Raw genomic sequence first — 58,420 nt, 5'->3', positions numbered from 1 at the left:
AGATCGCTGTACACTTCAACAACAATACTGTATGAAGATGTATTCTGATGGAAGTGGATATCTTCAACATAAAGAAGATCCAACTCACTTCCAGTTGATCAATAATGGACAGAAACAGCTACATCCAGAGAAGGAACACTGGGAAGTGAATGTAAATTGTTAGCACTACTGTCTATCTACCCAGGTTACTTATATCTTTGGAAGCTAATAATTAATGTGCAACAAGAAAATGGTATTTACACACATATATTGTATCTAGGTTATATTGTAACACATGTAAAATGTATGGGATTACCTGTCATCGGGGGGAGGGAGTGGAGGAAGGGAGGGGATAAGTTGGAAAAATGAATAAATAAATAAATAAATAAAAAAGAACATTAAAAAAAAAAAAAAAAAAAAAAAAACTGAAATCCAAACAAGTTAAATAGCCTACCCAACCAAGAACACAGAGTTAAGAAGTAGAGTCCAGGATTTGATCCCAGGACCTCAAAATCACTCTCTTTTTTCTACCATCATAGCCTATGTTTGTTCTGGTATGACATGAAAATTATTCAGCAGCTACTAAGCATGCTGAAAGTTAGTCTAGTGGAGGTGGAATAAGAAGAAAGGGCTTGTAGAGAATGACTCAGAGGAAAAAAGTGGGAAAAAAAAGTAGAAACAATGGTCATTGATTTTGAGGAAGTAGTTTCCAGTGGTTTTCAGTTGTGTTTGACTCTGGCCCCATTTGGGAAAGATACTGGCATGGTTTGTCATTTCTTTCTCCAGCTCATTTTATAGATGAAGAAACTGAAGCAAAACAGCCGTAAGTGACTTGTCCAGAGTTACACAACTAGTAAGTGTCTGAGGACAGATTTAAACTTTGGTCTTTTAAAATAATAATAATAATAATAGCTTTTTTATTTTTCAAAATACATATAAACAGAGTTTTCAACATTCATTCTTGCAAAAACCTTGTGTTCCAAAATTTTCTCCCTCCTTCCCCATTTCCTTTCTCTCCTAGACAGCAAATAATCCAATATAGATTAAACATGTGAAATTCTTTTAAACATATTTTCACATTTATCATGCTGCCCAAGAAAAAAATCATATCAAAAGGGAAAAAAAAAAGAGAAAGAAAAAAAAACAAACAAGCAAGCAAATAAGAGCAAAAAGTGAAAATAACTACATTGTGAGATACATTCAGTCCCCATAGTCCTCTCTCTGGATGCAGATAACTCTCTCCATCAGAAGACTATTGGAACCATCTCCTTGTTGAAAAGAACCAACTCCATCACAATTGATCATCATATAATTTTGTTGTTTCTATGTACAATGTTCTCTTGGTTCTACTCAGTTCACTTAGCCTCAGTTCAGGCTTTTCTGAAATCAGTCTGCTGATTGTTTCTCATAGAACAATAATATTACATTACATTTATTTACCATAACTTATTCAGCTATTCACAAACTGATGGGCATCTACTCAGTTTCCAGTTTCTTGCCACTACAAAAAGGGCTGCCACAAACATTTTTTCACATGTGAGTCCTTTCCCCTTTTTTATGCTCTCTTTGGGATCCAGACCCAGTAAAGACACTACTGAGGCAAACAGTATGCACAGTTTGATAGCCCCTTGGGCATATGAACTTTGGTCTTCTAGACTCTATTGTGCCATCTGGTTGTACTTTGAAAGAGTCAGGCAATGCACCAATTCCCCTTTGAAGTATAAATTCTAAGGTCTCTAAATCTACAGTTGAGATTCCAGAAGATATCCTGGAGACATTTGGAAGGATAGACTTAGACCCCTTGTCTTCTTGGCCTGACTTCTTGAAGGACTCACCAGACTCTCTTACATAAAGCTTATAGAACTATAGCTAAGCCAGTTATATTCTCTGGGCCTCAATTCCTTTTACTGTAAAATGAAGACGTTTCTTTCCAATTCTAGATCTATGATCCCATCATTGTATGTTGCCATAGATGCCATGTCATGTTCCCTGTAAAACTCAAAAGGTTAATAATGTAGTGAGCAATATTCATTTCTTGTTTGTCAGTCACTACAGAAGTGATTTCTGATCATGATTTAATTTCAAGATTTAGAGAACATCAAGACTCAAAAGGACCTTAAATGTCATAGAATCTGAATACAGTCTTGAACTCAGGATCACTGGACATAGAACAATAGAGCTGGAAAAACAAATAAACAAAATCTCTGAGATCTTCCAGATAAGCTTCTTTATTTTATGGATGAAGAAAACCCAAACTGACTCTGGAGTCAGAGCATCTGGATTCAATTCCATTTCTGATAGCTTATTATCCATATTGGGCTAGTTACTGAGCCTTACTAGGCTTTAGCTTTCTCCTTCATAAAATGAGGGTGTTGGATTAAATGCTTTATTAAGACTCCTTTCATCTATAGATTGGTGATTCTATAAAGCTGAGACCCAGACTTGGCTTCTTGACCAGGCTTACATTTCTTTCCAAAAATTAAACATACCCTCAAAGGCCTTGTTCTAGCCAAGAATGTTCAAAAATCTCTGAAGACAATTTCCTCAAAACAAATTCCAAAAAATGTTTTGTAAAGTTATGGCATCATTAACTAGCATAAAATGTATGACTTTTCAAAAGAATCTTTCGAAGCCACAACCTTGAGTAGCAAAAACTCCTTACTCTAAGCCTTGTTCTGACCTGATTTTATATACCTCCATTGGGACAGTGCAAGAAGTCCTGCCTAAGGAAGACGGCCCTGTGTTCAGCTAGACTATTATGTTTAGTACTTGTGTAATCTCAGGTAATGTCCTGGCACCTCAGTTTTATCTTCATCACAATAATAATAATTATAGTTATCATTTGTGGATTGTGGTCCCCTATGAGGTTCCCTAGTCAAATGTAGGGGTTGCAAAATTATGGTCAGTTATCAATAAATACTTGATTTATATACCTATCTTATATCCCTATATACCTGGGGTCACAAAAATCAAAAGGGGTTTTGAGTGGGAAAAGTTTAAATAGTCCTGGCTTATATAATGCTTTAAGGTACACTTTATAGCCATCTCATTCAATTCTCACCACAACCTTGGGAGGTAAACACCATAATTCTCCTCATTTTCCAAAAAAAAGAAACTAAGATTGAGAGGTTAACTGATTTACTGGGGATAAAGCTGTAGACCAGATTTGAATTCAGGTATTCCTGAATTCTTTTTGCTCTTCCATCTTGCTCTTCTTGGCAAAGATATTGGAGTGGTTTGCCATTTCCTTCTCCAGCTCATATTACAAATGATGAAACTGAGACAACAGGATAAAATGACTTGTTCATTCCATACAGCTAGTGTCTGAGGCCAGACTGGAATTGATAAAGATGAATCTAACCACTGCTCCAAATAATTGCTCCCAAAGTAGTTCCACTGAATGCAATTAGTTATTTTAAGTCAATATTGATATGGCTTGTACAAAAGTAAGGATAATATTAGGTAATTTGAGGAAGGAGAGTTAACAACTGAAAGGAAGTGGGTAAAGATCAGGAAAAATTTCACAGGGAAGTAGATATCAGAGTTGCACTTTGAGTAAAGACAAAGTTTCTAAGTCAGAGATTAGAAGGCAGAGTTTTCCAGTAATGGGAAATGACGTCAATTAAGAGATGTCAAATTAAGTTTGGCTAGAACATAAAGATCGTAACCCTATTATTGAAAGTTTAATGGCTATAACTTGTCCAGGGTCACACAACTAGTGTCTAGGTCAAATTTGAACTTGGGTCTTTTTAACTCCAGGCCTGCTAATCTATTTATTGCACCACCTAGCTGTCCCTTTATTGATATAGCTCAGCTATTATAGACATATTTCATCCTCCGTGAGACAGTTTTTTGCTTATTTTTCATTCTGTCTTCTTGAAATGAGAACCAATTTGTCTTGATTGCTGTAGTTAGTACCTCCAATGGTAAAATAAATAAATAAAAATAAATTGTAAATATAGACAATCTATCCAAGATTGAATAATTCTGAGGTATATAAGACAATTCATATTTATAGGTTGTTCTACCTTTGGGCTTATAGCAGTCTCAGTCCTCCATGTTGTTTCTTAACAATAATCAGAACACACCTCAAGGTCTTAGTGGAAAGCTGTTAAACTTTTTCAGAAGGGAGCAAATTGTTTATCTCAGAGCTAGTTTATCTTCTAATCCTTTTACCATCAAATACCAGACTATTGTTTGTGTTAATGATTGGTTTAAATCAGTTTGGCAAAAAGTACTGAGGGGAAGTGGGTGAGATGGTGAAGTTTAACTTTCAAAGATACTTCAAAGTGTTGCTATGCAAAGCTGTATTCTAGAGATAGTGCGTGGGATTCTGGGAGAAAGTTTCATGTAGGGAGAGAGGGAAGTAGATAAGAGAAGTGCTGAGGAAACTAAAGGCTGGTGACCAGCATCTCAAAGCATTTCTTCTGACCAGGTTTCACTTCACTAAAGGTGAGTAGATTTATAAGCAAGAGAAAATGCCATCATTGTAGTCAGATTTGGGCAAACTTTTTCCGAGTGGTTTGGTTTAAGAATCAAAAGGGGTCAATTGATAACCAATAAGAGAAAAAAAGTCTCGTTTAAAAGTTGTGAGATGCCCTGGTTGATCTTTCTTCATTCTTTGTTCATTGACAAGTTTTCTTTCATTTTATTTTATTTTATTTTATTTTTTGGTCATTTTAAACAGAAACCTATTGTGAAATTGCTTGTGTGAGTTCTCTGGGGTTGGGGAAGGTTGCTCTACAATGAACAACCTGGGTGGGTTGGCCCCAGATTGTTGATTGATTCCAAGGTATATAAGAAATGGAGGATTTAGGTAGGAACATTAGGACTTAATAGGAATGTGGCTCACTTTGATCATTTGTAAAGTATGAGCTGGTGTAATTTTAAGGTGGAAATACCAAGAGTGGATGGGTGAGAAAACTAGCTATCTTAAAATTGGTACAAACATATCTTTTATAGCCACTGGATCTGTTGATTGGAGCCAACAGTTATCTGTCTTGTTAGAGAAGCTGTGGTTTCTGCCTTAGTTCGTTCTAATCTTATTCCTGTCTAATCCCATGACAATTAAAGGTATATAATGAAACTATTTCTAAGCCAGTATTGCATAGTAGCCAGAGGATTGAAGATAAAATTGGAATAATACTTGCATAGCTTTAATTTTCACAGACTATTCATCTATTCTATTTCCAATTCTGAAGCATAATGCAAAATTGAGAAAAGGGACTGTTTTGTGTTCTCAGTACCTAACCTTGCACACAGGAGGTGCTTATTAAATGCATGTGGAATTGAGAGTATTGTAAATATTATTGGTGTAATTTTATGGAGGTGGAAACTAAGACTGAGAGAGAAAAACGTTGATTTCTAGGATTACATGACTAATAAATGTAAGACCTCTGTTTTGAAGCCAGCTCTAATAATTTCAGATCTAGTTCTCTTTTCCCTTCAAGGATTGATCAGCCACAGTCAAGTACAGCCACTGTACTTTGACTCCATTTTGGTGATGTTATTGATTTTCTTTGAGTAAGGATGAACAACAAAAATTATCAGTCCCATCTATAATTTACCAACTGACTTGCTTAACCTTTGTGAGTTTGTTTCCTCATCTGTTAAATATGGATAATCCACTAACTTCTTAGAGTTGTTTGCTGAGGATCAAATGAGATGCACTTTGTGTCCATTAAAAGCCAGCTGTAAATTTAAGTAGCATTATCATTATGTGAAAAGATGTTTGCTGCCACAAAATTCCAATAAAATTAAAGGAATTTTAAATAGTCTCAGAGATGGATTTGACCTTGTACTAACTTGCACTTGCTTAATACAGATAAAAAGAATTTTAATTTTGCCCCATCTGAGAGAAATATTCGCTGCTCTCCTTTGGAAATTGCTGATGCTTAGCATTTTATCTGCTCTGCATCCCTCTGTATTGCTCTAAGAAAACAAAACAATACCAAGGGGAAAATTTTCCATTTTATAGCCTTAGGCTAATTCCTTTCCCCCATTTCTACCCAAATAGACAGGTTGATAAGGGATTGCCTCTTGGTTTCTGCCTACCTTAATTTGAGGCTTAGATTAAAGGTAGTTGTGGCCTACTTAGGCAACTCAGATACTTAATAGGTATTTTATGCTTTTTATTTCCCTGGAATGTAAGATGATTAACATTTTTATTCTAAATTTCTTTGTGGAATTGAGAAAAACTTAAGTTTTCTGACATTTGCATCTTTCTCAGTGTGGTTGATGTTAATTTTGGTACCATCTAATATTAAAGAAGCATTTTTTTTTTCAGCTTTACTTTTAACACCGTTGAGTCCCTTTTCTCCTGTAAATTAGGAATCATGGATTTATTCTTGTAAGATACCTTAGAGGTCACTGAGTCAAATCCCCTTCATTTATAGCTGAGAAACTAAGGCCCAGAGAAGTTAAATAGCTTGCCTGTGGACCTACAGGCTATGAGGGATAAAAAAATATATATGTTTTCAAACTCAAGTGCACTGTCTTTCCCAGCTCTCTTTGCACTATCCCAAGATAAAGTCACAGAATTTTTTTGAAGAAAACTTTACAAAGCTCCTGAGAAATGTGAATTATTTCCATCTTATTGTCACAGAAACTCTTGAACAGAATACAGGTATATGGATATAATAAGTAATGTGTGTGTGCATGCGCATGTGTGTAAAAAAGACAGAAAAAGAGAGAGATACCCACAGAGAGAGAGGGAGAAAGAGAGAATGAAAATCTGAGCACATCAAAAAAATCACAGAATTTTAGAGCAGCTAGGTGGCATTGTGAATAAAGAATTGTATTTGGAGGTAGGAAAAGCTGAATTATAATATGGCCTCAATCACTTGCTAGCTCTGTGATCTTGGCAAGTTAACCTTTATCTGCCTCCAGTTTCCTCAACTGTAAAATGGGAATAATAATAGCATTTATCTTCCAGGATTATTATAAATATTAAATGAAATAATTTTCATAAAGAACTTAGAATGCCTGTTACATACTAGATACTTGCTAACTGCTTGTTCCCTTCCCCTGGAAGAGAGGCCATCCAGTCTAATTTTCCCTATAGATACATGAAAAAACTGAGACCCAGAAAGGAAATTTCATTTGCTTAATATTAGACAACTAATGAATGGCAGAGCTGGATTAGAACCCAGTTCTCTGGAGTCCCAATTCAATGCTCTTTCTGTTTTTGTTCACAGCTTGTTATTTAGTGTCTGAGACTTGACTACAGACTATGTCTCTTGTCTGTTATTCCATTGTTTTTCTTATCTTTTCAAAATTTTCTCTCTAGTTTCTGTTCCCTTGCAGAATAATTTTCATGGAGGAGAGGAAATGTGTTATAGTTCATAGAATTGGATCTCAAGGCTCTAAATTACCCTTGTAGGGTCAATAACTATCTGCTAAGGCAATCTCTAGCTAGTGCATGGAAAATTTCTCACTCAGGACAGAGCTTAAATCATCCCCAATAGGTCTACTTTATGATCTTGCTGAAAGTGCCAATTTTTGTATCCATTTGGAAAGATGGGTAAGGTAGGTAAGAGACAATTTCTCTCCTCTGGCTGATGAATGGAGCCCAGAAGAAGGGTCAGTGCATTTTTCTGGCACTTGATTGAGTTTAGAGAATCATTTTTCATTTCAAATATACTCTTTTTATCTCTAGAATATGATTTTTGTGTGGATCTTTTGTTGTTAAAATGTCATTGAGGTAGGAAGACAGTTGTCAAGAGTTTACTATCTTTTCCTCTCTGCTCCACTATGCGGATTCTACTATGAAACTCTGGAAGATGATCTTTCTCCACTTTGCTATTCAACTTTCATGCTACTAGTTCTCTTCCTCCTTTTTGTTTTTCCAGGTAGGAAAATAAGCTTGAATTTAAATACCATTAGAATAGGTAGATGGAATTATTATTTAATGGAATCTGATGAAACAGTGTTAGATATAAAGAAGTGCTCAATAATTATTTAAGTGATTTTATATCTTAGCACCTTACATTTACTCTCTTGTCTGGAAAGAGAAAAGGAATTTTCAATAGGCATATGGATAAGAAGAGAATACAGAATATGGGAGCCCCATTTTTAAAAGCATAATTGCATTTTATTTTCAGGCAATAAGCATTTATTGTCTCTTTTCTACTGCTATTCTTTTAGGGGGGGGGAAATCCCAAATTTTGCAACAAACTTGCATATTTAAGAAAAAAAATTCCCTCATTAAGTATCTCCAAATTGGAGTCTCGTTCTGCATAACAGCCTCTTACCTCTTTATTAGGAGGTAAGTAGTATGTTTTCATCATCTCTCCATTGGAATCATGTTTGGTCACTGCACTAATCAGAGCTCTTAGATTTTTCAGTTTGTCTTTACAATGCTATTGTCTTTGTATAAACTGTTGTATAAACCTACTCCCTTCACTCTGCCTCAGTTCATGATTTCTTTCTAAAAGCATCCCTTTCATCACTTCTTCTGGCACAATAGTGTTTCATTATATTCATAGTCATTTGCCAATTAATAGGTACCCCCTTAGTTTTCAGTTCTTTGTCATTAAAAAAGAGCAGCTATAAATATTTTTGTACAGATATAGTCAGTATCTCCTTTTTAAGAAGTCTTGGCCCTAAGCTTTGTCACCAGGTGACAAAAGAGGTGTCAGAGGTGATACAGAAATAGTTGTGTGACCTTCCTGAGATACCTGATTTGAGTTTCTTAATCTTCAAATGGAATAATTGCACTAAAAATGACCTTTCCATTCTCTAAAATTTGATGACTAAGATCCTTTATCTTTCTGTAGAATCTAAAGTTATATGAGACAGGAAAGTTTGTTGCACACAGTGAATCATTTAGGCATACAATTTCCTGGGTCTGAAGATCTGGCTGAGCCAAGCAATAATAATGAAACTATATTCTGAGTGTTGGCTAATTTATGAAGGTTGTTTCAACAAAACTCCAAATCTTCCCTGGAATGATTTGGGGCCTTGGACAACTTTCAGGTGATTCTAGGGAGTATATTTTCTTTAACAGAGAGAAAGACTGAATTGTACCCATAGCGAAATAGTTAAATATCATGGAATTTTTGAATAGGAAGTGATCTTACAAGCTATTTTCTTCAATTCATTCATTTTACATATCAGGAAAATCTCTTGAATTTTAAGTTTAGAGGAAACTGAGGGTAAGATGAATAGAGACCCTCAACTGGAGTCAGGATAAGTTGAGTTCAAATTCTGTCTCTGACACTAGCTCTATGTCCCTGTGCAAGTAACTTAATCTTTGTCTGCCTCAGTTTCCTTATTTAGGGATAATACCACCTATCTCACAGGAGGGTTGTGAGAGTAAAATATTTGTAAAGCACATTGCAAACCTCAAAGCACTATACAAATGATTTGTTATTTGATTGTTTTCTGTTGTATCTGACTTTTCATGATTTTTGGGGGGGTTTTCTTAGAAAAAATATTGAATACTGTTTCATTCTCCAGGAAACTAAGACAAATAGGATTAAGAGACTTGCCCAGAATCACACATCCAGTAAGTATCCAGGCTGAACTTGAACTTAACCAGGCCTAGAACTCTATTCCTGCCACTCAGGTGCCACTTAGCTGCCATTATTAGTTTTCTTTCCTTTTAGTTTTTTCCCTCTCAATTTGTTATTCTTCCTTATTCAAGTATTACAGTGATTTAGCAATGACACATGTATATCATATATTATACATGTATTATATTACATATATACTATTATACATATATTATATATATTTACATATATAAATATGGAGTCCATTTGACTGAGGAAGAAAAGTGCTCTTGAATAGAGAAATCCCTTGTAGGTAGACACAGTATTCTGGGGTATAAGATAGGGACTAAACTTGATGCCTCAGAAACTACTTATTGGGCAGAAAGACTAGGAACAGATTGATTAGTAATCATTTATAACTTTAAAATTCATCACCCCACCTATGGGAAGAGAGTCAGTGGAGTTATATCCATTGGCAGATATTGGCAGAGATATAGAAATAGAAAAAATTGTTTATTTGAGAAACATGATTACACTACTGAGTGGGTGGGGGTGGGGCACCAAGTTTAGGTAAAACATAGTCCCTACTACTACTCTCATGAAATTTATAAACTAATAGGGGGATTAGATACAAATTGGTAATTATAAGCGGTTATAATTGAAGTCAACCAGATTTGACTTCAAATCCTACCTGACATACTTAAGAACTTCAGTTTATCAAATACAAAATAGCTAATGATCACAGTATTTTAGACTAGGAAATGACCTTACAAGTCATCTAGTTCATGTGACTTATTGTACAGATCAGAAAAGTCTCTAAGCTTTAAGTTTAGAGGAAGTTAGGAAGTAAGCTGGATAGAGTCCCTGACTAGGAATCAAGAAGATGAGTTCAAAGGTCAAAATCCTACCTCACTGGTGGTGTGATCCCAGACCAATCATTTAACCTCTGTCTCATTTGCGAGTTGTTGTGGGGATAAAATGAAAAAAAATTATTAAAAAAAACTTTGCCAACCTTGAAGAGCAACATAAATGCCAGTTTATTATAAAGAATATTATAAAGTAAGGGATTTTGAGAGTTTAAAAACAAAGCCTCTTATAAGATCTGAAAGGGAAAGGTAATACCAAATGGGGGATATCAGGGAAACTTTGATCAAGATATTTTGAGCTGAGAGTTAATGGATAAGTAGGATTTCAGCAGGCAAAATGGAAAGGTTAGGGAAAAACAAAAGATAAAAGCATGGAATTGGTCTCTCGTTGAGAGACTTGTTCAGTTTGACTGGAGCACAAAAGCAATGAAGGAAAAAATATACTAGATATACTTAGAAAAAGAAGGTAGGACCAGATACTGGAAAATTTTGGGTGCTTGAACTTCACAATGATAGTTAATATTACTATGAAGGATGCACTGTACTAAGTCCTTAACAATGATGTTATTATTCCCCTTTTACAAATGAGGAAACTGAGACTAACCAAGGTTAAGTGACCTGCCCAGAAATACATGGCTTGTAAATGTCAGGCAAGATTTCAACTCAGATTGTCCTGGCTCTAAGCTCAGTGCTCACTACTGCCTTAAGTAGATAATGTGGGAATTATCCACTGAAAATTTCTGAATGAGAGGAATATAAGCAGAATTATGTATTTGTTCAGTTGTGCCTGATTTTTTGTGACCCTATTTAGGGTTTTCTTTGCAAAGACACTGAAGTGATTTGCCATTTTCTTCTTCAGTCCACTTTTACAAATGAGGAAACAAGAAGGCTGACTTGCCCAGGATCATACAAGTAGTCAGTGTTTGAGGCTACTTTGAATTTAGGTCTGCTTGACTGGACTTTTTATACATTGCATCACCTAGTTGAATAGAATAATGGATAAAGATTAATTGATGGAGGTATTGGGGAGGGAGAGACATTTAGAGGTGGGAAGGTGGATTAGAAGTAGGAAGAGCTACTTATTAGAAAAAAGACTATTACTGCAGGCTAGGTAGGTGATAACAAGATTTACCCCATGGTGATGGCAGTGAAAACAGAGAGGAGAATCAAAGTGGAATTCAGTGAAGTTGATATTGAATAGGAGAAGTAAGCAGGGGGGCAGGTTGGGGAGGGGAATGGAAGATAACTTCACAGTCTTCCAAAATTATCATACTGTCTGGCTGTGGTGGCCTGGATGAAGTTTTAGCTACTTAGGAGGCTGAGGCTGGCTATTTGTCTGCCTCATTAGACTGAGATTTTTGAGTCTTTGTGTCTTTTACCTGTCTTTGTATTCCTAACACTTACCGAAGTGTCTGGCACATAGGAGGTGCTTAATAAATGTTTATTGACTAACTGATTTGCTTTGGGTCACACAACTGTTGAGTGGGATTTGGATTTAGGTTTTTCCTGATTCCAAGTTCAGTGATTTTAGCTATTAAGAACTCTTGTAATTAAAGATAAAGAGCAAAAGCAAAAAAGGTAGCTAAAAAGATCACACAACTGAGTAGAATAGCATATGCAATTGCTGTGATACGGGAGCCACCGGCCAGTGCCTGCTGGAGGTCTAAGTCAGACTTGTAAAATGGATCTTTTCATGTGAGAGGTTGATGATACAAGGAGACTGAGAGGCAGTTGTGTTCTCTGCCTCCGACTTATTTCATTCCCATTCCACAAGGAACATCTGCAAAGGCTGCTTTGCAATGCCTTCAAGTGTTATGATTCACTTCTGTGAAGGCGCTAGGAGAACTGACTTGCTCCTTCACTTAGGCATGGTTCTTAACAATTCCCCATTTTTTGTTTTATGGGAGTGTAATTATTTTTTTCCCCACAGCATGGTCTGTAAGTTTATGCATTGGCTGTTATTTAAGTCCACATACTAAGGTGTCTGAGTCCCCATGCTAGAGAGTGCAGACAGCACTATAGCAGTGTTGAAGCTTGTGAGATGTCATGGGGGCAGACTTTCAAATGGAGAAGAGGACTATAGTCAAAACATGTAAGTCTCTCATCAGTCTCCTGGTTCTGCCCTTTGATGTTTTGGCCCATTTAAATACCCTGACTTCTTTTCTCCCTTTTCCCAGAGGTTACTGAAGGAACTCTGGGAGGATCCTACTCACAAACAGCTCTCGGATGCTACTGCTTCTTTGTTTCTTGTGTTTCTTGTGTCCCATGTAGTGTCCTGAGTAGCTTTCTGGAGGATCTTGGGGACCATCTTTGGTCTTAGTAGAGGAGTGAAGGAGGCAGGAGAACCACCAGGATGGTCTCTCATTTCTAGTCCTCTCAGCCTTAAATACCTCAGTATGATTACATCATTACATCACACTAAGTTTGTGTGAACTAGATTACATCATTACAGCACACTAAGTATTTTCTAATTATAGATCACACTGATTAAGTGCTAACTATAAGCACCCTGTCAGTATCCCTTGCTTCAAGTATATCTTACCCAGAGTTCCCCCATTATCTGTGGCCCTCTACATGTAATATTCACCAGCTGCAATGAAGGAGCAGCTAGGTGGCATAGTGGATAGAGTGCCTGGTCTGGAGTCAAGAAGACTCATCTTCTCAAGTTCAAATCTGACCTCAAATACTTAGTAGCTGTGTGACCCTGGGCAAATTACTTGTTGTTTGCCTCAGTTTCTTTATCTATAAAATGAACCAGAAAAGGAAATAGCAAATCACTCCAGTATTATTGCCAGGAAAACCCCCAAATGGGGTAACAAAGAGTCACATGCAATTGAGAATAATTGAATAACAGTGAGGGGAAGTGAAATTTTCTCAATTCTTCTCTGAGGTCAGGTTTGCTTACAATTCATTTTGTGGTTTTTTCCCCTCCCATTTATACTGCTGCAGTAATTATGAGTACTCTTTTTCTTATTTCTACTTGTAGAGATTTCAGCCAACAATCTCATTTTATAGATATGGCAAGTAAGGTCCAAATTGGATTAGATTCACTCAAAGTCACACAAGTAGTAAATGTCAGAAATGGGATTTGAATTATTCCCTAAGCAAAATACTATGTCTCTCTCTATAACCCACCATCTAAGTGGATCCCAAAGAGGAATGCTCTCTCCTATTTTTTCTTGATATGGGAAAAAACTGACCTACAGAATTTGTTCTGTAGCTTGGTCTCTGTTGTTAAAGACTTCAAAGGCTGTCTGTCTCCAATAATTAGACTGGAGATGTGTGGGATCCCATAATCAAATTTTGGAGGTTCCACCAAATATCTGAGGGGTGGACTGACCAATAAAATTCACCTGGAGAAGAAGGGTCAAAGTTAATTTATTTTTTTCAAAGCTTCTAATTGACTTTGGAAAAGAACTAGGTTTTTATCAGTCCCTTGAGTAATCTCTTTCAGATTTTCATAATTTACCTGTTTCTTAATTCTTCTTTTCATTTCTTCTAGCAGGCAGGTTATCATTTATCTTTCCTCTTTCTATCTCTGTCATCCTGATTGTCCCATGAGAATTGGTGAATGGGTCAGCTATTGTCCCAGGGCAATAGCTAGTACCTGAGAAGTACTCAACCATGTTGTCCCTGAATTTTTGAGCCAGATCCCAAATTCTTTTTTTCTCCTTAACTGCACAATAGAAGATAAAGGTTTTAACATCTCCCCAAGAAAGATTAAATTGGGGAGCTACCATTTTAAAGTCTTCAAAAAATGGAGTGGAATCTATGGAATAATGGCCAAATTTTATCTTAGCTTGGGAAAGATCAAATATCAAAGAGTCTGGCCCTTGCTGTAAGAATCTGGGAGACCATTGATTGAGAAGGAGAGTTGGATGGATAAAGGAGAGTTTTTTGATACTGGTGGCATGGGAACAGGAGCTCATCATCTAGAAGATCAGTTTATTCTTTATTCCTCTTGTCTGGAGTAAATTTAGATAGGAGCATCCTCCTTTGTTGACATTGGGTTGGATCTTGCAAAAGGACTGTAAAATCCTGGACATATGGAACCTCAGTCCATTTCCCTTTGTGGCAGGGTGAATAAAAGTTTCAAAATAACATTATAATTAAGGGACTCCAAAACAGTCCATTTTTTCTTGGTCCTCAAAGTTGTAATGAGACCAGGTAGCATTAAAAAAAATCAAGATGTTTCTTTTTAAGGTCTTGAAGACTGAGCTTCTTTCAATTCTTCAAAAGGCAATCTAAGGATGAATCCCCGGTTGTAGAAGGTAATACACAGCTATGAGCTATAAAAGGATTTGGGAGCAGGAAACCAAAAACTTTAGTCACTCATCTCTGCTGATCTATTAGAAGGAGAGGAATAAACAGGAGATATTCCCAAGAAAAGCCTTGAGAGGCTTCCCATCTCAAGAGGGAACTCCGATGGGGCTATGATCTGCTCAATCCAATAGTAGGGGAATTCTGTGTAAAGTATACTTGAAACAAGGGATACTTACAGGGTGCTTATAGTTAGCACTTAGTGTGATTGATGAGATAATGGTTCTCTAGTTCACACACACTTAGTGTGCTATAATGATGTAATCACACAAGTTCTCCTAAGTGCTTGAAGGAATGCAACTACAGAGCAAAGGAAAGGAGATGGGAGGTTTACTTTGACTAAGAGAGGTCTTGAGCCACAGACTATTCCTCATACAGGGCACCTACATTCACAAGGTATACCACAAAATCAAGAAGGTGGGGAGATGTTTGGAATGAATTCCCAAACTCAGCCCATCTCCAGACAAAGGGCCATTGCTTTATTGTGATGCTTAGCAAGCTAGCAAAATTCCTAATGAACTTGTAATTAATTATGGAGAAGGTGGGACCTTTTATGAGAAAGGACCCTAGGTATGCTAATTTATGCTAGTTATATGTGTCAGTAAGGTTAGAAATTATGATAGTATAGCTTAGATTTGTGCAAGATAGTTGCCTTCCTGCATGGATATAGCAACTATGGCATCATTACAAAGTAGCTCTGTCTATACAAGACAATTTTGTTAAAACAAGAAATTCTGCAGTGTCAATTAGTCCCTGTTTCAAGAAGAGATAGCAGTAAATAGCATTTCTCACTGGATAATGCCAGATATATAGTATTTAGCCAGAGTCTGTTCACCCTAATATTGGGACACCAAATCCAGTCCTCTTTCCATCGTGGTTAATGTTATCTTTTGTTATCTCTGTACCATTTCATGGTTCTGTATACTACATATTCTTGATTTTTTTTCACCATCCCCCAATTTATAGATAACTATTTTGTTTCTAGTTCTTTGTTATTCCACAAAGTGGAATTCTACTACAAATGTTATTCCAAAAGTGCTGCTAATGAACATATGGAGCCTTTTTTTTTTTTTTTAAATGTTAATTATACATTTCAAGATAACTTGACTAGGCTTATGGGTATACTTTGTGACTAATGAGCATATTAATTTTGTGGAGCATTGGGAGGTGAGGAGATTTCTGAAATATCAACCTATGGCCTCAAAAGGGGCACTGCCAAGGAAGGAGATCTTTCTTAGGCATTGGAAGATTCAGTCTTCTTCCTGGAACTCCCTTAATTCAGTCGCACTGTACATTTTTTCTCTTCTCTTTCCCTTCATTTTGCTGGGTCAGAAATAGCAACTTAGGATGGATCTTGTGTGGTGGGAACTGGATGAACTTATAAAGTTTCCTTTTTCGTCATCCAGAAGTGAAGCAGAAACTAGGCAGCAGATACCATGGACTTCGCTGGTGCCTGAGGGTTTTGTGGTTGCCAAGTTTGATGTCTAACATAACTTGTCAAGCCAGGGGAAAGAGGAAGTTAAAACTAAGAGACTTAGACCTCTTCTCCCTGAGGAACTTAACCAGTCTGTTGTCTGACTTTTTTCCAGCTAGTGCCATGATGCTTTCCAGCTTGTTCAGTTGCATACTGATGGTACTTCTTACAGGTATGTATGTGTGTGTGTAGCTGGATAATATGATCTACATATAGAAGGACTTTAGGGCTTTGTTTAATCTCTGTACTTCTTATATTTCAGTAAATCTCCTACTTTCCATTCAATACTAAAGGAAAATATATTAGTGTGCCAGATATATGTACATGAGAATTATAATATAAAGATTAATTAATTTTTCATAAAGAAAGCTTTATTTGACACTTAACCTTATTAATATTATAAAGCTGTTAAATGTTTATTAGACTACAGTTAAATAAATTAGTGAGGCTTCTGATTCTGTTTCATATCAACCAACAGTCTTGGTTTTTAAAAAAGTTTTTAAAAGGGATAACTATCATTTTCATTCTCCCTGTTGTTTCTTGTTTTGGATTTAATGAAATCAGAGACAGATAATTTGTTATAAGTGGAAGTAATTCTTTTTGGAATGTTTTAATAGGATAATAGTTGTTTATAAACTATTTCCCTCTTGTTCCTTTAATAAGTTTCATGTAAAGGGCAAGTGAAACTTGAGTTTGGAAACCTGGAGAACATCTGTGGATGACAAAATAAGGACAGGAAAGGGGTGTTTGATCTAGTGAACCTTAAAGCCTAGTTCACATGAAAGGGCATGGGAAATGCTCTGGAGAATGGCCCCCTAATGGGCTAGGAATCAATCTGAAGTCAAATGCCATCTGTGCATGGAATAGGAAAGTTATTCTTTAGAATCAAAAGATGGCATAGAGCTGGAAGGGACCCCAGAGACCCTCTAGTGAAGTTTCCTTATTTTCCATATGGGGAAACTCAGAACAAGGGCACTTAAATGACTTATTCAGGGTCATACAAGTGATGAGCCTCAGAGACTCAGAGGTCCTTTGCCTTCAAATCTAGTGCCATTTGTCAGGCTCCTACCATTCTATCATACAGAATGTAATTGATGAGCTACCTGCATCCTACCTTTAAGCTGCTGGAATTGGTTTGGACTAACAAGGAGTAACAGAAGAGAAGAGATCACACACATATATACGAATATTTATATTTACATGTATTTCTATCTATAGATGGCTGGATTTCTCTTTCTGTCTCTCTCTCCTCTCCCACTTCCCTCCTCCCTCTTTTCCTCTCTTTCTTTCTTCCCCTTGCCCTCCCCATCTCTTTCTCTTCTTCTCTCCCCCTCCCTCTGTTTCTTCCTCTCTCCCTCTGTCTCCCTCTGTCACCCTCTCTTCCTCTGTCTGTCTTGAACATCAGTTCATGTAAGTTTTTCTAGGTTTTTCTGAAATCATCCTGTTGTTATTTATAGCATAATAGCATTTCATTACACTTATCTTGTTTACCAGCCAATTTATGGACATTTGCTCCATTTCCAATTCCTTTGCCACCACAAAAAGAGCTGCTATAAATAATTTTGTACAAATAGGTCTTTTTATCTTAAAAATCTCTTTGAGATATAGACTTCCTGGTTCAAAGAATATACACAGTTTTATGATCTTTGGGTGTAGTTTCAAATTGCTCTTTTCAATGGTTGGGTCAGTTAACTACTCTACCAACAATGCATTAGGGTTCTGGTTTTTCTATATTAGTTGCAACACTTCTTATTTTTCTTTTCCTTCATATCAGACAGTCAGAGAGCTGTGAGATCATATCTCAGAATTATTTTAATGTGCATTTCTCTAATTCGTAGTGATTTAGAGCATTTTTTCAGTGACTAGAGATAACTTTGGTTTCAACTCCCTGTTCATATATTTGGCTATTTATCAGTTGGGAAATAACTTGTATGTTATAAATTTGACTCGGTTCTCTATATATTTAAGAAATAAGGCCTTATTACAGATATCTGATGTAATTTCTCCCTTCTCTGCAGCTTTCTGCTTTCCTTCTAATCTTGGTTGCATTGGTTTTTGTTTGTGCAAAAAAGTTTTTAATTTAATTAATAATTGATTTCTGAAAGTTTCAGGACACATTTCCTTCCTTACTTCAATAATCTTTACAACTTGAAAGTAATGAATCCTTAGGGCTTCATGTGAAGATATTATTTTTAATACATCATCTTAAAGTGTATTTATTTTTAAAAATCATAATGTAGGAATCTTGATGTTGGAGTCATAAACCTTGGATTTGAAGCACAACCTAGAACACTTAACTAGTCGTGTGATCCTTTGTCAAGTACCTTAATTTCTTTGAATTTCAGCTTTTCTGAAGAGACAAATGGAGACAAATAATACTGACTAGTTCAGAGATTATTCACATCATTTCAATTCAACCATTGAAAACTATGTACTATTATTAAGTGTTAGAGATACAAAGAGAGTGATGAAAGTAGCTCTGTCCTTAAAGACTGTACATTCTACAAGAAAGCCTTTGAAAATTGTCATGCTAATTTCTGACAGAAGAAATGTAGGTTCTTCTTATTATTAGAGTAGTGACATATTCCATAGTGAACAGAGTGCCAGTCCAGAATTAGGAAGACACATCTTCTGACCTCACTAGTTGTATGACCTTGGGCAAGTCACTTGACCTTGTTTGCCTTTAGTTTCCTCATCTAGAAAATGAGTTGTAGAAGGAAATGGCAAACCACTTCAGTACCTTTGCCAAGAAAATCCTAAATGGGGTCACAAAGAGTCAGGCATGGCTGAAAATGTCTAAAACTCAAATTACTATTATTATTATTTCTGATTTCTTGTTTTATTTATTTATTATTATTTTGTTGTTATTTTTCTACCTTTTTATTATGAGACACATCTTGGTGTAGTAGTTAGAGAGCCAGCTTCAGAGCCAGGAAAACCTAGTCCTGCCTCTGACATATACTGATTGTATGGCTCACTGATATCAAACTCAAATAGAAAATGTGTTTGGGGAAGGTGGTATAGTTAGGCCTTGGAGTCAGGAGGAACTAGAGTTCAAATGTGGTCTCAGATCCTTACTAGCTATGTGACCTTGGGTAAATCACTTAAGCCTTATTGCGTTCAAATAAAAAAGAGAGAGAGAGAGAGAGAGAGAGAGAGAGAGAGAGAGAGAGAGAGAGAGAGAGAGAGAGAAGAGAGAGAGAGAGAGAGAGAGAGAGAGAGAGAGAGAGAGAGAGAGAGAGAGAGAAAGGAAAAAAGAGAGGAAGAACAAAAGAAAGAAAGAAAGAAAGAAAGAAAGAAAGAAAGAAAGAAAGAAAGAAAGAAAGAAAGAAAGAAAGAAAGAAAGAAAGAAAGAAGGAAAGAAAATGTACTAGATTTTACATAAGAATCCTTGTGGGCTAAATATTGAATTAGAAAATCACATATTACCATTATCTGTGTTCTATTACATTTTTAAATTTAATTTGTTAAATATTTCACAATTGTATTTTAATTTGTTTTTGTTAAGATACAGAGTGTTAAGGTGGCAATGTAGAAAAGGCAGGCCTTAAATTTAATACCTCTGCTTTCTAGGCAATTCTCTTAGAAGGTCTACCTCTAGTAGATAGAAGTAGTTTCCTCATTGGGGCTTCCTTAGATGATTGAAATCACAGCTCTAGTCCCTATTCTTCCTTTACACTCTACAAAGTACCTTATTCTTTTTTATTTTCCATCATGCTCATACTATTCCACTTAAAAATGCTGGCATTTATATAGCAATTCAGGGTTTACCAAGTGCTTTATATAATTTACCTCATTTGATTCTTACATTCCTGTGAATGAGGAGCTGTTATTATCCCTATTTTATAAGATGAAGAAAACTGAGACTGAGCTAGCCTAAGTGACTTCCACAGGGATGCAGAACTTGTGCCTGAAACAATCTTGAACTCCTGTTCTGACTCCAAGTCCAAAGCCCAGTCACTACAGTCTGTTTTCTAATCTCCATCTTTTTTCTTTACCAGCAGGTACTTCTGAGTCTGCAAGGATTGTCAGAGGAATAGTGGGTCAATCTGTCACTTTGCCTTGCACATATTCAGTGCATAAGGGTGTCAACACTATGTGTTGGGGTCGTGGATGGTGTCCTCTGAATAAGTGCTCAAATGAAATCATCTGGACAGATGGACACAAGGTGACTTTTCAGCATTCCAATCGATACCACTTAAAGGAGAACGTTTCTCAAGGAATTGTGTCCTTGACAATAGAGAATGTGACAAAGGCAGATGCTGGATTCTATTGCTGCCGGGTGGAAATTGCTGGTTGGTTTAATGATCAGAGAATCACAATGACACTGAAAGTTGAACAAGGTGAGTCTTGTTCCTTTTCTCCAAATGAAATATATTTGTGAAAGACTTAGCTCAGTGCCTTGCTCATAGTAAATGTTATAGAAATGCTTAATCTCCCCCATTCCCTTTTCCTTCTCTAAAAATTTTCCTAAAGAAAATTGAGTCAAAGGACTTTTCCTAGGTTTTCTGATCTCAGTTTCCTGTTTGGATTAGTTAAGGTCTTTATTCTAGGTCCTCTCTACTGTAGGGAAACTATTTTTTGTGGAGAACTGATATGAGTTTTATTTTGCGTGTGTGTGTGTTTTTGGTGAGGTAATTGGGGTTAAGTGACTTGGCCAGGGTCACACAGCTAGTAAATTTCAAATGTCTAACACTTTATTCAGATCCTCCAGACTCCAGACCTGGAGTCCCATCCACTGCATCATCTAGCTGTCCTGAGAACTGATACATTCAGATGATTCACTTTTACTTTCTAGGCTTTTGGAAAAGAGATTTATTGAAATTGATATACTTTTGTCCCCTCTTGCTGCCATGACCAGCAGAAAGGATAATGAATTTTGGAAAAGACCTGCATTCATCCTGATTCTGCTACTTCTGGGACTTTGGGTCCACAGATGGCAGATCTAGAATCATAACTGGATTAATCTCTAGTCCTAGGTTTTCTCATCTGCAAAGAGAAGATGTTAGTCTAGATGACTATTATAAAGTTCTTTTTCAGATATAAATCAAGAATTCCATGACCTCATTTTATCTTTGCTAGACCAAACAATTCACTCCCATATTGAGATAATGTTAAGGTACCTCAGATAAAAGTTGAAGAGATTCCACAAATATTGCCTAAGGCCCTTAAGTATAAGGTACAGATAGATGTGGGAGAATAAATATGTCAATCCTGATTTCAAAGAACTTAACTTTTACTAGATGGTTCTCCAAAGTTATTAGGTACCTGATGTCATCTTCCTCATTGGACAGTTTCATTTATAGAGGGCCTGAGTCATAGTAATAGTAATGCTTTAATAGTCATAACCTAATAGTAATGAATCCTCAAACTCTGAACTCCACCCTTTGCTTATTGATTGAGTATAGGGATTTTGGATGTGAGCTTTCAAGATAAGACCCAAAACAGTGCCCTCTAAATGGTTGACTTAAAGGAAGCAATGTCTGAGAAAGGGAGAGATGCCAAGAGCAAGTGAACTTAGAAGTGTTAGCATAGACACTCCACTTGTCAAGTGGAGACATCTCTCCTGCTGTACAAGAGTAAAGGAAAGAAACAAGTATTTATTAAACATCAACTATGTGTCAGATGCAGCACTCTCTCCCCTCTACTATCCAGCTGCCACTGCAACAAGATCATAGAAAAATGATTCCAAACTCAGCTCGTGTCATCTTTTTTCAAGAAGATTTTGTTACTTGAGTCTTTTCCAAACTACCTTAGGGTCAACATAAAATCCTTGAAGGCAAAGGCTCTTCCACTTCTATCTTGGTGATCTCTGTGCTTTATATAGTGCCTAGACAGTGTAAGAGCCTAATATATGGCTGATGAATTGAATGATTCCTAGCCTTCTTTAGCCTCAGATGCCTATTTAGCCCATTAATTAAATCAAATTGATTTTGCAAATCCTCCAAACATTTGTTCATTTCCTCACATTCTTTTTCCTGTTACACTTATTTTCTTACTTTTCTCAATCTTAGGGGGATTCCTCAGCTGCTTCCTCTTTTTGTTCCGTGGCCCTCTTTTTAGTTGGATCGGGAACTTAAAAAGATTTTTATTTCAGGTTACATTCCTTTTGTTGTTATTGTTGATCTTATCTTGATCCTTTGGAGCAAAATCTGAGATAAAGGTAGGTGGGCAGCATCTCCCTTCTGCTCTCCAAGAAAAATGAGATGTCTCATTAACAAACATTTCCAAAGTCTATTATCTATCATCCAAGTGACCCAAAGTATTTTTTATGAAGGTGTAGAATCAAGGTATTCAGAGTTTATAATTATTCTTATGTTTTGCAAGGCAATTGAGGTTAAATATCTTGCCCAGAGTCATACTTCCTTAACTAGGAAATGTAAAGAGTCTGAGATCATATTTGAACTCAGGTCTTCCTGATTTCAGGGCTAGTGCTCTATCCACAGTGCCATTTAGTTGCCTCTATCCAGGTTTTAAGTATAATTACTTGCATCTAGAAGGGGCTTGATAAATGCTTGTTGAAATGGGACCTTTTCCCTGAGAAGAAAAAGCCAAATTAAGTCTAATGGAAGAAAGCACTGGACTGTGAGTCAGGAGACCTTGCTTCAGGGTGTGCTGAGAAATGTTTAACAAATGGTTTCCCCCTGAGACACACTTTTAAATTTAATTTTCATTCTTAATACTTTCTCCATCACTTTCTTAAATGTAGATAATCAACACAATAATAACTCAAGCCTTGATTTGTAATATTTGCCATACTCCCAGGTATAAATGCTCACACTGAAAATTTAATAACCAGCTCTCTGGCTCAAGTTTTCTCTAGCATACTCTGCCAGAGTCAGGACTCTGGCTTTTTACCTGGGATAGAATACAATAATCTTTATCCACAGCTTTCCCAGTTGTTAACAAAGCATATAGAGCCCTGGGTTTGGAGTCAAGAAGACCTAAATTCTCTTGGGTAAATAACAATCTCTGTCTGCTTTAGCTTCTTCACTTACAAAATAGGTATAATAATACCAGGGTTGGGAGGCAGATGGTACATAGATAGATACAGAGTCTGAAGTCAGGAAAACCCGAATCCAATCTGACCTCAGACATTTGGTAACTGTGTGATCCTGGGCAAGTGCCTCTGCCTCAGTTTCCTCATATGTAAAATGTAAATAATAGATAAAACCTGACTCCAGGCATTAAATAGGATAATATTTGTAAAGTGATTTGCAAACCATAAAGCAATATTTAAGTGCTAGCCATTATATCTGTCAAATAGACATTATAATCTCTGATTTATCCCTTAAGTATAAAGAAGACATAAAGTGCTTTGAAAATAACTATGCAAATAAGAGTGACAGTTATTTCTTTTTCCTCATAAATAAGCCTAGAGGAAGCTATTACTTGTTCATTAACTGTTCCTTGATGTTGACCCATGAAATAGATTTGTGTGGACCTCATTTAAGAATTTATTCTGGGTCTTACCCTTACTCAGATATAGATTTTGGATCATAAGAATTTTAGAACTGGAATTATAGAATTGGAAAATAAATTCAAATTGGAAAGGACCTGAGTAGCCATTTAGTTCAAACTATATCTGATTAAGAATCCCTTCTCCAACATCTTTGACAAGTAGCTATTCAGACTTTGAGATAGCTCTAAGTCATTTCAGATTTGCAATGAATTGTAAAAAATATTATTTAATTTGATCCTCATAGTAATTCTGTGAAGTAGGTACTATTAATTTTCCCATTTTGTAGACGAATGAACTGAAATAGAGATTAAGTGACTTGAGCAGGATCATACAGCTAATTAGGCTTGAAGTTGAATTTGAACTCAACTCCAGGACTAGTGCTCTATCCACTGGGTCACCTACCTTTCTTTAAGGAAGGTTCCCCCCCCCCCCTTCTAAGGAAGCTTTTCCTTATATAAATCTACTCTTTTATAAATGCCATCTGGGGCAGCTAGATGGCCGGGAGGTCCTGCAGTCAGGAGGACTTGAGTTCAAATCCAATCTCAGTCACTTAACACTTTCTAGCTCTGTGACAGTCACTTAATCCCAATTGCCTTGCAAAAAAACAAACAAACAAACAAACAAACCATCTATTGCTTCTGATTCTTCTTTCTGTGGCTACACTAAACTATCTTAGAGGTCATGAACTCCTCATTTCATAGATACGGTGAAGAAATTGTTCTTCATACAGGAGAAAAGACTTCTCCATTCCTATAAGTGCCAGCACTGTCATTTGGCTTGAAGTCTGTCACTGATCTTTGTATTATTCACCCTTCTATATTATTAATAATTTGCATTATTGAAGTTCACTGATTTTTATATTATGTCCTCTGCCCTAAACTTTTGTTGTTGGCCATTTCTCACAATTTTCTCCAACTCATGTTTTTGTCTACTTCTGTCTCTGAGGCTTCATTCTTGTCTTGAAAGTTTATTTCTAATACTAGTCAGCATTGTTACTGCTCTACTTCCTCTTATCTGATGTTGACAACCACCTACATTGGGGGATTTTTCCTGAAAGAGAGAAGAGGAAACTAAGTATAGGAGCAATGGACAGTTTAATACAATTGAGATTAGCATTATTCAGAAGGTCCCCTATGTGGAGACAAGATATCACATTGCCAAAACTATCTTTAGAAAAGAGAATGTATTTTCAATGAGACAAAATAGATTCTAAATACAGAGAAATAAATCTGGATAAGTCTTTAATAGAACCAACCAAGGCAGATCCCTCCAGAGTTTTTATGGCACCTATTTAATCTTATAATAAAATTCAACTTATTGGTGCTGCAGTGATTGGACTCCAATACCCTTTATTCATTTAGATAGCATTTTGAGTTGTCAAGGATTTTATTTGTACAGATGAAAATTGTTTTGAAAGGATCCTGGGGCCCTATGTAGTAGAATGCATTCTTAGTCCCTACTTTTGGGAGACTGAGGCTGGGATGTCCCTTTGGTTCAGAAATTCTAAGATTCCTTGGGCTAAAGCTGATTGGGTGTTTTCACTATAAATCTGGCACCAATATAGTGAGTTCAAGAGAGAGGGGAACCACCTTCCCTTCCTAAGGAAGGATCAACCATTCTATGTTGGAAAAATAGAGCAGGTAAAAGTTATTGGGATAATCAGTATTGGAATTGGATCCATGAGAACACTTTCTCTGCACTTTCAGCCTAAGTGAGACAAGGAGACCTAATCTTCCCCCATCAAAGAAAAATCCTGGGGATAATATAAAAAAAATTATCATTATCTCCTATTTTTCTAGAGTAGAAATTCTTGATGTGCTTAAAAGTCTTGTTAATTTTGCAATTCTAGTCAAAGGGTTTATACTCTAAATTCTCTTTTTTAGGCAGCTTAATAATATAAATTTAGATTTAAGATAAGATGAAAAATAATCTCATTTCACTGTTGGGAAAATAGTTTATCTCTATTTAGACATATGGATCTCAAAGCCCCTTGTTAACATTAAAGACCTTTGATCATTTAGGTGTTGACCATAATATCTTGGGAGGGCCAGAGGTATTTCGAACTGTTAGCCATTATAATCTAATGGAACATTTTTGAGCAGAGTATTTGCTCCAGATAAAAAGAATTGGGGTACATTTCAGAAGGAAATACAGAGAAGAATGATGGTTTTGAAATTATGTATGAGATAAATTATATAATTTTTAAAAGTAAGCAATATGAAATGGAGATACATGGTTTTATAGATATAATACTTTTTGTGGTTTACCATATATAAGGAAGTTGTCTCTTCATATTTTAAGTTCAGGATAAAAATTTTTTTGAGAGTCAGAAAGAGGAATTTGGGTTATGACTTGTTTTAAATTTTTTTTTGTTTCTTTAAATATTTTCCAATCCCATATACATTTGTTAACATTCCTTTTTAAAAATTTGAGTTCCAAATAATTTCTCCCATGAACCTCTCCCACTCCTTGAGAAGGCCAGCAATATGGTTATCGATTATACATGTGATATCATGCAAATTACATTTTTATATTAGCCACAGGGCAAAAGAAAAAGTATAGAAAACCAAGAAAAATAAAGTTAAAAAAATGCTTAAGTATGCACTCAGATTTTATCTGTTCTTCCTATATCTTGGCTTCTTAATATTGGTCTGAATTTATGATTTCTTGTCACTGTTGCAGATCAGAGAAAGCATTCCTTTTTTGGGTCTATGGAATACCAATGGATATGTGGAGAGATTTCAGGATATCCCTGAAATTGAATAGGAAAAATTACATATTTATTTTAATGTAGTTTTCTTTATTGGAATTTTGGCCACTAGATGACGCAGTGGATAGAGTATGGGGTTTAGAATCAGGAAGACTCATATTCCTGAGTTCAAATCAGTCACTAAGACACTAGCTTTGTAACTCTGGGCAAGTCACTTAACCCTGTTTGCTTCTGTTCCTCATCTATAAAATGAATTGGAGAGAAAATGGCATTTTGTTCATTTAAAACATAATTCTGCTTATATGTCCAGAGACTTCTCTAAAGTGTATTGCCAAAGTATGTGAAGTCCATGCCACCAGAATGGTAAAGATCTCTCTTAGAATGTTACCTGGGGCACTGAAAGAAATTTATTCAAAGTTACATACTCTAGATGTGCGTCAGAGGAAGGACTTTAAACTAAATCTGCCTTACTACAAGGCTGGCCTTCAATCCAACCTGCTTAATTCCTCTCAGTATGGCTTATAGAACTATGAATTATTATTATTTTAAAGGTGGCTAAACACAAAAGTGCACAAAATGTTTAGAACTATATGCAGATCTATTATCTGTTTTTATTTCTCTAAAATAATGGCTAGACTTCTCAGTATTTACTTATTTATATATTACATGAAATTTAATGTAGAATTTAGAGAAGTCACTGTCATTTTGGGGAGATAATGAAATGGAAGATAAATAATAGCTTCTGTGACTGTGTGCCTCTAGCAATTATCACACAAAAGGAAGTACTTACTCTAATCCTTACTTGTTTTGATAGATTTCTTAGAAGAAATGAGCTCAGAACTGAGATTTGTTATAGGAAGAAGGTACTTGGATAGATGTGTGATTGTTGTAGACACAAGAAGAGTGGGGAGAAACTCCATTAAATGAGGAAGTAGCTAAGAGATCAAGAAATTATTTGCAAAGTCAAGAATTGGGCATTGAGACTGAGTCAATTGACTTTCAATGCTTTTTTAGTTTTCATTGACTTAAGAAAAGCTGCCTCCCAATAGAAGGTAGCAGAGGCAGGCTGTGGCTTATTTAATCCTTGTTTTTAATGTTTATTTTAACACTAGCCAGTACTGTTACTACTCTAACAACCTTCACTTCCACTCACCCAATGCTGACAACCCTAACATCTTCTGCTTCTACTCATCCAATGTTGACAACCACCAAAGACCAAAACTCAGGTAATGTGTCTGTGTTTTAAGATTGTGTGATTTTTGGTGAGAGAAAGATTTTCTGTATTGGAGCAATCAATGTACAAGTGTAGATTGGAACTGATTAAAAATGTGATTTTTATATAAGGGGTTTCCAAAGGGTGGTAAAAATATTGGCAGCCCTAGTTTTAAAGGCCCTCTAGTTGGAGCATTTCAAATTGAAACAAGAAGTTGTCATGTAGTTAAGACTTCCCTCAGAGGAATAGCAGAGGGAAGACAAACTATATAGTATAAATCTCACAGAAATAAAAATATTAATCTAATATCTAAACTATTTCTAGCATAATGAGAGATATCCAAACTGAAGTAGTTCTCTCATGTCCTGTGACATGTCAGCTTCTCCCAAGACAATTCGAAATAACCCTTACAGGAATCCTGAATAAGGAAAAGATCATATGTTGAAATCATTTTAAAATCTCTGCCTCCTGGCTTTCTTCTAATTCCAGACAAAATCCCACTTACATGAAGTCTTTTCTTATACCCCTGATTGCTAATGCCTTCCCTCTATCAATTGTCTCCAATATATCCTGTATTTATCTTGCTTCAATATTTTATTTGCTGTTGTATCCTTCCTTAGGGTAAAACTTTCTCTGAGAAAAGTTTGTTTGTTTGGTGTGTGTGTGTACTTTGCTTTGCTTTGCTTTCATATTCCCTGGGGCTTAAATGGGTTCCTGACACAGCCTGTTGACTGTGTGATTGAGTGCCTGAGTTGGTTAACATCCCAAAATTGGAGTCACTCTGTTTCTTCAAGGACTACGACTCTCAAAGATTATCTCTTTCCTGTGATCAGTATCATTTCTTAATAATAGAGGAAGGCTCTTCATTTTGAATGGAACAAAAGCTAATTTTCTTTAATTTTTCTTTTTTCCTTGGCCAATCCCTCTGGGCTGAGGAGGAATCTGAACTACAAGAAGACAGATTAGAAGATCTCCATATTGGAACTTGAGACTCAAGTTCCTTATAAACAGCACCCTCCTCCTGCCCTCCCCTCCTTTTTTGCACAAGTATGGAAAGGACTTTTAGAATAGACATGTTATTTCTCAATATTTCCAGTTGCACTAAAAAGGAGGTTTTTAATCTGCTTCCATGTGGTGAAAGAAGAATCAATCAAACATAGAGTCTATCAAACTGAAAACCAAGATATGTCCAGGCTACAGAGAAGGGGATCATTGATGTAAAGGGATGATAAGGAAAGAAAACCATAAAGAAGGAGAAAGATAATTGGGGAGAGAAGTGGAAAAGGCAAATTAGAGAAATCTAAAGGGAAGTAGTATCTAGAATGGAAAAAAGATATATAAGGTTGAATTCTCCCAGAGATAAAGAGGAAGCAAGGACAAAAGAACATTTATTCTTGAATTTAATGAGATACTGTTTGTAAAGTGCTTAGCACAGTTCTTGGCACATACCCTTCCTTCCTTAGGAGATTGAGGTTCAAATTCTTACTTTGCTCCTGTTTCCCTATGTACTTCTGGGTAAGTCATGTAACATTTCTGGACCTCTCTTTTCGTATCCCTAAAATGAGGTCTATTCCAGTTTTGCAGAATTAAGAAGGAAAGCCTAGAGTTAGGGTCAGCAAAGAAAGTGGTAGAAAGGCCAGGTTCACAAATGCGGTTGTCATTTGCCATCTGAAGTAGCTCCTGGAAGGAGAGTGGGAAAATTGAATTTGCAAAGAGGTATGGGGTATGGGAGAGTGGAAATCAATATGTAACTTAAAAAGAAACAGAAAAAAGGAGGACATTGACAAAAACCCTTGCTTACTTAATTGTTGAAAAGAGCCAAGTCTTTCACAGTTGATTTTCACAAAATCTTTCTGTACTGTCTACAATATTCTCTTGGTTCTGCTCACTTCACTCAGCATCAATTCATATAAATCTTTCCAGGCTTTTCTGAAATCAGCCTGTTCACCATTTCTTATAGAATGGTAATGTTCCATTACATTCATATATCATACCTTATTCATCCATTCCCCAACTGATGAGCATCCACTCAATTTCCAGTTCCTTGCCATTATAAAAAGGGTTGCTACACATTTATGCACATGTGGGTACTTTTTCCTCGTTTATGATCTCTTTGGGATACAGACTCAGTACAGTCACTATTAGATCAAAGAGTAGGCACAAATTGATAGCCCTTTGGTCATATAATAGAATAAAAGGTTAGCAAGGAAAGTCTTCCTGGCTGGGCTCAGAAAGAGCTGACCTTTTTAGGGGTGGTAGCAGCAAAGAGATAGCCTAAGTAAAAGAAAAGGCAGAGTGTAAAGATTAGAAAAGAGGAGAGAGGGAGCTGTAGAGAAATGGGTCATGACTTTCTAAATGATGGAGAGTATGGAGTGGGGGAGATACATACTAGTGCCTTTGGGGAAAATGGAAAAGATAGGAAAGATGAATTTGGGAGACATTCCTTGGACTATAGCATTCTCCCTTGACAGATAATGTTTTTTTTTTTTTTTTTTTTTTTTGTCTGTTTGTTTTTTTCTGGTAGTTTCTTCCACTCCTGTTTTGGACATAGTGATAACCAGACCCTCAGAAACACCAAATGGAAAAAACTGGACACAGCCTGATATCCCAACTGGTAATGATTTCTCTCCTCATATTATTTACATAAAATAAGATAAACTATAAGTTTACTCTGAACATTTATATAGAGCTCAACTACTCATGTTTATATATAGGTACATACAAATGAGTGATTAATATGGTTCAATTCACATGAGTTTTAGGCATTGTCCTTGAGTAGATAACACATGTGAAAGTTTTGTTATATACCCTAAATTTGTATGTTGATCCATTTATGTTACATCTGTGCAAGGTCTAGTGACTGTGTGGTTTATGTGGTCTATATATAACTGTGTGGTCTAGACTTCTCATGTGCTAGGGCTATTAAATTGTATAGGAAAAGGAAACCTTGTGGTATCTTAGCATACATGCTAACTGATCTCACCGTTATAGGAAGGGAACGAAACACACATTAATGCAATCAATGTCTACTATAGTTATAGGGAATTCCTTGGTAAGGAAATTTCTAGAAATAAAAGTCTGTTTCTTTGAAGACAGTTAGATTATGGAATGGATAGAGTGTTGGGTTGGAGTCAGGAAGACTTCTTCCTGAGTTCAAATTTGGCTTCAGACTCTCACTAGTTACTAGTGTAACTCTGGACTAGTCATTTAATTTAGTTTGTCTACATTTTCTCAACTAGAAAATAAATTCAAGAAGGAAATGGCAAACCACCCCAGTATCTTCCAAGAAAACCCTCAATGGGATCCAGAAAAGTAGGGTACAAAACCAAACAACAACAGCAGTAATAAATAGCTGCAGCAGCAACACATTTTCTCTTCAGTTTATAAGTTTAGAGAGTTGTTGAGAATACCAAGAGATGAAGTTGAGCCTAAGTTACACAGCTAGCATGTGCTGTAAGCAAGACTTCAACCCCATGTGTCCAGGATTTGGAAATGGTTTTGTTCTATATTACTCATCTTTGCTCAATTAAAAAAGCCTTAAGTTAAAAAATCACAGGACTTTCTTCACATGAAACAATTGAACTGGCATTTTGTTTGAGACGGGAGTACAAAATGACCTTGTGGAAATGGGTTTAAACAATAGTGTAAAAAGCAACAGTCTTTAGCATTTAGGTTGTTGGGAGGATAAATGTTGGGTAAAAAAGAGGAGGGTGGGGATCATTCTCTAAAATATGTCAAGAAAAAAGTTTTAAAAGTGAAATCTTTTGAAAAGTTGAAAATAGGGTCAGATTTAAAGTTAGATTCACCTAATCTAACCCTTTCATTTTTTAGAGGAAATAAAAGCCCATAGAAGTTTCCTCAAGTTATAAAGATCATACGTGAGACCTGAATCCAGGTTCTTTGACTTCCAAACTAGTGTTATTTCCATTGGGCCATTATATCTCTAAAACAGATGCTGTATTTTGAAGTTCTCTTTATTATCATCAGTGGCTCAAGAGCAAATTCTTTTTTTTTTTTTTTTTTTTTTTTCTTGCTGAGGCAATTGGGGTTAAGTGACTTGCCCAGCATCACACAACCAGGTAATATTAAGTCTCTGAGGCCAGTTTTAAACTCAGATCCTCCTGATTTCAGGGCTGGTGCTCTATCTATTAAACGAACTTGCTGCCCTTCAAGAGCAAATTCTTACTAAATCATGCTTTAAATGAATATAAAACCATAGATTACAAGAGACTTTAGAGATAATCTGGTCTAATACTTCACACAGGAAGAAATGGGCCAGAAAGTGGAAAGTCATAGAGTTAGAACCAGCACTGTATTCTAGCATTCAAATTTTATTGAATTCTATGAAATGTTATGCACAAAAACAGGTAGGAACAGACTAGGAGACAGTCATAAAGAATTGAAATGGGATTTTTGATTTGATTTTCTGTAGTTAGAAGATTTCCTTTTCCAGTAAAGTTTTCCTCTCATACTTCATTGTGATGTAAATGTGACTCTACAACCTCTTCAGGGCTATATGTGCCAGCAAACTCTGGCAGGTCCTATGACCCTGGAAAAGCTTTGTGCTTCTTCAATGACCAGATCTTATACTATGTTGGTTACAGAGTGATGGTTTCTTTATTGGCCACTGAAACTCTTGAAAGCCAACCATTCATTTGAAGAGTGGTTATGGTTTGCCTCTGTGCTGGTTAACACCATTCAAGTCAGGTGCTTGAGACATAAGAAGGGGATTTTATGTGTTTGTAGTTGTTTAGAGGCAATGATTCATATTTAACATAAGGAAGATCTTCATATTTCTTTACTTGTGATTTGATATATTGCCTTATTAATTCTCTCATCTTAGATTCCAATCACTTGAGAGATATGTTCTGAATTTTCTTCACAAACTGCTAAAATTATGATAACTTCTTAATCAATTAACATTGGGCCCCCATAATAGTTTGTTAAATAGTACAGTGAAACCTCTTTTCCCATAAGTTTTTGCTCATTACTGTCTATACACAATGTTATTAGAAAGAAGATTCTTTGTAAACTTTTAAATGTAACAAGGGCAGGCTACTTTAATAGGAAAATTTCCCATGTAGCTTTGGGTTCTCATAAAGACAAAGGAAGGAGAAAAGCTTGTTAAAATTTAAGCAAAATAATATCTTAGCAGACACAAGTCAGGTGACTTGTTCATCTCTTTTTTCAGACTCTAATTTGCTCTTAGGTCTCTACATAAGATTATAGGCTTTTCCTAAGCTATTACAGATTGGGTGAGGCATGGAGTATCTGACTAAGTGGTCAAAAGATGGTCGGTCATCTGCTCATGTTGGATAAGAGACAATGGTGCAGAGGTACAAAAATAAATTGGAGGAGTTTCTTTGTAGTTGTCACCTCTGCCATACCAGGGTTGGTCCCATGACAAAATAAAACAAAAGTGGAAAGCCTTTCTATGATTAAGCAAGTGAATTTAGAATCTACAATTCACAGTTCTGGGGCTTTGTAATTACCATCCCTATTGAATCATATTAAATTGATTAATATTGAATGGAATAAAGTAGGGGACCAAATGAATTATATCTCACAGACTGCATGAAAAAGGGAAGTCTTAGGGCATTCTTGAGCAGTTGCAAGTAGGGAGCCATATGGTGTTGGGATAGAAGTGAGAAAAGTAGGAACAAGCAGATTGGAGAAACAAATGGTAGGTTGCAGTTGGGAGTGGAGAGACAGAAGGAAAAACACATGGCATCCCTGAATCCAGGACCCCTGGCAAAAACCTAATGAACCTTGAGTTAAGCAAGTTGAGCAAGAGGCTTCACAGATCTTTAGCCTGCTCCTGAAGATAATCAACTTCATGAGTAAAAAGGGATCTAATTTTAAGTTTTTACCATCTGGGTCATGAGTTCTGAATAGATTATAGCTCTCTCCTACTCTGCTGGGATTAGTGGAGATGAATATAAAATTAAGATTACATTCTCTTTGGACTTATTTTATTATTTGATTTACTCATGCCATTTATATTACTTTATGTCTTGGTTAAATAATTGTTGGTTTGGTAATTTTTTCATATCTGAGAACATAGGATGAAGGCTTTTTTTCCTTATTTGAATAATAAATTAAACAAAAGTAACTTTTAAATAAATGAATGAAATGACTCCTGCCCAGAGTCACCATTGTTACATAAATGAGAGTATTATTAATTAAAAAATAAAGTGTTGGATGGAATAGGGTAGAGGAATGGGATCCAATAAAGCCCAGTATAAAAACACAGATGTTATGTAAAATAAGCTGTACTATTACCCCTATTTTATAGAGGGGAAAGGTGAGTTTTAGAGGAATTAAGTAATTTGTTTAAGGTTAGCATATCTATTTTTTAACAATATAACACATTTCTTTTCAAAGTATTTTAATTTAAGAGGTATAGTCCAATTTTGGGGGCATCTTTTATTCACACTAATAAAAAACACAGAATAATGTTTATTCTGAGTTGCATTATTCTGTACTTTGCATATGCTCTTGGCAATTTTCCCCTGGAGTTTTATTGATGGCTTTTGGGTTGATGTGAAAATTGTGGTTATCTTAAAGGTTAAATATATGTGTCTAACTTAGCATTATTAGCATTTGTCCTAATTTTATGATCATCTCTTTTACTCTATATTCATCAACAGAGTTATGCTTCTTTCTTTTCTTTCTAGTTACTCTGAATATGTAAGTAGAAAGCCAAGAGTTCTTAGTTAATCTAGTTGATGTTTCCTTTCTTTCAGGAGTGAATGATACAGTGATAGGGACTTCAGAAGGCCACCAAGGTGAACATCAAATGGTAGGTAAATAGCTTCCCCACCTCCAAACTGTAATCATCAGTCAGTTTTTACAATATTTAAAAGATTCCCTACAAATAAATTGAATACAGGGGATAGTTCCTGGAGAAGCAGCTCATTCAGTGACATTCTCATGACTCACTCAGTGAAAATAAGGCTCATTGCGGACTCGATTGGGATCTTCCAAGATCAAGTTGATCATCTTAATGCTTGTGTCAGATTGTAGTCCTTTTTTTGGCCCTTTGACCATTTCAAATGAATGAATTTCTTTTAATTTCTATAACTAAATTCTTCAAGAATTTGAGTTCTTTTCTGTTGCCCCCAGAATAAAATCATCTGATTATATTAGTACCAGAACATAGTAATCATTAATGTATAATGATGACCTTGAATCATCAAGAACAGATTAAATTATTATATTGTATACATTGTTTAAAGAGGCAAAAGATTCATCATTTTTTGGTTAATGATATCAGAAATTTAGAGCTGGAGGGCATTTTAAAAGTCATCTAATTCAAACTCTTCCTTTTATAGATGAAGAAACTAAAGCCAGAGATATTATATTACTTGCTCAAAGTCATACAGGTCACATAGGTGACTATCAGAATTTGAACTCAAAACCTCTGATTCTAGACTCTCTACCACTCTGTGCATTCACAGAGATGACTATAAAAACCTGTTTAAGAACACTTCTCTTTAAAAAACATTTTTAAAATTATTATAAATTTGATAAATATCCAATTTGATAAATATCAACAGACACAACATTCACCTATACAAAAGACCATGAGGTCTGTGTATGTACAATTTTTGGAGAAAATTTCAAATCTAGCATGGTAATTCCAATAATGTTCTGCTTGTTTGTGTATTTTTTGGATGTTTCTTCTCTTTTCTTTTTATTTTTTAATGATTATTTTTAGCATTAAGATCATTATCCAATAACTTTCTCCATCCCCACAAAAGTTCAAGTATGGTCACATGAGAAATTCCCATGTTGGCCATATTTGAAAATTTCTCTTTTATTTTGTCCCACTTGTCCTCTGCCTCTCTACCAAAAGACATTCCCTTTTCATTTTATCATTCTCATTGCAATTTCTACACTCCACTTCTTTTGAAAATATTAGAAAAGAAAAGCAAGGAATGCCAAAATATCCTGGGAATATAGGTAGAACAACTTAATAATCCTTATTGCAAAATGATGATTTAGACTCCTTGAGGTCCAGCTCTGTCTTTTGGTAAGAGACCTAATGTCTGAAGGACTCGGTCATTTTTTGCTATTTCCAGATGAAATTCCAGATTATCAGAGTCCTTGAAATCCAGTACTTTGTAGTTATATATACAAATAGATTTGCCACTTTGTGTAGCAATCCCAACTACTAAGCCCTTATCTCTTGGAAATGCACCAATTATCTTAGGAAAAACACAATTAAAATACACACTTAAATAGTAACCCTGGGCATTGAGAAATTAATGATTTGTAAGGTTATTATGAATTACTCTCAAGAAAAGTGCCATGAATATTCCAGAAAGAATATGAAATGTCCTGCATAGTTCAAATTCTGCCATAAATAGCAATACAACTCTATCTATCTATCTATCTATCTATCTATCTATCTATCTATCTATCTATCTATCTTTAATACTATATGGTCATATTTCTTCCCCTACAATTTGTTGCTTAGCTTGATACCCAAGACTGTTAGCAATCTGATTCTGTTTTCCAGTATTATCACCTGCTATTTCCTTTTTGTGACCTGTGTTCTAGACAGATTGGTCTTGTAAACTTCTTTTGAATATTTTCAGTAATTTTCCGCATATTTATCCTTGTTCATGTCATATCATTCTTTATTTCTGGGATGTTTCTCCCTTTTACTCAGACCCTACCTTATCTCCATTAGTTGAAATCTTTGCCATCCTTTTAGGCTCTGTCAAAATGCTATCTTCCATGCGGCCTTTCTTCTTTTCCATCATATCTGATTCTCAGGCAGAAGTGACCCTTTCCTCCTTTGAATTCTCACAATATTTTTCTTGTGTATCTTTTAAATACTATAAAGCATTTTGCATTGTGCCTGGCACATAGTAGCCACAGTATAAAGGCTTATTATTCTCTCCCTTTCCCCATATATTAAGTATTTATTTGTGTATTTAAGACCTTGGCAACTGGTCCCATCACTTTCTGGAAATTAGAGGGAGAAGAAATGGAAGCAGTGTTGGATTTTATATTCTTGGGCTCAGAGATCATTGCAGGTGATGACTTCAGCCATAAAATTAAAAGACATTTGCTCTTTGGAAGGATAGCTATGGCAAAATGTGTAAAGCATACTAAAAAACAGAGACATCACCTTTCTGACAAAGGTTCATATAGTCAAAATTATGGTTTTTGAAGTAGCAATATATGCCTATGAGAATGAAACTATAAGAAAAACTGAGTATCACAGAACCAACACTTTCAAGTTGTACTGAGGAAGACTTTTGTGAATTCCTTGAACAGCAAGGAGATTAAAACAGTCAAAACTTACATTAATTCAGTTTATTTACTGGAAGATCAAATACTGAAGTTTAACTATTTTGGTCATAAAATGAGACAGGATTCATTGGAAAAGACCCTTGATATTAGGAAAGGCAAAAGGAAAAGTGTATGTCAGTGGATGAGATGGATGGTATTATGGAAACAATGAACATTAACTTGGACAGACTTCAAGAGACAGTGGAGGATAGAAGGGTCTAGCATGTTATGGTTAATAGGATCATGAAAAAATGGACACAACTGAGTAACAACTATCCTAGATTGTAAGCTCTTTAAGGAAAGGGGTCATGTTTTATATACCTTTGTGATCAATAATTATGCAAGATCTTTAAAAATAACTTATCTTACTATATCTTACATATTTATGGCATTACATGAGAGGAAATGGAGTAACCATTGGTAAATTTGGTGTGACTTTTTGCAGTGAGATTTGGTTTGGTTATTGGGTTAGTCAGTCCAAATCTTAAAAAGAGCAATACTTTCATGCTTTTAAAAAAGGTCATTAATTTTGTTTCTAATTCCCATCCTTGTCTGCCTATTTCACTTATTTATATAACTAACTCTTGGTGTTGAGTTCTCCTCTTGGCAAATGAAGCTAATATTTCTATTTACCCCTAATCCCACAGTGTCATTCTTATCCTTAGTATGTATTTGATAACTGTTTATTGGGATTTAACAAATGTCATCTTAGAAATAACTTTACAGACATGAAGTTTGGAAATTTCAAATTTATGAACTAGAATTTTGAATTTGGAATAACTTTAGAGAAAATTTTTGCTTTCCCAATTTCCACTTATTTTATAGATTTGGGAATATGAGGCTAAACAATTCCAATAAACAATAATTATCCCAGGAATGATTTCTAGATATTTCACTAATACTTTATTTTTTATATCTTTGTGTCTCATAGGCTATCCTACATGATCAAGTGGTGACAACTAATAAGGGCATATACATTGGAGTTGGTGTTTTTGTAGGAATGCTTCTCATTGTGATTCTACTTGTCTTTGTTTTGAAACGTAAGTTATTTCCAAGTTTTTGACAAGTCTAAGAAACCTTTAATACCTAGAAAGACAGCTTATTGGAAGAATAAAAGACTTTGATTTTTATATCAAGGCATATAATGTCTTCTACCTTATGAGGTGATTCTTTGTAAATTTAGTATAAAATTTCTGATAGAATTACTGTTGTGGCATCAAATTTGGAGATTGGTCATAATTAATAGTTGGAAATTAGATAAATCAAATCAATTATTTGAAGAGTAATGATAATAGTGTACCTCAATATGCTATACTTTTGTTTCTAATTTTATCATTAACTTCTTTTTGGGAGTAGAGTCAAGATGGTAAAATGAAAGGTTATAACTGTTAAACCTCTTCCAAAACGTCTTCTACAAAATGATCACAAAAAAAGGCCAAATAAAATTCTGAGCAGGAAAAGCCAAGAAAAGTCACAGCTTAGAAAGTTGGGGAAAAAAAGCCTGTGGACACTGGGGTGAAGACTGGCTGAGAACATGATACTACAGAAGTGCACAAGCTGTGGGTTGTGGCTCCAGTGGCACTGGCAGTGGGGAGAAGGGTATAGTCATTGTGCACTATGACCAAGTTGAATTTATACCAAAAATGCATAACAGGTTCAGTATATGGAAAATAATAAATCCAACAAAAATCTCAAAATTATATAAAAGATGCAGAAGAAACTTGATGAAATACAATACTTGCTCCTATTAAAAGGCACTAAATGCATTGGGATAAAAGGAGCTTTTGCTAAAATGATAAGTATTAATTACCTAAAATGAAGAGCAAGAATCATTTCTAAAGGTCATAAACTGGAAGCCTTACTGATAAGATTAAGGATAAAGCAAGTTATCCATTATTCAATATTGTATTATATATGCTATCCAAAGCAATCATAAAATGAAGGAATAAATAGAGGCTATGAGGAAACAAAACTGCCACTTTTGCAGATGATATAAAGGTATACGTAGAGAACTCTAGAGAGTCAATGAAAAATTGGTTGAAATAATTAACTTTAGCAAATTATATAAAGTAAATCCAAAGAAATCATCAGCATTTCTAGATATTACTAATAAAACCCAGAAGTAGGAGATGAAAAGAGAAATTCCCTTTAAAATAATTGCAGACAATAGAAAATACTTAGGAGTTTGCCTATAAAAACATAGATAGGAATTATATGAACACAATTACATAATACTTTCCCACATAAAGACAGATCTAAATAATTGAAAAAATATTAATTGCTCATATGTATATCAATCCAATGTAATAATTATGAAATCATCTAAATTAATTTACTTATTCAGTGTCATAGCAATCAAACTGACAAAGAATTATTTTATGTAGCTAGAAAAATAACAACTCATTTAGAGGAATAAAAGGTCAAGAATATTGAGAAAATTGATGAAAAAAATAAATGGCATCTATTAGTATGAGGTACTATGCTATGGTAATAACAAAACAATTTGCAAGAAAGGAAAGATCAATAGAATAGATTAGATTATGTACACAACATATAGAAATAAGTGAACACACTAAGTAATATTTGATGAGCTCAAAGATTACAGGTCTTTTGTCTGAGAAACTGAGAAAAACTGCTGAGAAAATATGAAAGTAATCTTGTAGAAACTAGGCATAATCCAACATTTTATACTATATGTTAAAATAAGGTGAAAATTGGTGAGTAATTTTGACATAAAGGGTGATATAATAATCAAATTAGAGAAGCGCAGAAAAAAGTTGCTTGACACATATATTGATAAGGGAAGAGTTAATTACCAATAATAGATGAAAGATTTATAGGAGGTACAGTGGATATTATACTTTTGATTACATTAAATAAATGTTTGTGCACAAACAAAGCAAATGCAGCCAAAATTAGGAGAAAAACAGAAACTGGAAAAAAAATACAGTGAGTTTCTTTGATAAAGGTCACATTTCTGAAAATATAGGGAATTGAAACAAATTCATTAATTTGGTAGCCATTATCCAATTAATAAAGATACGAAGCCCAAACTATCAATAATCAAATAAAAATACTCTCAATCACGAATAATTAGATGAATGAAAATTAAAACAACTCTGAGGTACCACCTCAACTAACAAATTGGTTAAGAAAAACAAAATGACAAATGCTGGGTGGGGAGAAGGCGTGATATAAGCAAATAGATACATTAATGAATTCCTGGTGGAGCTATGAACTAGTTCAACCATTCTGAAAAACAATATGGAGTTATGTTCAAAGGTATACTGCTACTAGGTTGATATTCTAAAGATACTAAAAAAAAATAGGAAAATGATTGCTATGTTCAAATACATATATACATATGCATACATACACACATATATATATAATATATGTAATTAGCTTTTTTGTAGTGGCAAAGAATCAGAAACTGAGAGGATGCTTATCAATTAAGGAATGACTGAACAAGTTAATGGTATATGATTGTGCTGACTTACTATTGTGCCATAAGAAATGATGAAGGGAATGGCTGAAGTGAAGTCTCCCATGAACTATGGCAAATTGAAATGTAGCAAAACCAGGAGAACAAAATGCACAATAGCACTATTATAATGGTGATCAACTGTGAAAGACTTAGTTACACTGATCAATAGAATGATCTGTGACAATTTCAAAGGATTCATTATGAAAAATGGTTATCTACCCTTCAGATGAAGAACTGATAGACTCTTGGGTAAAGAATGAAACATTTTATCTTTCTTTATTTTTCTTCTCCCCTCACAACATTACTAAATGGGAAGTAGAGTGGATATTATATTTCTTGCCTTCTCAATGAATGAGGAAAGGGATGGAGGAGAAACGTAATTTGAAACTGAAAATAAATATAAAAAACATAAATGTATTGCTCTCAATGATGGGGAAAGATCATATACAGATGCTGATTAAAAACAAAACAAAAAACTGCAACAACAACAATTTATTGAATAGCTCTTGAATTGCATTGGTTAATGAGAAAGTTCATATGCACACCTAATCTGAAAAAATTTTGAATAAAATTATGATAAACTGTTAGTTTTTCCATAGAACTACATAGTTTGGATTATAAAATGGTATTTTAAGAATTTAATCTAGGGTTCCCTAAGCAGCTGGAGAATCCTAGTTTAAGAGACCAATTGGTCTTGAAGCTTTAATAGATTGCAAGAACTTTAGTGGATGGCATACCCTTCTTCCTCTTTGACTTTTATACTTAGGGAAATTTTTTAAAAAGTATATCATTAACCTTTGTAAAGAGTTAATGATCCTTTGATAGTCAAAATGTGGCATTTTGGAAAGAATACTGGATTGTGAATCAAGAAGTCTGGATTGGAATCTCAATTTAGGTTGTAAATACCTGCAACTCTGAGAAAATCAGATGACTTTTATGTTTTATCATGTTTTATCATCAGTAAAACAAGAAAATTTGAATAACTTACCTAAGTTCATGTCCATCTTAAAACTACGATCCCATGATATTATGAAATATTATGTACAATGTAGCTGTTGTGCAGACAAGTGGATGTATTCTGTGGAAGTTTTTGTGGAAAGAAACAAGAAATAAAAGGAAGGATGTGCTGGTGATAACTAATAGCTGTGGAGGGGAGAGCAAAGGCAGGAAATATAGCCAGGACACACTTTTTTTTTCAAACTTTATTTTTTAAAAAGCTTTTTGTTTTCTTTCTTTTTTATTATAGCTTTTTATTTATCAGATATATGCATGGGTAATTTTACAGCATTGACAATTGCCCAACCTTTTATTCCAAATTTCCCCTCCTTCCCCAGATGGCAGGTTGACCAATACATGTTTAATATGTTAAAGTATAAATTAAATGCAATATATGTATACATGTCCAAACAGTTATTTTGTTGTACAAAAAGAATCAGACTTTGAAATAGTGTACAATTAGCCTGTGAAAGAAATAAAAAATGCAGGTGGAGAAAAATAGAGGGACTGGGAATTCTATGTAGTGGTTCATTGTCATCTCCCAGAGTTCTTTTGCTGGGTGTAGCTGGTTCAATTCATTACTGCTCTATTGGAACTGATTTGGTTCATCTCATTGTTGAAGAGGGCCTTGTCCATCAGAATTGATCATCATATAGTATTGTTGTTGAAGTATATCATGATCTCCTGGTCCTGCTCATTTCACTCTGCATCAGTTCATGTCAGTCTTTCCAGGCCTTTCTGAAATCATCCTGCTGGTCATTTCTTACAGAACAATAATATTCCATAATATTCACATACCACAATTTATTCAGCCATTCTCCAATTGATGGGCATTCACTCAGTTTCCAGTTTCTGGCCACTACAAAGAGGGCTGCCACAAACATTTTTGCACATACATCTTTTTTTGCACATCTTTCCCTTTTTAAAAATCTCTTTGGGATATAAGCCCAGTAGTAACACTGCTGGATCCAAGGATATATACAATTTGATAACTTTTTGAGCATAGTTCCAAATTAAAACTTTTTATTTTCAAAACATATGCATAGATAGTTTTCAATATTCACCCTTGCAAAACCTTGTTTTCCATTTTTTTTCTCCCTACCCTCTTCCCTAGATGGTAAGTAATCCAATATATGTTAAACATGTGTAATTCTTCTATACACACTTGTACAATTATCATGCTGCACAAGAAAAATAATATTAAAAGGGAAAAATGAGAAAGAAAACAAATTGCAAGCAAATAATAACAAAAAGTGAAAATACTATGTTGTGATCCACAGTCAGTTCCCACAGTCCTCTCTCTGAGTGCAGATGGCTTTCTCCATCACATGACTATTGGAATTGGACTGAATCACATTGCTGTTGAAAAGAGCCATGTCCATCAGAACTGATCATCGTATAATATTGTTTCTTCTGTGTACAATGTTCTTTTGGTTCAAATTCCTTCACTTAGCATCAGTTTATGTAAGTCTCTCCAGGATTTTCTGAAATTTTCCTGCTGATCGTTTCTTACAGAACAATTATATTCCATAACTTGCATACATCATAACTTATTCAGCCATTCTCCAACTGATGGGCATCCACTTGGGTTCAGGACATACTTTAAGTTTATTCTGCATCATTAATACTTTAAATTTAGACAATCAACAAAATAACAAAAAAATCTTTATTTAGAATGTTTGCTGATTTCTGAAGTATGAATGATGACATCGCAAGTTTAACTGGTTCAACAGAACCCTGAGAATAAGGCATCTTCCTTGTCAAAAAGCTTACAGAATATTAAGATTTTTAAAAAAAAATCTTAAAATTATCTAATTCAGGAACTTCCTTAAAAATAAAAAAAATTCTTTAAATATTTCCCAATCACATTTTCAAGATTTCAGTTTTTTAAAAAAAGTTGGAATTCCAAACTCTTTCCCTTTCTCTAGCTCTTCCCCTACCAAAGGAGAAAGTAAGCAATAGATAGCCATCATATATGGAGAATCCGGAGAAGGAATTGGCAAATAGCTCTAGTATCTTCGCCAAAAAACAAAACATAACAAAGTAAAAAACCCAAATGAAGTCACATTCAGGCTGAAGTGATGAACAACAACCATAGCATACATGTGAAGTAACGAAAGACACTTCCATGTTAGCACTGTTGTAAAAGAAAGCACACCAAAAAAGCAAGAAAGTAAGAAAGGTAAAAAAAACCCAACAACAATATAGGACATCTTAATATCATGGATTCCATCTTAGAATACATATTTTCTGAAAATAAAATACAAAGGATTAGAAAAGAAGCCAATTACATTGAAATGAAGTTACAGAAATAAAACCCAGAACCCAAATTTTAAACCAACATAAACTAAGTAAGCTCATAGAATCCAGGCCAACAATTCCTCATTCTAGTCTAATGTTTTCATTTTATAGATGAATGTGCTGGGATTTAGAGATATTGTTCAAGGCATTAATGACAGAGCCAAGTCCAAAATGCAAATGACTCCTGATGCAAGTGTATGAAAATATATCATGAGGGTTTAATCTTGATTTTGTAAGCTTTGCTGACACGTTCAATTTTTCATCTTTTGGATTTTGACACCTACTTTTCCCCATTTTCTACCTACCTAGGATATTTATATAACAGAAAGATTGTGCATGGTCTAAGGTAAGCCTCAAGCATTGTTCTGAATACTTATATTATTCAGTATAGAGTTGCCTCTGGAAGAAATGGAACAGCCCATATTCCTTCTTAATTATTTCTGACATTTCTATCTTAAGTGAAAATTGAATATCAGTCTTCCTTCTTGTTCTTCCTCCTTTCTGTGCACCCTACCTCCCCTCACCTACTGAATAAATATCCTAACTCATCCTTGCATGTCTTTTCTCATGCCCATCCCTATTTTAGTAATTTTCACTGCTTCTTCATTTCTCTGGAACACTGTCAGAACTGTCATGGGATTAACCAAGCAGTTGCTGTTTGCTAGAAGGAGTATAATTGAATCTCTTTGCCTACTTGGTGATGGGGTGAGAAATTGAATTAAATGCTCTGGTCTCTATAGTTGGTCAAATTGGAATGGCCTAGAGCCAGGTCTCTGTGGAGCCAAAATGAGCAGGCAAGAGCTAGGTTATGTGCCTGCAATTCAAGATATTTGGCTGAATGGAAGAGTAGGGATCTGTTTGGGTGGAATTGTATCTGGTACTTTTTTGGAGTAGCTTTCATTTTGGGTTGGCACATGTGAGTGCTTTTACTCACTGGTGTTATCTCTACCTGACAAGAGCAATTGCAAAAATAAATGGTGATTAGAAGACTTTACTGTCTTGGAAATGAATTCTTGTGGATACAAATAATTTTCCTAAGAGTATCAGGGCCTTATAACCCTAATTTTAAAAACTCAATTTAAGTACTTTCTGATTAATTTTTTGCTCCTGTTTTGATATTAACTTTTTTGGGTGATGACTTGGATATCTACAAGTTGGAAATATGGGCACAGTTCTCATACCTGTCAATACTTCTATTCCTGTTCAGCTTCTGTGTTTAAAAGTTTGTTTTTACTCATTTAGGGGAAGTTAAGGACATATTTTGGATTCATCTTGAATCAGCTCTTCTTTCCCAAAATGAACTTACCACTTTCTTATTGGCACACCATTCTCCCAATGGAATACAAGCTTTTTGGGGAGGAAGTATTTCATTTAGGCTTTGTATCCCTAGGATCTTATGTACTGCAGCTCATGATGCTCACAATCAATACTTAATAAATGTTCTATAGATTTGATTATTTTTGAAAAAACTGATCATTCTTATGTTCATAACACATTCATTTCTGAGTCTGTTACTTTTTATCAGAACTAGAAAATGAAATGACCAAATAATCTGTGAAATGATTTTTCTTCTTTTTATATATATATAAAATTAACTATGCTAGTTCCTTTTTTTGTTTCTACAAGGGGATATTTGTGAGCAGTACATTTAGCTATACTTTTTTTTCCTTTTTTTTCTTTAGATAGAATATGAAGGTTGATATTATTCAATGATCTGACAGTATGTCTATCTCTGATTCTTGATCAACAGTTTCACATTTAGAGTATGAAAATTAAAGTTCATATTTTAAAAGTTGATTCTTAGACTCTTTCACCTCTTTTTTTTTCTACTCTTTTGTCATGATCATTGAAAGTGGGAAGGACCACACAGGACAGAAAACATTATACAGTTCTTTGTCTCATGGGTTGCCATAGCCAAAAGATTTTTCTCTGCGGGGCTAGACTCTTGACCACATTATCTTGATTTCCAAATAAATTCTTCTCTTTTCCTCTACCCAGAAATCCAACTGTTGTAACAAAGACCAATAAGAAAGGGGAAAAAACAAGAAAAATCCATTTAGGAAAACTAAGTGGGTTGGTTGCTTTCTAACAAGTGGTTTAAAAAAACAAACAAACAAACAAGTTAAGTGTTCTGAATTTAAAGGGAATTTTTAACTAGGGGTTTTAGGTAGCTTGTATTTAGATGACTTTCTTGCTACACCAATTTCTTATTCATCATTTACTCTTCTCTTTCTTAGTCTGACTTTCTTGGCACGTGGTAGAGACAGAATTGAGAGGACTACCACTGAAGATATCAACCATGCAGTGGACAATGTCTATACAATTGAAGATAATGTCTACACTTTTGAGGCAGAAAATGTCTACATTATTGAAAAGGATAATACCCATGATGTACAAACATGCGATGAGAAGCAGCAACCTTCCAAAGTTGGCCACAACATCCTGAACTGACAATTTTTCTGACCTTTTCCTTATTACTTTCTTTCAAGCTCATGGACTACTCCTGGGTGTTATCTCTACCTGAAAGGAGCAATTGCAAAAATAAATGGTGACTCTGGAGATGATACAATTAACTTGCTACCAAACAAGGACACATTTATCAGATTACAAATTGTGCCAGAAAGAGTGGGGATTATATCTGGCACTGATTCTCCTAAACTATGCCATTTTGTGCCATGTGTGAACATAGAAAAGTGAGGCTTTCTGCAGAGTAGCACAATCACTGTAGCTTTCAATAAATCAATAAAACAAATAAAAGGATAGTTTTGTTTTTGTTAATCCCAATTGCTACATTTCTCCTTAAGTTCTCATGTAGGCAGCTGGTTTTATTTCCTCTATAAATTTTTTTTTTAAGCACAGGTAGATCCAATTTACTTTCTTGGCTTTTGAAAATGTAGCTTGTTGCCAACTTATTTCCTGGGATCTGGGAGAGCTCATTTCCATAGTTACAGTGCCTTTCCTAGCTTATGCTACAGTATATGCAAAGACATTCTATTAATAAGTGGTAGATATTGCTTGGAAATGAGAACATGAATCCAATGTAGAGAAATTGCAACTGTCTTGGCCTTTTGCTGCCACAAATTGACATAAGATACATAAGCCTGAGCCATGGAAAGAAAAACTACTTTGGAAAACTGCAGTGAATGAGGTGTCCAATAGGAAAAGATTTTTTAGAAAGAAACAGAAGCTATTGCTATTTGAGGTATCAGTACTTTAGATTGACAGATTCTTTCCATCTTTACCTAACAAATTCAAACTTAAAGATGTTCCCTTAATGGGAAAAGGCCAGTTTATTTTTCTTTTGTGATTAACATGATGGGAAATCTGCTATCCCTTCCTCAAAAGCTCAGTTAGGCATTTTTATTTCAATGGGGAAATTTGTACAGTAGGAAAAACTGATACAGGGACAACAAAGATATTATGGTTGTTCTGATCAATGATTTAAAATAAGAACCTTTTTTTCCCCTCTTTTCAAGTATTTAGAACATTTTGAAAGTTGAGATCACCTACTAGGTACCTATATCAATAATTTGATGTAGAATGAATTTCCATTCAGAATTTTGTAATGTATGGCTGTCCTAATTTTAAACTGGAAATTTATAGCAACTTTTTTTGGAAGAGATTTCAGTGGTGGTGACAGCTCCACTAAGAAAGGGGTCTGGCTTTAAGATTCTAAGGATGACTAGGATGTAACATATCCTAAAATAGTACTAGAAGGATCATAAGTTGAGGAAATCAGACCCCCATTATATTACTAAGTAAATGTAGTGTATGTCACATACAAATTAGCTATACTTCAGCTTTCTGAGTTCTCAAGTGGGTAAAAGTGTCATCATGATCAATGGGGATAAAAGATGTGAAGACTCTTTGAAAAATTAAGCACTCTGCAAATGCAGGGTATAATCATCCTTATCATTATTACTTAGGATTATAAGTCTATGTGGAGCCTGTCACAGTAGGAAGTCCACAATTACATGCCCAATAAGTTGGATGTTGGTAATGATGAAAATGATGATGACAGTGGTCTCAAAGCTAAATTGCTGCTCTAGCTTATATGCATCTCTTTAACAATGTATTGTTAGAATTTATTTTTCTTCCATGAACCAAGAGGAAAACAATCTGTTGAACAACTTTGAGTACAAAACATGTTTCATGATTTCCTAGTCTTTTTTGAATGAAATATTTGTAAAGAAGAAAAATGTATATTATGACATTAAGATTCGTGGCATTTCATAAACCTCTTTAGCTGGTTTGAGATAGGATATAAGTTATCAGTGTCTTTGTCTTTACATTTAAATGACTTTGAAAACAAGCTGTTCTTGTCTTTTACTGAAAGGTATAGATCTAACTGAACAATTTTTCAAAATTATTTACTGTATGTACTCTGTGAAGGGGTATTTTAGTCCCATTTTGATCATAAAACAAAAATAAAGGGTTTTCTTTTGAAAGAGTGGCTTGTTATTTTCTTAATCTGTTAATGAATAGTGTATACAGTTAGACCACAACATTGTAATATTTCTTCACCAGAGGTCCTCTTAATGTTGTATGAATGTAAGTAGCTATAATTCAAGATACTTGATAAAAGTATCACAATATAATCATAACTAAGTTATAATCTAAGTAGAAACTATGAAGAGAAGTTCAATACAGGATCTATAATTCAGTACAATAGTAGATCTATAATTCAAATCATTCAGCAGAACTATGTGAAAATATGTGAGTGAAAGCATTTAGATGAATATTTCTAGTTAAGAGAGGGAAATATTAAATCCTCAACAAGATGCCAAAAATGAAATGATATTAATATATATTACACAAAGCTCTTAGCTTAGCTTACCTGCCCTTGGGGCAGCTAGGGAGTATAGTGGGTAGTAGAGCACCAGCCCTGAATTTAGGGGGACCTGAGTTCAAATTTGGCCTCAGATACAACACTTCCTGGCTGTGTGACCCTGGACAAGTCATTTAACCCCAATTGCTTCAGCCAAAAAAAAAATTCCCTTGAGAGTAGATTTTAAAAGTAGCTAAAAGACCCCAATCCCAGATGTAAAAAAAATAATAATGTTATTATTAGGAAGCTAAATAGCTAATAAGAAATCATGTATATACATTAGAAATAATGCATCATCAATAGGTCCTATAGTTTGCATGTTTGATTTTTTCTTTTACCTAAATAGCTAAATGAATCAATTTCTACCTAAAGCAGAGGGACAAATAAAATAGTATGCTTTTAAATATAAAAATAACAAGATATTTTTTATATAATATAAATTATATTGTCAAATTTATACATATTTTATTATATAAACATTTACATGTTTATATATGTTTTATTTATGAATATAAACTACATGGTTAAATAATATTAAACCATTAAAATATAAAATATTAGAATTATTTAAAATATAAAATTATTAAATATAAAAGTTAAATTATATGATTAAATTATATATATTATATTATTATATATATTGCATTATATAATTATATATATAATATATTATATATAGTAACATAAATTAGCTTACCTATGATATTTTAGTATTGATTACTAGTAGTAATATCAGTGGCATCCTACTGAGTATCCAGTACTTTAGTACTTACCACTTATAGATCAAGAAGAAATCTATGAAGAAATATACAATGTCAAGGTCTAACTCTTCTTAAATCTCCTATTTCTGGGCTATAGTATATAGGGTGTTCTAAAAATCTTAGTTCAGTTGACTATTATATTACATCATGACAATTTTTAATACCTTAAAACTGCAATAAGATCTTTGATATGTTGTATGTGGTAGAGTCTACAAACAAGTGACTTAAGTGAAATACAGTACAGTAGATCTTGATAGTGTAAATTTCTCTGGTTTGAGTTCCTCTTGATGTATTGATGTAAGTAGAGGCTTAAAAGGAGGCTATCAATATTACTACCAGCAAATTTAATGCTAGTAAGTTTTTATTGCTATATAAATAATTATGACTACTGTATTTTATAGTTAACTAGAAATAATCCATATTACCTATGATGTATATGTGGCAAGTGGATCAATTTGATCTGGTTTGGTATAATTCTAAATAACTAGATTAATCTATTGCTAACTATTGGAGTAACATCTTAAAACCTGCAAAACCTTGTTTACAAACTCTTTAAGTAGAATTAAGTTATGTATACATTCAAGATAACCCTAGTTCCAGCAGAAAGTATATTGGGGTGCTGGATTAAGATGAAAGGTTAGATTACTTGAATCCAAATTATAAAAATCCATTATTTTTAGTGGAAAGCTATCAATTTATTGAGACATTTAGCTAGAATGCTTTAATCCTAAATGTAGAAATATGATCAAGAAATGATGTTAGGTTGCAATTTCCTCTAGATTCCACCAATTTATTTCTATTATTCTAAATAGCTGTTTCTATCCTGTGCAGGGATCAACTAGAACTTTTAAATAAGGTACTTAAGGGGATTATAATTATACCTGACATTAATTTCTTTAGCATAGTTCCTCTTGATTTTGTATTGATACAAGTAGCCAGACTATAGGATATTTAATATTTCTTTAAGTTATAGAGTTAATTAGGACTCATGAACAAATTATGGTGTATACATTATAAATGGGTCAAATAGATTATTCCAAATTGTTCAGAATGATTTTCACACAGCTGGCTGAATCTATTCTTTGTATTAAAAACTCTAGTCAAGTAGGATAGAATTAAATACTATTGGCAGATAGGTGGCATGGTGGATAGAATAGTGAACTTGCAGTTAGCAGGATCTGAATTTAAATCTAGCCTCAGATATTTATTAACTCTGTGACTCTAGGCAAGTCACTTAACCTTTCTCTACTTCAGTTTCACCATATGTAAAATGGGAACAATAATATCCACCTCAAAGGGTGGTTGTGAGGATAAAATGAGATAATTGTTATTAAAAGTACTTTGTAATTCTTAAAGTACTATATCAATGCTAGCTGTTATTAATTTTATTCTTAATCTTGGCAGAAGGTTCTACTAGATAGATTATTTGAGTCACTGATTTAAAATATAATATTCGTATTAGGAAGCCAGGTAGCTTCCAAATCATGCTAGAGGAAAACATTGTCAAAGGATAGATTGTAACATTTTTATTTTTTTTAAATTACCATATGGATAGTGATTTTTAGAACTTAAAACTTAAAGTATCTTGATGTAACATTATTATTATAGTCAATAAAACTGCACTGAGATTTTTAGAACATCCTGCAGAGAAACTTAAGGGGAATAGTTAGATGTTTATATTGTATATTTCTTTATAGAGATTTTCTCTTAATTTAACAGTGGAAAGTAGCTATAGGATTGAATACTTAGTAGAATTCCACTGATATTACAACTAATAAGATTTTTTTTGTTACTAGTAAGTAATCAATGGTAAAGTATCAGTAATTTTAAGCTAACTAAAGCTTAAAAATATACCAAGATTTTAATATTTTAATAATTTAATACAATTTAATAATATAAATTTAATATGTAAATATAAATTTATACATACATTTTTGTAACTCCCTAGTTACTGTTTCCTTTAACATTGAATCTTGGGAGTCATTTGAAGAAGACAAAAGAGGACAGGTAAATTCTCCATTCTCCAGAGTCAGGAGAGGGGACTACAAGCAGTCTGAGGTCCACCTGTTGCTCACTTTCCCCCTTCTTCCCTCATTCCATCTCTTTCCATTTCCCATCCATGTACTCTCTTTTTACCATTTTCTCAACACCTACCAGATCCCCAAGGAGCCTATGTGTGCCCTTATAGGAATGTGTGAGGCAGGGGAAAAAGTCAGCCCAATTGATTGAGGCATTCAGAAAACGTGTGCAAAACATCATACTTGGAGACCTCCAATCTTCAGGAAGGGGGAGGGAAAAAAGTCAGTAAAACAAAACAAAACAAAACACTCAAAGGACATGATATTTATGGTTGGATCTTCTGAGAAGTTACTACTGGCTTGTTCTCTGTGTAAATCTACCTCAGAACATGGAAAAAATAGGATACTGATAGCATGATCTACATTATCTGATAACATTTCAATTGCCTCAAGCTTGGTCTCTGTAAAAGCTAATGTTTGACAAAGCTTAGATCTCTCATTCTGGCCATGTTACATGAGGAAATATAGGTTAAACTGAGGTTAAAAAAAACAACAAAAAAACAACCAGCCATTGCATTTTGATTCTCTTGATTCATTTGTTCTAGGTACTCTTAAATTTTTGGTGGTTAGGACATTTTTTTTTTTCTCTGAGGTTTCATTTGGATTTTGTGCAGTTCTTTTCTTCTGGGTTTATCTCTTGGATTTCTCATAGTTCAACATATTTCTTCATTTTGTTTCCAGGATTGGACATTTTCTCTAAGTGTAGCGCAAGCTTTAGTTTTTGGATTGATGCATTATGTTTAGGTCAAACTCTATTCCCTTCAGCATTCTTGGAAGTAGTATGGAAAGACCCTACTTGGGTCTGGATTAAGTAGAGAAGACTAGGCTCTGATTCTTGCAGGAATTAAACAAACTAAACACTTCATCTCTCTGCCCTGGGTAATCTCTTTGTCTGTCCCCCATGTATAGAATGTACTTCCTCCATCCCAACTACTGATCTCTCTGGCTTCCTTTAAGTCCCAACTAAAGTCTTGCCTTTTATAGGAGGCTTTCCTAGCACCTCTTAATCCCAATGCCTTTTTCCTGTTAATTATTTCCTATTTATCCTGTATATAGTTTGCTTTGTATAAATTTGTTCGCATCAAGTCTTCCCCATTAGATAATAAGCTTCTTGAGGGTAGGGATTCTCTTTTGCCTCTTTTTATATGCCTCATGTTTAGCACAGTGCCTGGCACAAAAGTACTTAATAAGTATTGACTGATTTATTAGTTGGATTCATTTACGTATTGCTCTTGCTTCAATGCCTTTGCAGAAGCAAAAGAATGAGTATGAAACACACCTGTTTGGGTATTAGTCTCGTCATGTTTCATATAGTACTTCCATTTGGGTTTCTTGAATATTGGATACTAAACTGAGCTGCTTGGGTACTAATCTGTCCTTGTCTCCTTTTGAGTCCCTGGCAATACTAAAATATGACCTTATCCCCTATTCTGGGTCTGTACTTTGGTTTTTGCTTTTCCAGGGCTGTCTTTGTTGGAGAAATATCCCTGTGAGGTAGGTAATAAAGAAGTTTTCCCCATTTTACAGGTGAGGAGGTAGAAAAGCAGAGGATACTCAAAATTGACAAGGAACTGGGAAAGTCATATTTCACTAAAAAAAAAAGCCTAAATACTATGCATAAGTGATTTATAGATTTATAAGTTTCTCTTTTAAAATAGAAATTGAGATCTTTGGTCTAAGAGAAACAGTAAAATGACCATCCTTTTATTAATAATCTGCTAGTCTTGTTAATAAAATGATTAAATTACCCATAAACTATATCTCTTAAAACTTTTTAATCATCACATTTTGGGTTAAACATGAAGGAATCAGTCTTTTAACTTTAGATTCTTAACTTCAATTGGGCCCATGTGGACAGTTTCTCTGAAGGATAATTTTCTGTGAGAACTCTGGCCATTATCTGACTCTCCCTTTTACCAGCAAATAAATTTTATCTGGGCAACCATATATATTTATGTATCTATTTTTAGTAAAAACAGATTTGTGTGGCAGTTTTTTTCAAATTTTCACTTTCACAGTGAGGCAATCAGTAGGTAGATGAGTCTACTTGAAAAATCCTCTGGTGTAAACTATATGAGGATAAGAGAAAAAAACAAACAAACCCTATCTATGAAGTAAAAGCCACCTTTTTGGAGGCATTATGGATATTCAGCTTATGAAATCATTTGCTGGTGATCCCCCAAAGCAGTAGAAATATATTCTGAGTTTCTTACAAAACTAGTGTTTTGAATATTCTGTGAATCTCTGCTTTCAAGCTTTTGGGATTTCATATAAATTAAGCTCTTTCTCTCTGTGTGTGAAAGGAACTCTCTTTAAGTAAAGGTGTAGAGGTGTATTAGACTGCCCAAGAAGGACTTGAGGCCCTATTCTTACTGTTTTCAGTCAGAAGTGTGTCAGGTTAATTTATTTATAAATTAAGTGAGATATTAAAGCAAGTAAAGAAAGTAGTTTTTAATCTCAATTTTTCACTCTTCTGGGTCTCTTAGATTCTGTTCTGTTTGTCTCTGTGTATGTTTGTGTGAGCTTTCTTAAAATTAGCTTGTTAAATAAGGGAACTGAAAAAGTCGAATGAGAAGATCCCCAGGAGTTGTTTTGGAGAGAGATCAAGGAAAGGACTTTCTCTCTGAATACTCCCTTGAAGTAAAAGGCCCAGTTTTTACCAAAGGGCTTAGAATTGTAGCCTTCAAATGCTGATGAAAGAATGATACTTTTGATTTTTTTTAGTGGATAGGTGAAATGAAATTCAAATGAATTTAAAGTGAATTAAATCACCACAAAAGAGTTTTTCCTTCTCTTCTTAAAGAGAGGAAGACAAGGAAAAAACATGATCAGAGGTGGTAGTTCCATTCCTTTCTGAAGAACAACCAGTGCTGATGACCGGCTATTTTTGAATGCTATGGTAGTTCTAAGGCTAAGTATATCATGAACTATTTGCTATTTGAAAATGATACTGAAATTCTGGGGAAAGTGGGATAATTTATCCCATTTGGTAAAGTGCTCCATTTGGTCAAGATGTCACCATTTCTAAGGAGGCCACAGTGTGGGGCTTGTTTAAGTCAAATCTTTCCCATGATGTGTTCAGTGAGAGTTGTGACCCTGGATTCAGGAACATGCCACCAGAGGGAGAGTCCATGTGCTTCCTTGACAGTTTTCCAAATCCTGAAGGGGAGATTTCCAAATAAATGACATAATCTAGTAGCCTCTGTAAGCATGGAGTTCTTCCAAATAGAGAGAATATAAATTGATGAGGGTCAACTGCAGGAAAATCTCATTGAGGGGAGAGAACAAACTAAAACAAAATGAGTTCCATCAGGGACAAATTGGAATAATAATAAAAATAAAAAAAAAAAACCTCAAATGTACTCATCAGATAATGGACTCTACCATAATTTAATGTTCTCATTTCCTTAACATGTATTTTTAGCCAAAACCTTCCCTGCCCCAAATAAGGTTGGCATTCTCAAGATGAATGTTGGAAAACAAAATTGAAATCTTTGTATAAAAGCCAACCAAACAAAAACAACCAAACTTCTTTGACTATATACTCATAGAGTTTCAGTTTCTAATCCATTATCAATGAATGGAAAGATTTATTCTCCCATCTATTTACTTGATACAAATCAGAGATGAAGCTGTATTTCTCTATTAACAAGATATTCATACCCAATTTCCTAAAAAGTGTGAGTACTTCTTTTTCTTGTGAAATGGAAGGGATCATACCATTTACTGCCTGACCCATTGTAACTGCAAAAGATAGTTTGAAAATTGTTCCTAAGGTAGGTCTGGTAGGGGCCAACAGTAAAAGAAGAACCTGGCCCCTGATCAATCACTGTGAGGAAGGAGGGGTTTCTATTGCATCCCTCTTACTATCACTAATCACAGCATCCAAGAAGGGACACTTTCTAGTAGTCAGAAAGATAAAACAAAAGAGCTAGAAGTAGAATTGAAGGAAATGCTCTCCAGTCAAACATTGATAAAAGGGGACAACCACTTGATATTAAAGTAGCTTCAAGGAGTGGGATCTCTGGCAAAAAAAAAAAAAAAAAAAAAAAAAAAAAAAAAAAAAGGAAAGCTCACTGTAGACTCAAGAAAATTAGCCCTTACAATAAAGATTTGTGTTGCAAAGAGAATTATATGAAGAGGGAAAGGATTTTGAGGTATCCCAGAACTAGAAAAGCTAGGGGCTTTGGCCATGTTACCTACTTATTGACTATATTCTTATAGTAGTCTTAAGATTATGTCCACTAATTTTTCTTGAGTGCTCTGGATATTTGTAGGAAAGTATGACATCGTTTCCTGAGAAGAATGATTTATAAAAACTATTTTTTTACTACTCTATTTTAGTAAAAAACAATGAACAAAACTTTACTCTGAGCTAAAAAAAAAAAAGAAAAAGAAAAAGAGTTGACACTTCTCTTCCCCTTAGTTAGGATTGCTAAAAATTAGCTCTGAGAAAGAGTTCTGATTGGGTTGGAGAAGGATGGTGATGAGAGAAAGTATGGAGTAGTTGAGTTGTAACTTAAGACCACCTTGTGAAAGAGACAAACTTGGAGATGAAAAGACTTTTGCTTTAGGCCTCTGTGGCAAGCAACACTTCCCTTCTTTCCAAAACAAAAAAAGTCCCCCAAACCTAAGCAAACATCCCCTTTGCTGGAATGACAATTGGTTATATTTTGGTCTATCCATTGGCCTGAATATTATGAAGAAAACTCAGTACAGCTGAAACCTTGCTTAGATTGAAGTGCTTTCAACTTCAGTGACTAGATACATTACTTCCTGGAGAAGTACCATGAGGGAAAGAAGCTGTGGAGGTGTACAGAGTTCCAATTAGAGAAATGAAAAAAAGAGTCTGAACCACAGTCTGAAGAAGAAAATGATTTTTCCCTTAAATTCCTGGGAATTTTAAGAAGAGTTTGCATTTTAGTGAATGCTGTTCAGTGGTTTGTTAGTAAATGTTTAGATTTTCCTCCCTGCACCCAAATGTATATAACATATCCTTTTAATTTAAATTTTCTTTTGGAAACAATTGAGATTAAGTGACTTCCTCAGTGTCACACAGTTAATAAGTGTATGACACTGGATTTGACCTCAGGACCTCCTGGCTTCAGAGCCAGTTAGTGCTACCAACTTGCTGCCTCATGATTTTAATTTTAATCTGCATTATTAATTATTTTCTCCAACATTTTCTTAAATCTAGATAATCATTAACAACAAAAAAATGCTGGGGCTCTGATTTGTAGCACTGGTCAATTTCTGAGGTGTTAATGTTGATAACTAAACATTTAACAGAACAGCCCTTCCTGACTATAAATTCAGACCTATGACACACCATTGACAGTTGAGATTTTGTGCTCAATACCTCCTTTATTTCTCCTCTAAGAGATTCTCCATGATTCAATCAATCAATTGATCAACAAGTATATAGGAAATGCTTACTATGTACTAGGCATTGCACTAAGTGTTGGGAATATAAAGATATAAAGAATAAAAAGACAAAAATAAAGATGGTCCCTATCCTCATATTTGATTGAAAGGTACAACATGTAGTTGTCAACTGGCTGAAAACAATTACAGAAGGTCCATGCAATTCTCCAGGGAATTTCTATTACATAACCATGATGGCTCTTGCAGAATTAGATTTCTTAGAATTTCCACATGATGAATTTGCATCAGTGGTACTATGCCCACCCTTCAAGCCATAGAATACTATGAAGCACCATTTACCATCTCAGATGGCACCTATGGCTCAACATAGATAATGTGTGTCATTTCATAGGCAAAATAACCTCCCCCAATTGGGGGGGGGGTGAAACTTGCAGGAAATACTAATAGTTAAGTGAATAAGCAGAAGAAGACTTCATGGAGGAGATAAGCTTTAAGTTGATATTTGATGAAAACTAATTTCCTCCCTTAATTTAAAAAAATAATTGATATCAAAAAATAATTGATCTGATTGATATCAGAGTTAAAACAACTCTGAGGTACCACCTCATACCTATTAGATTTTATAAGATGACAGGAAAAGGTAATGATAAATGTTGGAGAGGATATAGAAAACTGAGATACTAATGCATTGTTGGTAGAATTGTGAACTTATCCAACCATTCTGGAGAGCAATTTGGAATTATGCCCAATGAGCTATAAAACTGTGCATATCCTTTGGTCCAGCAGTACTACTATTAGATTTGTTATGTATCCCAAAGAGATCACAAAAAGGGAAAAGGATCCACATGTCCAAAAATGTTTGTAGAAGCTTTATTTGTAATGGCAAAGCATTGAAAAATAAGTGGATGCCCATCAGCTGGGGAATGGCTGAATAAGTTATGGTATATGAAAATAATGGAATATTATTATTCTATAAGAAATGGTGAATAGACTGATTTCAGAAAAGCCTAGCTAGACTTATATGAACTGATGCTGAGTGAAAAGAGTAGAACCAGAAAAACATTGTAAACAGCAATAGCAAAATTGTGTTATGATTAACTATGAAAAATTTAGCTCTTCTCAGGAATTCATTGATTCAAGGCAATTCCAATAAACTTAGGATGGAAAATGCCACCTATACCCAGAGAAAAAACTATGAAGACTGAATTGGATCAAAACATCCTTTTTTTTTACCTTATTTCCCTTTGTTATGGGTTTTCCAATTTTTCTCTTTCAATATGACTGTTCTGAAAATATAGTTTTAAAAATGATTATACATGCATAATCTAAAAAAATTAAAATATTGATACCTTATATTCTCACACCTTTATTTGCAAATATGTCCTTTTCCCTTCCCTAGTCATCCCTTGTTGCAAAGATTAGAAAAGAAGGGAGAAAATCTTGCACTTCAATCAAACTAACCACTAAACATCAACAGTTGCAGTGCTTCCCATTCATAGTTCCTCATCCCTGCAAGCAAGAGAAGGAAGTGTATCTGCTAAAATCTCAAGAACAAAGTTTGATCGCTGCAGTTTATTAACATTGCATCTCTTTTTTATTTTGTTCCATTGTTAGAATCATCCTGTCTATCTTTTCATGGTTCTCCTTCTTTACCCTACATCAGTTCATATGTCTTTTTCTTTAAAGTAGATTTTTATTGATATCTTTTGTTGTACATCACCTAGTCATATATCTAGTATCTATCTATGTCTCCTAAGCCA

General features: G+C 34.6%; 1 protein-coding gene across 9 annotated transcripts; it reads left to right on the top strand.

The window, feature by feature from the left end:
* Positions 1-4,282: 4,282 nt before the first annotated feature.
* Positions 4,283-48,056, top strand: LOC141556936 (hepatitis A virus cellular receptor 1 homolog). 9 transcript variants are annotated; one of them, XM_074291913.1, is made up of 9 exons: positions 4,287-4,431; positions 16,249-16,305; positions 20,138-20,476; positions 27,418-27,531; positions 30,043-30,132; positions 34,265-34,320; positions 37,756-37,864; positions 43,918-43,954; positions 45,846-48,056. In XM_074291913.1, the coding sequence occupies exons 2-9, from the start codon at positions 16,257-16,259 to the stop codon at positions 46,057-46,059; spliced, it is 1,008 nt and encodes a 335-aa protein (XP_074148014.1). In that variant the 5' UTR covers positions 4,287-4,431; positions 16,249-16,256; the 3' UTR covers positions 46,060-48,056. The 9 variants fall into 9 exon arrangements, with proteins under 9 accessions (XP_074148016.1, XP_074148015.1, XP_074148014.1 ...); XM_074291910.1 differs by having other exon boundaries at positions 20,135-20,476; XM_074291911.1 differs by lacking the exon at positions 4,287-4,431 and adding an exon at positions 14,593-14,610 and having other exon boundaries at positions 20,135-20,476.
* The last annotated feature ends 10,364 nt before the right edge of the window (positions 48,057-58,420 follow it).

This window comes from Sminthopsis crassicaudata, chromosome 2 (assembly GCF_048593235.1).
Source record: "Sminthopsis crassicaudata isolate SCR6 chromosome 2, ASM4859323v1, whole genome shotgun sequence".
Classification (NCBI taxonomy): domain Eukaryota; kingdom Metazoa; phylum Chordata; class Mammalia; order Dasyuromorphia; family Dasyuridae; genus Sminthopsis; species Sminthopsis crassicaudata.
This window is presented reverse-complemented; position numbering and strand designations above follow the sequence as displayed.

Excerpts from the sequence above, each read along its gene's own strand:
- LOC141556936 (XM_074291910.1), top strand. The coding sequence starts at position 16,257 with ATGATGCTTTCCAGCTTGTTCAGTTGCATACTGATGGTACTTCTTACA. Across the intron at positions 30,133-34,264 it reads ACAGCCTGATATCCCAACTG|GAGTGAATGATACAGTGATA; the intron begins GTAATGATTTCT and ends CCTTTCTTTCAG. Across the intron at positions 34,321-37,755 it reads ACCAAGGTGAACATCAAATG|GCTATCCTACATGATCAAGT; the intron begins GTAGGTAAATAG and ends TGTGTCTCATAG.